The sequence below is a fragment of the Schistocerca americana genome, chromosome 2 (genome assembly GCF_021461395.2).
Source record: "Schistocerca americana isolate TAMUIC-IGC-003095 chromosome 2, iqSchAmer2.1, whole genome shotgun sequence".
Taxonomy (NCBI): domain Eukaryota; kingdom Metazoa; phylum Arthropoda; class Insecta; order Orthoptera; family Acrididae; genus Schistocerca; species Schistocerca americana.
This window is the reverse complement of record NC_060120.1, coordinates 1,005,919,227-1,005,991,315: the sequence shown is the minus strand read 5'-3', so window position 1 is coordinate 1,005,991,315 and position 72,089 is coordinate 1,005,919,227. Positions and strand designations below refer to the sequence as shown.

The following is a 72,089-nucleotide window of genomic DNA, read 5'->3' as shown; positions in this document are numbered from 1 at the left end:
GTGGAACTTCCTTCCATAGAGGTGCTGATGAAACTTCGTTACACCATAAATGATGTTCAATGCTTCATTTTCAATCTGACGATAATTTGCCTGTCTTCGTCAGGAGTTCAGAGGAAACGCTATTGGCCGATCCGCTGATCCAACGCGATGTGACAGAGCGGCGCTAAGGCCAATAGAACAAACAACAACTGCTAGTACCTCTGGTTTAGCCGGATAAAAATGTATGAGGCACATGTTACTAAGTATCTCAAGTTTCAGTTGATCAAAAGCCAAGTGAAATTTCTTAGTCCATGCAAACGAAATATCCTTACGCAGTAACTTGTGAAGCAGAGCTACAACTGCTTCCAGTTCCTTTAGATTTTCCTGAGCCGGCAAATCTTTAATGGTTCGTAAGTGAGTCTATGTGCAAAACATACCCTGCACGTTAATGACGTGTGCCAGATATTCTCTTACCCTCTGGAAAAAAATAACACTCCTCTTTGCAACACTTGAAGCCTGCCGGTAACAACACTTGAATAAGGCACTCCAGATTGGCTAGACGTTCTTCCGCAGAACGTCCAGACAGAACAATGTCATCCAGATAATTTGAGCAAGAAGGCACCTTGGCAGCTACTTGTTCTAAAAAGCGTTGAGAGATTGCCGGTGCTGAGGTACTACCGAAGGGCAGGCATTGATATTCAAATAACTCTAGATGAGTGTTAATGACCAGAAATTTCTTTGAATAGTCATCCAAACGCAACTGGAAGTAAGCATCTGCCAAATCTATCTTCGAAAAATAGCGACCCTCTCCTCTTGACGGGGCAAAGGGTACATGCCGATCACTGTCTGAGACTTACAATAAACAGTGTAAGACGTGCTGAACATTTGCGAAAGATGACTAACGCGGAAGACCACTGACTTGTACAGATATGCTTGATGATCCAACAACGTGCCAATCCCGTAAGTGTTACGCTATCCGTTCCCTAATGGCAACGAGTACTTGCCTAGTTCGACAAAACTTTGGTTGTGCAATCTCTTTTAGTGACACACGAGCTAAAATTGTTCTCACAACCGAAGCCGTCGCTAAAAAGTTCACTACATTTGTCACACAGAGCTTGAAGCTTGTCTATAGGCAAATCTGTCGAAATTTCCAACCTGACTTGTGATTTGGCAATCCGAAAATTTCAAAAGAATCTAAGCCAAACATATTCTGCCAAGGTTTGACAGAAAGCGCTATGAATACAACTGTCTTCATTACACCTTGGAAAGTAGCTGGCGTACTGAAAGTTACTAAAACTGGAATTTCCTGTGCGTTATACGTTGACAATAGTACGTAGCTGGATTCATTATAGGTGAATGAGTAAGTTTGTTCAGAGTGTAATTAAGCACCAGTGTCCAGTTGCAATTTGGCATCTTTCCTAGCTACTGACAAAGTAACAGAGCCTTGTCCCGACTACGTACAACATCTAAGAGAGAACTATCACTTTTTCCTCTTGCTGTGAGCTACTACAATGCGTGACAGGTGAAGTGGTCCACAATTTAGTACTGCACATGGGTTTGGGTCGGCGTGACTTGTTTGTCTCATCAAAACCACCTGACTAATGTTTTTAAGTTTTGTACTAGAGTTACGTTCCACATTTGCTATAGCTACCGTGACGCACTGTTCCGCGGCTGGCTGTGCCGTGACAACAGTAACGATTTGAACTGGTTAAGTGACATGTTGTTTGGCAGTTTTCTGTACACCCAGCTTTTTCATGCACGCTGAGTGAACATGACCTTTTGTGTTTCAAAAATAACAAAAAGTGTCGCGACTTGGCATTTAACACGCTTATGGCGATTAAAGCACTTTGGGCAGGACTTTGCTTTTTTTTCTGTCTACCAGCACTCCACCTACGCGGCATGACATTGTTTGTTGCTTTACATGACGTCACACGCTGTGTTACACGGTCCTTGCGGGCACGGGACTGTTTTCGTACTACAGCACTACTAACACTGTCATTATGCAAATCGTTACTATTTGACACTTGCCTCTCAGCTAAATCATAAGTGACTTGAGCCTTAACCAGCGCCCGGCCATTTTCATTTAGATTTCACGTGATTTCTCTAAAACGGTTCAGGCAAATGGCGGGATGGTTCCTTTGAAAGGGCATGGCCGATTTCCTTCCCCATCCATCCCTAACCCGAAGGGACCGCTGACCTCACTTTTTGGTCCCTTCCCGCAAAGCAACCGAACAACCAATTAACTGTAACACTATCCGAAAAAGATTCAGCTTGTTTCAAAATAACACACGAAATCTATCGTGAAAAATAAGTTGAGCTATAGCGTCACGCAGGATGACATCACAGTATGATTGTCCACGACGACACAAGAATTTGCAGTGCCTAGTTGAACCTTGAAATTCAGTGAGCCACTTTTTATGAGTTTGACCTGCTACCCGCTGAAGGCGGAAAAATTTGAACCTTCCAGCAGCCAGCAGTATTTGTTCATTAAATGAAGAGGTTAACTTTCTAACTAAAACCTCAAACTCCAACTGTTCTGATTGTTTGGCGGGAAACAATTTCACTATGAGCCTGTAAACTTTCGTGGCGACTACGAAAAGGAAAAATGCTTTGCTCTTCGTACCTTAAAATTGATGTGCCTCCATATGATACATCAGATGAGTAAGTATTCCGACCAGTCCTCATGCTGTATGCAGATTGGTGGAATACCTGATGGAGGCTGCAGGAGGGTGCTGTGCTGCTATGCTGTTGTTGTGTTAGCTGCGTCATGCCTTGCAGGAACTCCTGGATTTGCTCGCCCTGTAACTGAATAAGATGTATTAGAAAACCGTCTTGTGACGCAGAAGCCACACCTGTAAGGACTTTGGGGAGCCACTGCACACAAAATAACACACTCGGCTCTGTAGTAGTGCCAAAATCCACACAATAACGTAGTAGACATATAAAAAGAAAAAAGCAGGAAATAAATATCAAGTAACGTGGGTTGGTGGGCAGGAACAAAAATTAATCCTATAACTTGCACAGATCCTATCCTTCCCCGGCTTCGGCTGTTGCATCAAACTTTTGAAACAACCGCAAAAGGAGATAGACATATTACTCTTCGCCACCCTCAACTACTTACAGTGAATAACCTTAATATTCGGACACTAAGAGATTTTTACTTTGCTCCATCGTAACTGTATTCTGAATAAAAGAAAAATATATCCACTTATTATACGAAGGTAGATGGCTAGTAAATAACAGTATGAATGATGTTAACACAACATATACCACTTGTTAAATAACACAGCTGAAATAAAGCAATCTTCGATGGTCATGTTACTTTAATACCCGGACAGATGGCAGTGCCGCACTTGTTTTCACCGTTCACGCCGGGGGAAACACTTCGAGTCAGAAGGCAAGTGTGTGTTTAGAGGCGCGGTCGACTGTCCAGATTGTACGATGCCACGCAAAACTAATACTAGTTTTGAGATACGACAGCTTCTGATTTTTCACAGCGTGAAAGGTAAATGATATTGACAAATTGCTGCCACCTTCAAGATAAGTAAGAGTACTGTGGCAGATATCGTCAGACGATTCAGAAATCAGGACAGTATCGAATTTATACCGCAATAGGGCCAGCCACAGAAGCTGGGTGCTACACGCAGTGCACCCAGATTAGCAGGTGAGCTGCTACACGAGACTGGCAAGAAGGTACGTCCTGAAACGATTCGCAGAGCATTGAATGTAAGTGGCTACATTGGAAGAGTGGCCAGGAAGAAACCATATGTGAAAGAACAGAATCGGAAGAAGAGATTGTACTTTTCTAGGGAGTTTATTGCAAAGAATGAAATATGGTGGAACAACGTCATTTTTTCCTACGCTAGTAAATTTCACGTTTTTGGATCGGATGGACGAAGAAGCATGGTGTGGCGGAAGAAGAACGAAGAATTTACAAATATTAAACCGACTGTAAAGCATGGGCGTGGCATCGTTAATGTCTGGGGCTATATATTGGTATTTGGACCGGTCGAATTGGTGTTCATCGACAGTATTATGGACAAATATGTCTATTTGAACATATCAAAGAGCAATTCACGGAAAAATCCGGTAACCATGGGGATATCAAACGCGTTCAAGTTTTACAAGGAGAATGACCCGAAACATTATGCTCGTATTGTGCAGTAATATTTGTGGTACAACTACCCCAAAGTCTTACAGCCACCAACTCAATCACCAGATCTCAACCCCATTGAGAACGTGTGGGGAGAGCTGGAGCGACGTATTAGGACACCACCGTCCAAGGAAAGTCTGAAGCGTCGATTGAAAGAAGGACAATCTACATGCGGACTATTTAATAAAGATCATCTGCAGTATGCCGCAGCGTTTGAAAGAAGGGATGAAACAGAATGGCTACCCGACAAGATATTGAAACATTTATACTGAAACATTTAATGTTCCACAAAATCTTCTCTTGAAATAATTAGTTTTGCAAAGTGTTCGAATATTTAAGTAACGTGAATATAGGACTGAGTTGTATTTGAATAGTATTATAAAAGAACTTATGTACGTTATCTTAATATGGTTTATGCTATTATTTACGAGACACATCACGGAATATAATACTTGGTTATATGTTTTATTTGTTTTGTTACGAATAAAGTTATGATGCTACAAGGTTAACGTATTATAGAATCCGAATATTAAAGCTATTCACTGTATATGCGCGGAGGGAAACGTGGGAGGAGAACTAGGAGAACACTGAAACACAGATAATGATTAATGACAAGAACATACACATTTATTGACGAATACTCGACTTCGTACACATCAGCTCATGCAGAAGTTCTACTCCAGATGCTATTGCTGGATATTAAACAATTCTTGTCCCACTAGAATGTTCACTGAAGACGGGCTTGTGAGAACTCGCTATATGCAGACGTTGCAACGCGAAGCACTCAAGTAGAGAGCGGTCTCCTCCACAGACGAGCTGACTTGGAACTGGCCGAGCTGCTGTAGCACCAGCGCGTATCACTTCTCTAGCGGCACCACTGCTGCGATTTCTTGCTGCGGCAATCGATGGTCTATACGCCATCTCTGGAGAGGGTTGCCGACGTATCGATGCCTCAGGTGCTGTCTGGTGTGGTGTGCTAGGGTTACGACCCAAGCATGTCTCCCCTGTACGGGAATATAGGTACGTAATGGATGTACGAGTGCAGCCTGTAGACACATGGTTGATGACATGTTGAAGTTTGGGCCTGGCCGTGTGCAGTACTCGAGTAGCCAGATAGTAAGGTGACCTCTCGCGATAACCGGGAAATCTGGTTTCGAGTCCCGGTCCGGCGAAAATTTTCATTGTCTTCATTCCCGTATACAGCTGATGGTTGACATATTCGCAAGTGCGAGGACGTTTCACAACATTTTCAGGATGTTTATTGCTTGCCTGTTTCAAAGACTGTTTTCCTAATATGCTATACTTGTAATAAAACACTGCTATTTGGACCATTCTTCTAACAGAGCAAAGGAAACTTTTAAGAGACTGTTTTACAGATCATCATTAATTGTTCTTAAATCGTTTTATCTAATAGGATGGTTTTGTCTTGGTATGTCGAGGTCCTGTTGATGTAATTTGTAAAATTACTTCTCCTGAGGAATAGTGATAAAAATCTTGACATTAATGACGTTAGATCCTTATTTTGTTTTGTCTTTCCACTCCCAGACAACATCAACCAGTAGAGCGTACCATGTTCTTGTCAGTGTTTTCCCGTATGTTCCTTTCTTCACTGCTTCTACGAAGTTGCTCCACACTCCATCCCTTATCAGTCCACCTAAGATTCAACATTCTGTAGCAACACATTCGAAATGGTTAGATTCTCATCTAGTCTGATTTTCCCACAATCCAAGATTCGGTACGATCCCACATATGAGACTACTACATCCCGCAGTCCGGTAGTTCTGCGGGATATAAAAAGCAATGAATGGTCCCAACTGTATATGGTACATCTCAAGATGCTCAAGGACCTTCTTCCCCACTAATTGAGGCCGTTATCATAGAGACCGCTGGTGAGTAATTCTAGTTCAGTGTGCTTTGTTTCACTTTAGTCTCTAGCGACAAACTTTATTACATGATTTCAAAAACTAAAAAATAAGGAAATATTCCATTGAAATGAGTATTTGCTAAGAGTTTGTAAGAAATCACGTAAATGGGATTCAGTAATTAGCCTGGTGCAATCATTTCTACTTAAAATCGCTTCAGACACTTACGCTCCCGTTTTGCTACTTTCTAGGTCAAACAGCTTATCGTTTCGTCGCTCTAAATATGGTAGTTCCTGATTCGAATCTTTTTCATCGAAGAGGAATCTGATTTGGAAGCCGTGTAACCCCACCATTAACTTTCGCTTAATTGCTACGATTGAAAGGGAGCATGCCTATGTCTTGGAGGTAGGGCATCCGATTTTAGACAGACCTCTGCTCTCTTTTTCCAGTGATTGTTTGCGGCATATAAACGTGAGCTTTTCATTTACACTAACTGAAATGTTTGCACACTGAATGCTAGCCGTTGTTTTGTATTTTACTTAAATGCTCATTTGAAACTTCGAAATAGCTCCAAACAGACGCTATAGCTTTTTTCAGGCAAAGCCATGTGATAAAGCTATTTGACTCAAAATACTTAGCGATAAAAGGCTAAAGTTTCGCAAGTGCAGCGTTAACACATTTGCGAATATTGGCAAGGAGCACTGCATAGCTAATGAATGCTTCTTGTATTGAGTCCTGTCTTTTAGAGCAAGACTCGTGCAATGCAAATGTACATATTTGCCATTCGTACTATCTGAAACTGGGTATCCAACAGTATCAAGTTTTAAATCCTGAATGATTATTATGTACAAATCTGAAATGTAATGTCCACTGTTCAAAGTGCTGTCAATGCGAACAAGAGGTGACTGAGACGTGTAGCCAATGGCACCCCATACCATCACGCCGGGTGATACGCCAGTATGGCGACGACGAAAACATGCTTCGAATGTGCGTTCACCACGATGTCGCCAAACACGGATGCGACCATCATGATGCTGTAAACAGAACCTGGATTCATCCGAAAAAAGGACGTTTTGCCATTCGTGCACCCAGGTTCGTCGTTGAGTACACCATAGCAGGCTCTCCTGTCTGTGATGCAGCTTCAAGGGTAACCGCAGCCATGGTCCCCGAGCTGATTGTTCATGCTGCTGAAAACGTCGTCGAACTGTTCGTGCAGATGGTTGTTGTCTTGCAAACGTCCCCATCTGTTGACTCAGGGATCGAGACGTGGCTGCACGATCTGTTACAGCCATGCGGATAAGATGCCTGTCATCTCGACTGCTAGTGATACGAGGCCGTTGGGATCCAGCACGGAGTTCCGTATTACCCTCCTGAACCCACCGATTCCAACGCGAGCAGCAGTGTTGCGATACGATAAACCGCAATCGCGATAAGCTACAATCCGACCTTTATCAAAGTCGGAAACGTGATGGTAGGCTTTTCTCGTCCTTACACGAAGCATCACAACAACGTTTCACCAGGCAACGTCGGTCAACTGCTCTTTGTATATGAGAAATCGCTTGGAAACTTTCCTCATGTTTGCACGTTTAGGTGTCACCACCGGCACCAACCTTGTGTGAATGCTCTGAAAAGCTAATCATTTGCATATCACAACATCTCCTTCCTGTCGGTAAAATTTCGCGTCTATAGTATGTCATCTTCGTGGTGTAGCAATTTTTATGGCCAGTAGTGTACATACATACAAGACTGATAGGTGGTCGTTGCTGCCGGTGGAGAAAGGAATTCAAGGAGATATTGCAACACAGTACTTACGCTGTTGCTGAAAATATTACGTAAGACAAAAGAATAATCTTCGGAGATGTAGAGTGTGTGCATATCTTGAAGCGAAACAACCGTTAAAAAGGGAAAAGCGTCATGAAAAAAGAAGTACCTAACGTGGCTTCATGCTCAAAGAAAGGAATTTTAATATAATGAGAAGACGAATGCTGATAATTCAAGAGAAGAACTGGGTGACATTGTTGGCTGGGAAACCGCGAAGGACCGGTTCAGCCGTAAAACTGGAAGGGTTTTTCGATTCCTTGATTCCTTTGCGCACACTGACACTTCCTTCTCGAATTTTGGGTGCCTTGCATTTTAATTGTACCTGATAAACGTAGCTGGCTGTAAGGCCTGTTTCACACGTATACGGTTCCATTCGGTTCGGTTCGGTTCGATTCGTTTTCAGTTGCAACCGAAAACGAATGAAACGCTTTCATACACACACGATTCTCACACAGTTCATATTAGGTTTTGTGTTTTCTTCCTGCACAGTCTCAGTGGTGATCATGATGAGAAGCCAAGCTGTTGCCATGTTGCTCGTCTATGAAAGAATAAAGAAACGAAGGAGGAATGGTAGAATTAATTGGGAGGACCCTCTCGTTACTTTATGGCAGGAATTTGGAGCATTGTACACCATTTTCCCGAAGCTGCGAGAGCATGAAGACGAATTTTTTAATTACTTCAGGATGTCAATGAAATCAATTGATGAATTAGATGTGAAACTAAAGGACCGTCTTCAACGCCAAGATACATTTATGAGGGAATGTATTCAACCGATTCAGATGCTGGCCGTAACTTTGAGGTAAGACAGTACAATTAACACAATTTTTTGAAAGAGTCTCTTTTTTATTTAGATTTTAATATAAAACTGACATAACATATGTTTGCAAATAATACATCAGAGTAAATACAGGGAAAAGCGAAGTTAAATAATGTTTTACAAATTGTGAAACGCATATTCTGAGCTGTCATCGGAAGAAGAATTGTGACGACAGTTCAGGCCAAGGTTGTGAGAGTCCTCGTAGAACTGAACAGCGGACACTTGTGAATGAATATTGGCTTCAGGTAGGCTGACGTAATGTGCTGCGGGTTTGGCTGGCTCTGCATATACTGATTAGGGACCATCGGTGAGGTAGCAGATGAAGAGGCCATCGGTGGAGGCATATGGTGGAGGCATATGGTGTACCGGATGTACATAGTAGAGGATGCTTCCGCTGCCTGATTTTCTTTACTACTTGCAGCACCCCCACTTGAAAATTTAGGGTGTCACATTCATCGGAATCGTCAAGAGAAGGGAGTAACGCTTTAAAAAATGAAACGTGACGATTTGGTGTTTCCTTCAGGGCTGTAATCATTTATAGTTCAACAGAATCCATCTTCCTTTTTTTTTTGGTGCAGGATTTTTGAAAAAGGATTCAGGTTTTTCAGCTCCGCCAGCATAACGTGGTACGCTTGGAACTGACTGTATGGGATTCTCATAATTTTCAACAGTTACATCCGCAACGCAGCTATCATTGTCATAAAATTTTTGCGAGAGAGTGTCCTCTGTTCCCTTTCTTTAAATATTTTGTACAGGAACTGCAGGTGAGATGCATTAATGTAGGCTTTTGCTTTTGATGCCCCTGCTCCCGATTTCTCCTTTGTGTTGCTAATTGATTTTCGTTACGGGTCTCTCTCTTGCGTCCACTTCTCCAGAACGCGTTTACCTGAAAAAAATTTATTTCATTAATCACAAGACCTGTCAATCTCCCGTTCATAGTTTTATGTATCAACTTGGGTTACAATATTTTAAATAATTTTAATCTAGTGGTTTTTCTTTTCTGTTTTAGGTATTTGGTGAGTGGTTGCACTTTCTCAGATTTGCTTTACACGTATCACCTGGAGAATTTCGGCTATAACCAAGATCGTCAGTTAGGTCTGTTGTGCAATATGGACGGTATTACGATTGGAAAGCATTACTGCTCCAGATAAGAAGAAATGGGAATCAGTTGCCCAGAAATTTGAAACTATCGCTACTTTCCCGAACTGCTTGGGCGCTGTTAATGGGAAACATAAAAGGATCGCGCACCCTCTCAACTCGATGCATATCAACTATAAAGGATATTCGTCTACAGTTCTGATGGCAGTAGCTGATGCAGAATACCGATTTGTTTACGCTAATGTTGGAGCATATGGTAAGGAGTGAGACTAACATTTTTCAAAACTGTCAGATGTGGAGATCTATTATTAACGGCACCATACCTGAGGACAAGTGTCTTCCAGGCACAAATAACCCAAAAATTCCTCACTACCTCATTGGAGATGATGCTTTTGGCTTACATAAGCTCCTCAAACCGTACAGTGGAAATAGTTTGACGGTAGAGTAAAGGATCTACCACTATCGTGTGTGCAGAGTTCGCAGGTACGTGGAATGCACTTTTGGAATACTTAGCAACAAATGGAGGATCTTCCATCGCGCACTTAACTTGGATCTTGACTATGCTACGGACATAGTGAAAACTTGTGTAGTTTTTCACAATTTCGTACGAGACCGAGGTGCTTTTCAAATGGAAAACACGTTGTCCATCTCGGGTTTTGAAGATGTCCTCTCGGGTGAAATAACGAGAAATCAGGCAACTATGTTGGCAAAAAATGTGTTGAATGATCATTACCGAAGTGGGTTCAGTGAGTTGGCGATTTTCTAAAATCTGAATTACCTCGATACTTATGACAAAAATGGTGTTCTGTACTATAGTATGATATGTGTTTTAAATAAATGTCACTGATTATTTTCTTAATTTTCAAATCATTTCCTTTTAAATGTTCTCAGATTCGCCGTGAGTTTACCTACTCCCATAATGTGCTACGCGTCTTACTCAACAAAAATGAATTCGTTACTTACCCAATCCTATATTTTTAGAGACGTCAGATTCATCAAAGTCGGTAAAAATTTCAACACAAACATCTTTCTATGCTTCCTGCGTCATCAATTTATCCTTATATTTGTCACAAGTTTCGTCCCACAGCACTGGCTTAGATTGCACTGCGGAAATCATCCGATCCACATCAACATCTGGTAAATCGCTCATTTTATCAGAAAAACTGCGACAACAAATAAACAAGAGATAATGTTTGAAGACCTCCGCTCGCTATCAGGTTAAAACAGAAACTGAACCGTGCGTGTGTGAACGCCTTGATTGCTCTCTGTTTCGTGGATGCGGGTTCCAACCTCATAGAAACCTGATGAAACCTATTCGGGTGCAGGGAGTATTCGGTGCTACACTGTTCCTATTAGGTACCGAATAGGAACCAAAGCACCGTTTCACACTTGTCGGTAGCGACCTAAAAGGAACCGACAACTAAGCGAACAGAACGGAACCGCGTACGTGTGTAACAGGTCTAACGCATGTGTGTAATGTGGCGTCAACTTTGTATTTGTTGATGATGAGAGAAGGGATAGGGTGAATCCTGGTGTACTCCTCTTGAACGAAGCACCAAGAGGGCCACCGAGTTTAACGCCCCCATCTGGTGGACGTCTTGCCATTGACGGTGTCACATGTCCTCACTTAATGAGGATACCGGAGAGACTTTTGTAATTGAATCTATGACACTGGTGCAAAGATTACGCCACCACCCCTCCTGACCTTTGCCACAAAGACAGCCGCTGACGTACCCATCCAATTACTGGCCACGCTCAACGTTGCTTATCTTCGGTGATCTTACAAGCCAAGAATGTTGGCATACTTTTAGTAAATGTATTATAATATTTAAGTATTTTAATTATAGAACTTGCAGACCTATAGTTATGACTAAAACTCGCTTCAAACACTGCATAAAAACCTTTAAATCCCTAGATTTACAACAAGAGTATAAAGAAAAGAAGACCAAAACATCCAGAAGCATTCGGAGCTCATATTGTAGCAGACACTAGGATCCGGTGGGTCCCTGTTAAGAATCCAGCAAGTGCTTACGTTTTGAACAGATGATGGCTCTGAGCGCTATGGGACTTAACTTCTGAGGTCATCAGTCCCCTAGAACTTAAAACTACTTAAACCTTACTAACCTAAGGATATCACACACATCCATGCCCGAGGCACGATTCGAACCTGCGACCTTAGCGGTTGCGCGGCTCCAGACTGCTGCGCCTAGAACCGCTCGGCCACTCCGGCCGGCTTACGTTTTGAACACAAAATGATCAGTAATGCTAACCGGAGACCTCTGGTGTGAGGAATACACTATTTTTGCTAACAGCGTTGTCAGAGAGGATGGACGAGCGGATAGAGTTTCAGGAAAACATCTGGTTTTGGGTGGAATCTGTACCTGAAAGTCAAAAGCATCTGTAGTGTTCAACGTCATGAGATTATAGAGGGCAATGCAAGACACTCCATTAGAGCCACATAATGTATACCTACAGGACATGTGCGTTGTCCTGGTGACCTCTCCATTGGCAACATAATCCGGGATAGCAGCTGAAAACGGTATAAAGGCAGTAGGATTAGTTACGAATAGGAGGGAAGCGTATAGAATCTGTTAGTGTGAACGGTTCAGCAGTGTAGTTGGTCTCATCAGATGGGGTAACAAACCAACGCCAACAACAATATTTCAAGTATATATGCCGACGTCACAAGCAGAAGATACAGAAGAAGAGAAAGCACTGAGTGGAAAATTCAGTACGCGAAAAGAGAGGACTCACGGCCACATGGAACCATGAAATAGGGGAAGGGATAGAAATTTTGTGCTTGGTACCAGTAACGAGAGAGGAGATAGGCTAACTGAGTGCTTCATTACATTTCACCTGTTAACAGAAAATACACTATTGAGAAGCCGCAAATGGAGGAGGTGTTTTGGGTGAAGTTCCAGAGACACAGGAATATTCTAGGTGAATTAGGTCATGGCCAAATAGCGATTCGAAAATGAGATATGGGACCGCAAGGCGTACTGAGTAGTGGATATAGCCACAAAACATAATGTAATGGTCATGAAGCGTAGAATAAGAGAACCGTCCGATAGACTCAGTGTGAAAATAAGTGGGCTATTGAATTGCTGAGCACTGATGAAATGCGTTCGTAGTTTTTTTTTTTATACTGTGATAATGAATAACACAATAAGCAGTTCCTTTTAAAAGGAATGGACCAAGGCAAAAATGGCATTCTTCGCCAAAAGAAGTTTACTCATTCCAACATAGGCCTTAATCTGACGAAGTAATCTGCGAAAGTGAAATCTTGGAGCGCAGCATTGTATGGTAGTTAATCATGGACTGTGGGAAAACCGTAAATGAAGATCATGGAAGCGTTTAGAGTAAACCGCTGTAAGAGGATGGAGAAAATTAGGTTAACTGATAAGGAATGAGGAGGCCCCCCTCCCAATCAGTGAAGAAAGAAACGTACGGAAAACACTGAGAAGAGAACGGAACAGGATGATATAACATGTGTTAAGACGTCAGGGGATAACGTTTAGTGTAATAGGGGAGGGTAAAACCTGCAGGGGGAGGCAAGGAGTGGAATACATCCATAATAACTGACGTTAAGGTTCAAGTGCTACGCTGAATGAGAAGGTTGGTGCAAGAGAGGAATTCATAGGCAAACAAGTTACCAGACTTATAGCTAACAAAAGACGGGAATGGTCCATAGTTCTCTGATGATTACAATATGACAGATTCCCCTTTGCAACTGCTATACTAGTAATTATTTCACGTAACAGTATTTAAAATGTGATTCGAATATTTTCTTTATTGCCAATCAAAAGTAAGCTCCTAATTGCCCCTACAGTATGGTACTGAATATGTCGTGGTGTTGACATAGATCCCTTTTGTGCCCATAATTTAACACAGCGTGCAGCCATTCAAGCAATACGTTGATTACATCCAGCGATACGAAAAAACAGATCTTTCGAAAGTGACTCTGTCTTCTGTAGCCTGTGAGAACTCGCCTTATATCGCCTCAAAATCTAAGATTTCATATCCGTCAATAAGACACTTAGCTTCAAGATTAGACGTAATGATTCTAAATGGTGAAATAAATGGCGAATTCATGTAGTTCCACGCATCATTGCAAATATTTGCTTATCACAATCACATTAAGCGATCATGAGTCGTATTCAAACGTCCCAGAATTGAGCCACATTGAAAACAGCTCATTAAAATCTTAACTGAAATAACAATAACATCTGGCATTTAATAAAACATCATTTTACACTTCTTTAGCCACTTTCAAAGAGCGACGATTGGTATCTGAACTGTTGATAACATTAGCTAATGCCACTTGACGTTCTATATAAACTGGAGCACACACTTTGACGTCATCACGATGCCGGTCAGTATGCTACGAGTTACGTTAGCGCTATTAGCTCTCGCTCCGTGTGTGCTTGGTGGGTTTGTTGCAAATGTTCTTCAACTACTTTGCGTTTCCGACAGCTATAGTGGTACTTTCGTCACACTCAGACGTTTCCGTTTCCAGGGGCAACGCTATTCCCAAGTCGCAAGCTGGATGAAGATCGTTTTAGCGGCAAGGAGTTATACAGCGAGCGTATCTATGGGGGAGAGGACGCCGTCCCAGGCGAGTATCATTGGCGTCGACGACTGATGTCAGATACGACTAAACCCAACCGTATAACATGAAAATAACAGTCGATAGGGTGATATTCATTGGGATATTTCGCGGAGAATCGTACCGATTATATTTGTTTCGGAATACTTTTGTACTATATCTCTTTATCAGAAACACGGCTAAGAGAAGAGAAAGACAATTTTTGACACAAAAGCATTAGTGGTGTTGGTTTTTTTGCAGTTCTCGGTGTTGTATAAAAATAACTTTCTTCAAACTCTTCTACGAACACGTTACAAGAAGTGAACACAGGAGAGAAGGTGTTTTCTGGATGTATGATTTTTCTACGGATTTGTTTACATTAAAGTAGAAGACGCTGAAACAGTCCGACTGAAATTAACGAAATTAACGCTCTTGAAATTCACAGAATGTAGAGGAGCCCTGTAAGATACAGCATTAGCAATGACCTTCACAATAAATATAGATAAATTAAGTACCTTGGCCAATGCAATAACGTGATGGGAAAGGACGAAGTGCTGCAGATACGTAATGACTTCGCTACCGTGTGTTGCTGTGTATTGCTATGAATCGTTCTATTTTAGGCGTCGGCCCGATATGTTTCGGAGGACTGCAGTGGTGGAGATTTAGACTGACCACGAAAGTACTTGGGCTCGAACAAACAGATCTGTATGAACGTTTGGTTACAGGACCATTATGTACCTCTAACTGTGTTAGTGGGTGTCGTTTTCCTGCAAAACTCTGCAGTCATGCTCTAGATATCACTGTAGATGTAACTGTAGACGCCATACGCAATGCAGCAATCTTAACTATAAATGTAAATGCGGAATGTCAATAAAATGCTCCGAGGAATACGAATTACTGCAAAACGCACAGTGCAGAAATGCAAGTTGATCGAATGGCGTATTTGCACATTCTATAATATCAGTGTCGAACGCCACGTAAATGACACTTTTGAAGTTGTTCTCTGGTTCACCAATATCGTAGCCAGCGTTCTGCCACGCGTAACGAAGCATTAGTCTGCATACTCCCGCAGATAACTGACTGTAAACGACAGAATGCATATTCATGGTAAAAAATCTGTCGTGCAATTTCGGCTGCATATTATTACTGGAACGTAGTTTAATGAAGTCTGTTATTCTCTTGGCATATATTTTACATTGCCTGAAGAAATACACATCCAGAGGTTGTGCATATTTTGTAGTTTTAGGCGGAATGATTTTGAAATCTACATGTTTTCTGCCAGATGCTTCCAGCAGTACTCGTTCATCCTTATGTCCAGACCAGGAGTCACTAAGTACTAATGACTAACTCGACAAATGTGGATTCAAAATTGACAGAAAAAACGTCTTCAGATGTTGTTTCGTCATCTTCCCAGTCACACTTGCATCGACTACGACATTTGGATGGCACCGCGTTTCTATTTCCCATGACACGCGGGGTCCAAACTTTCCACTGGATTCTTGGAAGCAAATATAGAGTTTGTCTGCCAATCGTCCGTCCATTGATATAGTAACATCGATCGTGTAAATATGTGTTGCACAGTTAACTGATTTGCAACATCGCGATACTTTCATGGATAGTGTTCTGTCACAAGAAAGTTCATAGTTGAACTGACTCTGAGCACAGTTCCATACAGAACTAATATCGATGTTTTCTCTCGTGATATGCTCATTGACGTCAGCAACAAACGTTTGAGCTCTTTCAATCAGCACTTCTTCGTCATCCTTATCTTTTCGTGCTTGGAGCATAGTGATACGGCGTGATGTTATCCTAAACTCCTTTCTAAAATTAGTAATAAATCCTAGCGAAGCTGTAAAGTTTGTACACCCGAGATTTCTGGTTACGCCCATTGCCCTATGTTGTAAATTCCAATAATGAACGGCGGAACCGCATTCTCGCGCTTCATCGAATTTCGCCATTACACGCTCATTGATGGTCTTGAACAGCAGTGTACGATTTCCTATTAAAACTGCATTTCCTTCTCTTTTCTTTGCCACGTAATCCAGTATGTTTTTAATATTGCTTTTAGACTTCAGTTTAGGGTATCTTTTCAGAAGCTTGTCGTATGTGTCGAAACATCTTATGTAATAATCATCGTACATGTTCTCCAGTGTGTTGTCATCAAACGCCGTGATGATACTTGCAACTTTAACCTTCTTCTTGGAAGACGGTTGGTATTCACTGTCACTGCTTCCATCGCCTCTTCCCGTACTTGCCGAAGCACTACCGTTTGCAATGAGTTGTTCGTCATTATCATCCCTATCATCATCATTATGTGTTAGTGTTACAACAGTATCTGTTTCTAACTTATGCTCATTTTTCTGCACTATAATAGATACTAGAAAACATCCGAATGATTCGTCTTCTACACCGATATCATCTTCACGAAGAAGGGTTCTTCGTAACTTCATCTCAACCAATCGCAATACATTTGCAGGACTGAGTACCAATCGCCGAGCCATCTGACGCTTCAATACACAAATAATGTCACAAAACGCAACTTCAGAGGCACACTGCACCGTCCCTACTGGTCCCGACTGGCGTACCGGCAGGTCAGTGTGCAATGCGGCATGGCATAGGCAGAGGCCTCTTACGGACGACTGCAAAGTTTTGCAGATGTGGGAGTATCACTAGTGCAATACGAAACCTTTACATTATTTCTCAAACGATTTTGGTGTATTTGTGTTTGTTCGAGCACAAGTACTTTCCTGGTGAGATCTTTCCAACTTCTTTTGATGTGAAGGTCACCAGGTGGCGTGCATGTGATTTCAGTCGCGTCACGTAAATATTTGAATGAACATTTTGTAATCAGTGCAGAACTTGCAGTGTCTTGTAACGTACTGTGATATTTATGCGCGTGGCGTCACAAAGATTCAGCTCGCCCGTTTTCGTAAACTAGAAGCTAATTTTTGGGATCGAGTTTATCTGTTCAATCCATTGTCTTCTGTTTCCAATCCTACCAGCCTCTTCTGCATTATGAGTAGTTTATTGCCCTTCTCGAAAACGTGCCTATGGAACTGTAACTTTTACTAGAACTTCAAATTACGTCTACTGATAAAGTATTTGTTATCTATTTGCACAGCCTGAGTACATTATACTAACTGTATTTAGTAGTCCTGTTTATTGCTTTGATCTTCCTTATCCATTAATTTATTCTCTGATACAAGATAGCTTCACGCCGACGTGCCGCCATGTTGTCGACACCTGTTGCTAAAATCTTTGTCTCATAAATGGTAAGTCAGTTTGCGAGTATTCAGATTTTTCATTCGTACACAACTATTTCGGTTCATTAATAATAAATAATAAGTAATATACAGATACATTAACGTGAATTTATACGCTATTGCGGAATGCCGGCCAGGGTGGCCGAGAGGTCCTAGGCGCTACAGTCTGGAACCGCGCGACCGCTACGGTCGCGGGTTCGAATTCTGCCTCGGGCATGGATGTGTGTGATGTCATTAGGTTGGTTAGGTTTAAGTAGTTCTAAGTTCTAGGCGACTGATGACCTCAGAAGTTAGGTCTCATAGTGCTCAGACCCATTTGAACCACCTTCCGGTATGGAGACCCCTGTGGGAAACTAAATAGTTTGTTTCTTCGTATAGCAGTGAAGCATTTTGTAGAGTACATGGTATTAACGCGTATCCCATTTTCAATAATGTGTGCAGGACTTGCTTTCGAATTACATCATGTTCAAACTGACTTGCCGAAGTATTTCAGTGATAAACGTTTGTGAGTCAATGTTCAGTAATTACAGTCACGAGGAAACATATTCAGAGCACTACTTTTGGCTGTAAGCCGGAAGTATCCACATTATATGATCTTTGGTTAGGACTTTATCAGCGTTTGTCAAATTCGTTTACCATTGCGCACTGCGTAAGTGTATGTGTTGCTGTTACGGTTTCATTGATTTTTTGTGATCATATACCGTTTTTAATTGAATACGTGCGCACTATAATTGATATTTTAGAGCACAGCTTTATACATCAGAGCTTTATCTATCTATTGATGATTGTAGGTCAGTTTCAGACACAACTCACAAATCTGACACTTTGCAATAAGGAGCTGCAGTATTTGAACAAAAACCAATGAAATAAAATACTGTTTTTTAATAAACCACTTTCTAAGACTAGATAATTTGCTCCTGAGGTGTAATTTTTAGCAGAGTCCTACGCTCTAAGAAGTAGGTTACTAGTCATCCAGAATATAAGAGGCTGTAGAGCTATTAACAGTAAAACGTCTAATTTCCTCGAAGGAGTTACCACTGCTCAGTATACCCACCAACTGAACTGAGGCGCTTGAACCGATAGATCCACATTATATTCCTGTGTAATAGAAATATGCCTATTGTAATCGGAACCAATATGTGACACCCGTCTGAGAGCTTTCGTCAGTACGGAAACGTTAGAAGTGTCCACAGGTGAAAGAAAAAATATAAAGTAGTCGGATAGATGTCTGCACTGTATGAAGGAAGGTCAAAACACTATACAGCGGAACTGTGTCACAAAATATGATGCCTTTGTGTGTGACCATTGTCGAAGATTAGTACAACTACGCTGATTGGCGCGGGACCCCCCGTCGGAGGTTCGAGTCCTCCCTCGGTCATGGGTGTGTGTGCCGTCCTTAGTGTCAGTTAGTTTAAGTTAGATTAAATAGCGTGTAAGCTGAGGGACCGACGACTTCAGCAGTTTGGTCCCATAAGACCTTACTAAATTTTAGCGCTGATTGTAAAGCACATTTAGTTCGAAACACTTCATCACAATTTCAAGAGGTGTGCCAAATGATTGTTGTGTTTAAAATATTACAGAAGTGACGGTTCTCGACAATGGAATGCTGCACCTACTCAATAAGGTCGACAGACGGCCTTGCCGCCCTTTCTTTTCGGTACAGAAGTTTGCAAGACTTTGGCAAACTACATGCAGCAACAAGATATCATCATGAAGTCCAGTCCGTCTACAAGTCAGAGCAGAAGCCAAAATTTCGACCGCCTCTAATTCGTGTGTAATCGGAAGCTTCCGTGTTGGCCAGAATAAAACTAAATGTTGTGGATTGTCAGGAGAGCCAACCCACGAAGTTTAGAGGAAGCCGAAAGGCACGCGTTTAAGCTCACGCAGGCTGGCGTGAGGTCTGGAACACGACAAGGAAATTAGAACTTAGAAAAACGGACGCAGATGGTGGAATACTTAACTTTAATCCATAATGTTGAACGTAGCTCTTGGCTGTACATTATTTACAATATCAATAGCAACTGACAATGGCGCCTTGCTAGGTCGTAGCAAATGACATAGCTGAAGGCTATGCTAACTATCGTCTCGGCAAATGAGAGCGTATTTTGTCAGTGAACCATCGCTAGCAAAGTCGGCTGTACAACTGGGGCGAGTGCTAGGAAGTGTCTCTAGACCTGCCGTGTGGCGGCGCTCGGTCTGCAATCACTGATAGTGGCTGCACGCGAGTCCGACGTATACTACCGGACCGCGGCCGATTTAAAGGCTACCACCTAGCAAGTGTGGTGTCTGGCGGTGACACCACACTAAAAGCCCCACTTATCATCCACTGAAACGGTGATATTGTGAGCGATTTGGAAGCACTGTTTGTAGCACAGCTTAATGTTGGATGTTTCACACATTCTCGTCATTAGCATCGCACGGCATACTATAATACGCCTGCGTAAGAAACTTACTGTAAGAACTGCTGTTGACAAGTGTCCATATCGGAAAATAGAAATATTTTTAAGGTGACGTCCTTAAATTACTGTAATACCTTGCCCGAAACTACTTGCACTCTGACAGCATTACTAATAGAAATCCTTTAACCATCATTTCCAGGCCATCGTGATTTGCTTCCTATACCTAGCAACATCTCATCGAAGTTATTTAAATTATTTTTCAACAGTCGTCACATTTCAGAATAATTAGATACTCGTTAACAGCACTGACCGTCGGTTTGCAGTATTTCATTCTCGGAAAAAGAAACAATGACGCACAGAGCCCGCTGAATGTGTGATCTGTAAGTAGTTGACAGGTACCTTTCTTTCACATTGCCACTTTTGCGTATGACAGATTTGCTGGAGCATGTATCAGCAAGACGTCCTTTCTTCCGAAACTGGTATTGCTTCAATTCTTTCCCTTCGTTTAAATGCTGAGACATCATTCGCTTGCAATTTACTTATTTAATAAACGCTTCAAACTGTAACCGCTGGGATAAAATCGGGTGTTATAAATATACTGTTCCATGTTCCTAGGCTGTAAGACAAACTTTAAGAGCAGTGAATTTCGTTCCCTGGAAAAAGATGAACTATTTTCCCTATGTTCCTTTTCACACATTTCTATTTTAGACTATCCCATGTTGTCTTATTCGTGGTATTCTTCTGGTTTTATTAGGCGGTAGAGACGCGAAGAAAAATAGCAACCGCGGTCGCAGTCTGATAAATCGTCTCAGTTGTGTTACTTTTCTGCCTGTGTTTTCAATTCTTTATTGGGTAATCACCGTCAGACAAGTGAGAAATGCCCCTTAACGTCGCAAACGGGGATTGGATGACAGTTTTGGGGAGGTGGATGCTCTTCATTGCTATGCTGTTTATACGTAGTTAACGGATAACAAATACAAACGTTTTCGTCTGTTAAAGTCCGCAAGTTGTCACGATTCCCGTCACGATGAACTGTACATATTGTGCTTCTTGAATTTTTATTGTAGGTAGTATTGGCTGAGGCAACGACCTTGCCGCAGTGAATACACCGGTTCCCGTCAGATCACCGAAGTTAAGCGCTGTCGGGCGTGGCTGGCACTTGGATGGGTGACCATCCGGGCGCCAATGTGCTGCTGCCATTTTTCGGGGTGCACTCAGCCTCGTGATGCCATTTGAGGAGCTACTCGACCGATTAGTAGCGGCTTCGGTCAAGATTACCATCATAACGACCGGGAGAGCGGTGTGCTGACCACACGCCCCTCCTATCCGCATCCTCAGTGAGGATGACACGGCGGTTGGATGGTCCCGATGGGCCACTTGTGGCCTAATGACGGAGTGCTATAGTATTGACTGAGAAGTGGATTGCAAAGTATGAGTGCTATACTCCGTACATCACAAGAATAAACCTCATGTAAAGATTACTCTATTCTTCCGCGTTCGCTGAAACCTAATTCGATGTCGTTTCACGTGGAGTGGAAACCAAGCTTTCCGCGTTCGCTGAAACCTAATTCGATGTCGTTTCACGTGGAGTGGAAACCAAGCTTTCTCTAGTACAGTCAAGTACGATAATGAGGATACGTATTATGCTGTGCGTTACGCGTACATCGACTCAGTGATAACACGGGGCAACAGCCTTACCGGCGCATTAACGTGGACAGTACTGGCCAGGCAAGTTATATTGGGGTAGCTGCAGTGATGTGAATAGTTGCAGTAAAGTAAGAAGAAAAGAGACGAGGGAAGAACAATATAGCTTTGAATACCTTTTAATTTTTAAACAGAAGGAAATTATGTATGGCAAAACTCAGGAGATAAACTTCGTATGTGACCTGACGGAAAACATAACATACCCTCGACCTTAGCCAACGTAGGTTTGCAATTAAAAACAAGACTGATGAAAATTTCTGACTTTAACGAGGGTAATTTTGAGCTACGCGTGGCGTAATAACGCACTGCTGATTTCCCATGTAGTTAAATATTTAAGCCACAGAGCGTGTTACAATCAGTCGTCTGCCAATCTCCGAGCTCCACCCATGTCGGACTCCGAGGAATACATTTCAGTACTGCTATGTAGATAACGATGCCATCAACTACAGAATCCCAAGCCATCAAAGAGTCATTTCCTCCCGCTCTTTTACGACGTGATGTTCTGTATTTCGCCATCGTTCGGCAGTGACATATCACAAAGCTTCGTGCATTAGTTCCAGTACGTTTGACATCTTAAATGTCTTGTTATTTCTCGCTACAAATCCCTTAACTTCGTTCTAGTTCAGTTCTATTGGGTTCGGATAGCAGTGTTACGGTGGGTGACAACTGTAAAAATTTAGCATTTCTACAGTGTGCTCGACGCCGTGAAAATTGTTTTCCAACGTCATCATTCTGGCTCGCAAGAGGCCACATCTGTCGTAGAGAAAAATGGACATAGTCAAATAAAAAGTGTTTGATTTTTCATTTTGTCTCCAAAAAATTGTTTGTGTAACGTTTTCTTAACTTCAGCAATCTTTAACAATCTTTTATAAAATATCGATACTTAAGAATTTATATTTGCAACGAAAACCAGAGTTCTGCGAGCGATATGTAATTTAGAAGACATGAGTTTTCCTGAAAAATTATGTTTATGTATGAGTTAATTAACATATATTTGATGAATTTCATATTTAAATGGTATACGTATTCAAACCGAAAAAAATTGTGTACTTCAACAAGCTTCGAACTGCCGCCCCAAAGCATAAATGGGGAATATGCTACGACGCTAACGATTACGCCACGCATATAATTTACTCAGCAAACATTATTTAATACATAGTGTTTCTCGGAAAACGCTAGAGCTGATTTTTCCCTGAAAGGTTGTGATAAACATTAAGAACAACTTGAAGCTCGCCATTAACGGTCTTCCGCACGCATGTTTCACTACGAAGCAGCAGGCAGTGACATTCATTTTCACAATATATTTTAACAGCGATTCAATCAGAGCACTAGTAGCGTTAAGAAGACTATGACCGTACAGATTTTCAGATTTTTTAAATAAGAATTACGTAGCTCAAGCATGATTTTAAAAAAAAAACGTTGATAACTGTTAATATATCAGAATGTCCAAAGGTTTCATTTACAATGACATAGTATTAAGACATCTAATACATAGACCATGTGATCAAAAATATCCTAACATCCCCAAACACGTATGTTTTTCATAATAAGTGCATTACTGGTAGGTACTCGATATCAGCAACCTCAGGAGTCATTAGACATCGTGAGACCAGAATGGGGCGCTCCGCGGAACTCACGGACTTGGAACGTGGTCAGGTCAGTGTGTGTCACTTGTGCGATACGTCTGTACGCGAGATTTCCACACTCCTAAACATCCCTAGGTCAACTGTTTCCTACGTGATAGTGAAGTGGAAACGTGAAGGGGCACATAAAGGACAAAAGCGTACAGGCTGACCCCGTCTGTTGACTGACAGAGACCGCCGACAGTCGAAGAGGGTCGTAATGTGTAATAGGCAGACATCTATCCAGACCATCATACAAGAAATCCAGACTGCATCAGGATCCACTGCAATAACTATGACGGGAGGTCAGCAATCTTGGATATCTAGTCGAGCGGTTGCTCGTAAGTCACACATCACGCCGGTAAATGGCAAACGACGCCTCGCTTGGTGTAAGGAGGGTAAACATTGGTCGACTGAACAGAGGAGAAACGTTGTTTGAAGTGACGAATCACAGTGCTCCATGTGGAGATCCGATAGCAGAGGGTGGGTATGGCGAATGCCCGGTGATCGTCATTTGCCATCGTGTGTAGTGCCAACAGTAAAATTCGGAGGCGGTGGTGTTATGGTATGGTCGTGTTTTTCAAGAAGGGGGCCTGCACAAAGTCCTGACCTGAATCCTATAAAACACGCTTGGGATGTTTAGGAACGCAGACTTCGTGTCAGGCCTCACAGCCCGACATCGATACCTCTCCTCAGTACAGCACTCCGTGAAGAATGGTCTGCCATTCCCCAAGAAACCTTCCATCACCTGATTCAACGTATGCCTGCGAAGCGGAAGCTATCATCAAGGCTAAGAGTGCGCCAATCCCATACTGAATTCCAGCATTACCGGTGGATGGCGCCACGAATTTGTAAGTCATTTTTAGCCAGGTGTCCAGTACAGATACTTTCGATCATACAGGGTAAGTTGAACCTACTTCCAATAGCGGAACGACACCAGTATACGAGAGTTACGGATGCTGACCAATCATAGCACTTGTGTTTTTTTACATCAGGTGTATTTTTATAATGAACGAAGTATAGGGGATTTAAGCCAGGCGTCAATTAGGGGACACTGGCCAGATGTTTTCAAAGGCAGGAGAACAAGGCGTCATCTGTTGCAACAGATGGGCCTGTAAAGGAGAGCTGTGAAATGAGGATGAGTCTATTTCATGTGGAGGACTTATGAAGCTATAGTCCAAATAAAATTGATTCACGGTTAACGTTTGTCACTTGCCTCTGCAGTGTTGCCACATCGGCTGCCGACTACCGGTCGATTATAGAGGGTGAGTCACACTACAAATGATTTTAATGTTTAACGCGGAGCAATGTTGTAAGCGGTGGCCGCGGAGTGTGTTGGAAATACGAGCTCTGTTGACAGCTGCTTTTTGGTGACCAATGACTGAACTGCGGCTGATAACGCTTTTTGTAGCCCTGAATTTTAAACTCATGTCCTAACTTACCTGCAACCTCGTGATATTCAATGTACGCAAGATAACGGTGGTCAGCAATATGTGGCAGAACTAAAATCACGATCACTTTCAAGGCTGTTAAAACAAACCTTTACGAGAAAACTGAAGACAGAAAATGTTCAGTTTCAGCGCTAAAAGCAAACTGTAATTTCTCGATATCATTGTTTACCTGAAAGAATCCATATAGTGGTTTCACTTGTTGCTGGGTTACCAATGTTACCAACCAATGAGCAATCATGGTTGGCACTTGGTTGACGATTATAGGCGGCACAGTAACATTCATAGGTGACAGGAGAAAAATAAGAGCAAACAAAAAAGTAAATGATGCGGCAAAGTATTAGAAATAAAAAAACACACCTAACAAATTAATTGAATAAAAATACCCGTAATATTCAAACTATTTTCAGTTGATTCAGAATTCAAATTTTATGTACATTTGATGATATTCAGACTTATGACCTTCTACACCTCGTATTTATACGCTATACTGCACTACATCACTAAATATACATCTACATCATTAATCTAAAATTCACAATTAAATACCTGACAGAGGTTTTATCGAACCTCGCATTTATACGCCAGCCACTGCACTACACCACTAGATATACATCTACACGATTAATCTACATTTTACAATTAAGTTCCTGGCAGAGGGTTTACCGACCCATCATCAAGCTGTTTCTCTGTCGTTCTCCTCCCGGATAGCACGGGAGAAACGATCATTTAAATCTTTCTGTGTGAACTCTGATTTCTCTTTCTTATTATAGTGGTCATTTCTCATTATTTAGGTGAGCGCAAACAATTTATTTTCACTGTCGGAGAAGATTCTGCGGCAACAGAAAACATCTGTGCTTTAATGACTACCACCTCAGTTCTCGTATTATCCATGGTGCTCTCACACATATTTCGCGACAATACAAAGCGAGCTGCCCTTATTTTTCCTATGTATCCAATCAATACCGTCTGATGAGGATTCCATACCGTACAGCAGTACTCCAGAAGAGGATGGACAAGCAATTTCTGTGTGATCTTCCAATAAACTGCAGTCTTTGCTTTTCTTTACCCATAACATTATCTATGAGATCGTTCCAGTTTAAGTTATTAGTAACTGTTATGACTAAGAATTTAGTTGAATTTATGTCCTTCAGATTTGTGTGATCAATCGTGTAACCTAGACATAGCGAATTTTTCGCATTACTCATGTGTATGACTCCACACTGTTCATTTTTTATAGTGAACTGCCGCGTTTCGCACCACACAGGTATCTTGTCTGAATCATTTTGCGAGTGATTTTGATTATCTGGTGACTTCACAAGACGGCAAATGTCAGCACCATCTGCTAACATACTAAGAGTGCCGTTAACATTGTCTGGTTATGTAGATTAGGAACAGCAGAGGGCAAACCAGACATCCTAGGGGTACTTCTGTTTCACTCGATGACTTTCCGCCAACTATTACAACCTGTGATATTTCTGAAGGAAATCACGAATCCAGTCGCTCAAGTGAGTCAATAGTGCATAAGCACGCAGTCTGATTAGAATTACCTTGAGAGGAACAGTATCGAAAATCTTCTGGAAATCTAAAAACATGGAATCAGTCTAACATTCCCTGTCCATAGCATTAATTACTTCGAGAGAATAAACAGCTAGTAGTATTTCGCAGGAATGGTATTTTCTAAATCCGTGTTTCTCAATAAATCGTTTTCTTAGAGATAATTCATAATGATTATCACAATACTTGTTTCAAAATTCTACCGCAAATCGAAGTTAGTTATATGGGTCAGTAAATCAGTGGATTACTGCTATTAACATTTCTTGAGTATTGGCGTGAACTGTGGAGCCTTCCAGTCTTTAGATATGTATCTTTCGACGTGCGATGGCTGTATATGACTAAGTATGGAGCTATGGTATCAGCATAATCTGAAAGGAATCTGACTGGTACACGATTTGAACCGGAGGCCTTGCCTTTCTTAAGTGATTTAGACTTTTGCCCTACGCCTAGGAAAGCTACTGAGTTATTGATGTTTACTTAGTTTTCTTTGTTAAAGGAACTCCGGAGAACCATGTTCAGTAACTCTGTTTTGTGACGCTGTCATTAGTAACATCACTATTGTTATCGCGGACTGAAGGTATTGATTGTGTCTTACCGCTGATGCTCTTTACATACGACCAGAATCTCTCTGGGTTTTCTGTAAGATTTCGAGACAAGGTTTCCATGTGTAAACTATTAAAAGCGTCTCGAATTGAAGTTCGCGCTAATTTCGAGCTTCTGTAAAGCTTTGCCGATCTTGTGACTTTTGTGTTCCTTCAAATTTGGCACGCTTCATTTGTTGCTTCTGCAACGGTGTTCGGGACTGTGTTGTGTACCATGGGGGATCAGTACCATCTCTTGTTAATTTAGATGGTACATATCTCCAAATTGCCTTCGATACTATTCCTTTAAATTTAACGCACGGCTGGTCTACGCTTACATAGATTCGAAGGAGTGGAGAATGTTTTTAGGTGTCATGCGAATTTTTACCTGCTATTTTTAAATATAAGAATTTTATTTTAATTTTGGTGGGTCTAGATGTTAAGGTTTTCAGTCTCACTACAACAATCTCGTAGTCACTAATGCTTCCTGTTGCTTCCTATTTGCTCAGGATTATTTGTCGCTAAGAGGTCAAGTATGTTTCCGCAACCATTTACACCTCGAGTGCACTCCTGGATTAATAGCTCAAAATAAGTTTCCGAGAAAGCATTCAGTACCATTTCGGAATAAGTATTATGTCTATAATGGGCTTTGAACATGTACACTGCGTAACGCTGTAATATTTATCACTCTGGTGACCCACTCGAAACGGTGAATTGCAGTCTTCTGAAATTCGGCTTCACGCAATGTCGTGCGAATCTTTCTGATATAAGCCGATCTCTGTGATTACAATAACTGTATACGTGACGCTCACTTGTGCGGTACTGTGTCGTTAGTGCTGTGGATGAAACGCTTGCATATCATCAGCACCATAGTGTGTGTGTGTGTGTGTGTGTGTGTGTGTGTGTGTCTGTGTGTGTGCGCGCGCTTGTGTGTGTGGGGGGGGGGGAGTGTGAGGGGGGGGGGGGTGAGTGTTGTTTTTGGTGTGGTTATCATGTGCGATGAAATAAAAAATAAAAGTGCTAGCAGCAGGATTCTGGATCCAAAGACATTACAAAAGAAGGAGGGCAAGGAGAAGTGAACTGACCAATTATTATGGCAGTTTGGCAACGGCGAACGGTCACGACGTTCGCATTGAGCGCTCTGATTACAGCTGCGATGTTCCGCTTTTTCCAGGTCGACAACACATTACCAAGTAATTTATTAACTTTTACTTTTAAGGTAATTTACAGCAATAGAAATTAGTAAGAAGACTAATCGCCGTCGAAAACCTGAACCGGGAATTCGACAGTCTGCAACGCATAACTTGAGGAGTATGTCGTAAGACTCGATTTAATGCGTCGCTAGGCCGGTTCGCGCTAGAGTTAGAGAGTAGAAACATTGACATTATATCACATCACGACTAATTTTTGTACAATACACGCTGCCTGACAAAAAAATGTTAAGCACCCAGATGGGAAAGAGGAAATTACTGAAACTTTACAGGTTGAAGGGATATGTGATTTTATTTGTTATTATAAAAGCGAGTCAGATTTACAAACGATGTGGCAGTATGGACCCCCGTTTCAGAAAGATATTGCATTCCTCTGGAATGTATGCATGCACTGATTCGGTTGCGAATGGTGTCCTGTGCTGAGACAGATGGCCCCCAACTATTGTCAGTGGTCCTTGATATCGTGGATGCTGGCACTAGAAGGGACCTTATGTCCGAGCCGGTTCCACAAATGTTCTGTTGGCTACAGTTCTGGAGCTCTTGCTGATCACGAGGGTATCGCAACATATCGGACACAGTTCACAGAGACTCGTGCCATGTGCCATGTGCTCCACTTAAAAATGGCACCGCGATAATGCGGCATGAGGTGACACCTGAGGAAGCAGGATGTCGGTGACGTACCTTTGAGTCGTCAGAGTTCCCTCAATCACAACCAGACGTCTCTACACCATGTCACCTCTCTAATACAGGGTGTTTCAAAACTAATGATCTGATTTTGGATGAGAATAATTACGAAATATGTGATGTGACACCAAAATAATGGCCTAGAGCTTTAGAAAATCGCCGTTATATGTCAGTCAATGCGTCTCCTCAGTTAGCAGTCAGTTAGAAGCAAGACGGTGTCCGCTCAACCGTAGGCGTTTTGTGTACTGCAGCTTGCAAAAAGTGAGTCAGTGATTTCGGTCCAGAGTGTGTTCCGTCGGTGTTTTGCCACTGATCCGGCTGTATCCAAAAACATCCGTCGTTGGTATCACCAATATGAATAGACAGGATGCTTTCAGAAGCTAAGAGTCTAAGTCGATCTTGCACTTGTGATGACATGGTGGAAGGAATTCGGCGAAGGTTTGAGCGGAGTCCACGAAAGTCTACTCGACGTGCAAACAGCGAACTGCCAATGCCTCATATGACTTTTTGGCAAGTATTAAGGCGTCGTCTGGTTTACAAATCATAGAGACTAAAACTTTCTGTCGGCGATTAAAGGAAAGGGGTCGACTTCAGCAATACTATACTAGATGGCATGAAAGTCAACACGTTTGTATCATATTTAATTTTCAGTGATGAAGCAGCATTTCATGTTGGCCGTAAAATAAATGAACATAATGTGCACATATGGGGATTCCACAGCTCTCATGACATTATTGAGGACGAAAGAGACTCAGCTAAAGCGAACATTTTGGTGACATTTCTCGTGAAAAAGTGTATGGTCCCTTCTGTTTTGAAGAAAATGCAGTGACTGGAATGATCTGTCTTCAAAGGCTGCAGAATTGGCTTTTTCTGCAACTTCAGGAAGACTCCAATGACTTAATTTTCCGTTCTGAAGCGCCTTGTCACTGTTGGCGCGGCTGCCCCCGTCGGATGTCTGAGTCCTCCCTCGGCTGTGGGTGTGTGTGTTGTCCTTAGCGTGAGTTAGTCTAAGTTACATTAAGTAGTGAGTAAGCCTAGGGACCTATGACCTCAGCAGTTTGGTCCAATAGGAACTTACCACCAACACCAAACTTAATCGTCCAACATAATGGAGCTCCACCACACTGCCACAACGACGTACGTCAGTTTCCCAACGACATTCTACCTCAGCAGCACGGGACCCGAGACACTGCCCTGCATTCGTGGTCTACAAGATCGCCATGCAATTTTTTCGCCCGCGGATATGAGAAGGAAAGTGTATTCATCTCCCATTTACCTGTTGGCAGAGTGAAGAGAAGATTAGCTGCTGCCATAACTTTTATAAAAGTATATACCTATAGTGTGTAAAGTTTATGACAGATTTAGGTATCGTCTAGATGTTGTTCGTGCTGCTGCTGGTGGACACATAGGGCATTTGTAATAGCTTATCTATAACATTAAGAATTTGCGAGTATTTTACAATTCATTCCACGTCTGTACAACGTTTTTATCAACAAATATGTAGCTTTGAAATCGAGTCGTTGTTTTTGAACACTCTGTATATTATTAGACTGTTGCCCATCCCTAGATTCCGGCAATACTCTCCGACCGCGATTCTGTGCCCTGAAAGCAATGCTGCACCATTCACCAGCAGTCCACGCTTCCCAGCCATGGCAACACTCCATACTCAGCCGTCTGTGTTGTGATATTAACGGCAGTGTAGGTATGGGACGCTAATCCAAAGTGTGGCTGCTGACGGTCTCTGACCAATAGTTGGGGATGACACAGAATGTATAAAACATTCTCGGACTTCTCGCCGTGTCAGTTCAAGATAAAACATCGAGCTTTCGACGATTTCCACCATCGTCATCGACGGAGCAATTGACTGTCAAAATCGCTCTTGTGCTGGCCTTATATAGTCCAAAGAGAACCTGATTGGTGTGTAGTTACGTCATACTGTCACAGATGGTACCACAGACGTTGACACCATCTGCGACAGTATGACGTAACTACTGACCAATCAGAGGCCCTGTTTGCGCTATAGAGGGCCACCACAGCAGCGATTTTGACAGTTGCCTCACAAATCTGAATACTGCATAATACGACCAGGATGGAAAAAAAGGTGCAAACAGGCCATGAAGGCCCAACGGTACAGACTGGAGGCCGTGACATCCTCAGCTTGAGGTGTCACAGTATACGGATACAGAGAGGCGTGTGGTCGTTTTCAGTTTTAGTAACCAGTGCTACTACTTCTCAATCAAGTAGCTCCTCAGCTGGCATCACAAGGGCTGAGTGCACCCCCGCTTGCCAACAGCACTCGGCAGACCTGGATGGGGTCCCATCCAAGTGCTAGCCAAGCCCGACACCACTTAACTTCGGTAATCTGACAGGAAACGGTGTTACCACTGCAGTAGCACCGTTGGCTGGCAAAATGAATACACACAATGAAATCCCTTTCAGACTCTTTCAGAAACTGGCCAACACTGTTTCACACGAGTATGTGGCATCTCTATGTACTTCCCAGTGATCACCCAACGTCTGACTATACTCGTACCTCTTATATACTTTACCAGGCCTGGTAACAACATTAAGTAAAAACAACACTAATGTAATCTGGCGGCTGCTCGACTTGTCACGTAGAATTGTAGCTGTCACAATTTCCATAGCCGCCGATGGTGTGTTCGTGTACTAAGCTACACTGACAACCGACCATGTCGTCTGGGTGCTTCACTTTCTTTGTCAGGCAATGGGATACAACAGGCGCGATGATCACCGTCGGAAAAGGAGAGCTTCGTACATGTTTCCCAGTTCAGTAGTTGGCTGCCTAAAATGGTTAAAAATTAATGGCATCCCATTTCCTTATTTAAGACGGTAAAGTCATAAACACCAGCCAGTCAACACGTCCATGACGGGTACGTTCCTGCTGTAGCCTCCAAATTTGGGCAGCACCTCTAAATGACACTGTAACTACTTGCTTCTGTAAACAATGAGAATTAAAAATTCTTATAAATTTCAGGGGAGGCTCCATTCATCGTGTCGCTGCAGCTACTGCTGGGCGAACGCCTCTACCACAACTGCGGCGGCAGCATCATCACAACCACAGCCGTGCTGACGGCTGCCCACTGCACCTCCGACCTGCAGGTTGTGGTATGTCACTCATCTCTGACGTGTCACGTGATTGTCTTAAGTGTACCAGATCAAAACGCGAGACTAGCGGGACTGCTGGCCTACATATTGCAGGGGACATTTTCTTTGGATACAAAAATGAATGATCACATGAGACACAGTTGTCGATAAAGCATGTGGCAGACTTTGCTTCATTTCTTTGACGCTGGGAAAATAGAGTCTAGAAAGGAGATTCCGTATAGTAACCTCACGTAACCCATACTAAAACAGCACTCAGGTATACCAATATCTATTAATACAAACGGGAAGTAGTGAAAGAACACCGTCTGAACTCAAGTATCTGGAAGCCCCTATGTAACTTGCCACTTTACATCACAAGAGGCGGACCCACTGATGTAAGAAGAGACGGCAAATATTGTTAGCAGATTGGGTCAAGTCAGGAGACCTCAGTGACTGAACGTAGGCTAGGGATTGTGTGTCACCTGAGCCACAAATCTATTAGTAATATGCCAATCCTTCTGAAGCTGCCCAAGGTGACTGTTAGTGGTGTGATTTTGCAACGGAAATGCGAAAGTGAAGCTGTAGCTAAACGAAGATCAGGCGGTAATCGTCGTCTACTGACCGGTAGGAACCGTCGAGCATTAGAGAGGGTGCATTAGAGAGGGCTTTAAAAAATATCGCATCAAATCAGCGGAAGGGGTCATTCACTAGTTTCAAAGTCCTGCGAGCAAGTCAGCTAGCAGAAACACTGTGCGCAAGGAGAAAAGGATAGTGGGTTACAATAGTCGAGCAGTTCCATGAAAGCAACACATGTCTAGAGTCAGTGCTAAGCGACGTTTGGATTGGTCTAAATAGTCACGCCACTGGACTGTGATTGAAAATGAATAGTTTGGTGTCATTTTTCACGCTGTACTGTGTGTTAATCCGATGGAAGAGTTTTGCCGCGTAGTGTAACCGCGCGGTTTGAGGCTCCATGTCACGGTCTGCGCGGCTCCTCCCGCCGGAGGTTCGAGTCGTCCGTCGGTCATGGGTGTGTGTGTTGTCGTTAGTTTAAGTTACATTAAGTAGTATGTAAGCATAGGGACCGATGACCTCAGATGTCTGGTCCCTTAGGAATTCACACACATATGAACATTTGAAGAGTTTGGGTTTGGCGTATGTCTGACAAAAAGTTACCTGCCATTCTATGTAGTGCGAAGAGTTACATACACATCTACATCTACATGGATACTCTGCACATCGCATTTAAGTGCCTGGCAGAGGGTTCATCGAACCACTTTCACAATATCTCTCTATTATCCCAGACTCGAACAGTTCGCGGAAAGAAGGGGCACTTATATCTTTCCGTGCAAGCTCTGATCTCCGATTTTTTTATTATGATTACGTTTCTCCCTCTGTAGGTCGATGTCAGCAAAATATTTACGTATTAGGAGGAGAAAGTTGGAAATTCAAATTTCGTGAGAAGATTCCGCCGCAACGAAGAACGCCTTTCTTTTAAAGATGTCCACCCCAAATCCTGTATCATGTCAGTGATACTCTCTCCCCTATATCTCGATAATATGAAAGTGCTGCTCTTCTTTGAACTTTCTCTATGTACTGCGTTAATCCTATCTGATTATGATCCCATATAGCGCGGTAGTACTCCAAATGAGGACGGACAAGTGTAGTGCAGGCAGTCTCTTTAGCAGGTCTGTTGCCTCTTCTAAGTGCTTTGCCAATGAAATGCAGTATTTAGTTCGCCTTCCCCACAACGTTTTCTACGTGTTCCTTCCAATTCCTAGGTATTTAGTTGCTCTTACGGCTTGCACTTACAGCCGTTAGATTTAACTCATTTATCATGTAACAGAAGTTTAAAGAACACCTTTTAGCGCTCATGTGGCTGACCTCAAACTTTTAATTTTTAGGTTCAACTGTCAGTTTTCAGACCATACAGCTACAGTTTCTAAACTGTTTCGTAATTTGTTTTGAGCTTCTGATGAATTTACTAGGCGATACAAAACAGCACCATTTGCAAACAACCTAAGACGTCTCCTTGCATTGTCACCTACATCGTTTATACAGTTATGAACAACAGAGGGCCAATGTAAATAGCTTGGGGAATGCCATAAATCACCTTTAATTTACTCAACATTTCCGGTCACACAACTGAGACGATATTCCATTAGCAAGCAATTTGACTACAAGCCGCTTGTGAGATACAGTGTCAAAAGTCTTCTGAAAATCTAGAAATACGGAAACAATTTGAAATCCCTTGTCAACAGCACTAATACATGGTGCGAGTGAAGAGCTAGTTGTGTTTCACAAGAACGATGTTTTCTAAATCCGTGTTGAGTGTTTGTCAATGGACCGTTCTCTTCGTGGTAATTCTTAATGTTCGAACACAATACATGTTCCAAAATTCTGCAGCATATTGTCGTTCTTCCATGGATTAGTTACACTTTCTTAAGATTTTTTCCTATGAATCACAGTCCAGCACCTGATTTTCCTACCATTTGTTTTATGTGGTCGTTCTACTTAATGTGTCTCAAGATGGTTACTCCTTGATATCTTACGGTAGACAATGTTTTTGGTAGTATGTTATCACCGCTGTAGTTGTACAGTAGTGAATTTCTTCTACCATGTAAGCGCAACGTGTTACATATAGACGGGCGCGGTGGTCTAGCGGTTCTAGGCGCGCAGTCCGGAACCGCGCGACTGCTACGGTCGCAGGTTCGAATCCTGCCTCGGGCATGGATGTGTGTGATGTCCTTAGGTTAGTTAGGTTTAAGTAGTTCTAAGTTCTAGGGGACTGATGACCTCAGATGTTAAGTCCTATAGTGCTCAGAGCCATTTGTTACATATATTTACGTTCAGGGTCAACTGCACAATTGTCAATCGTCTGAAGGACATCACAGTGCTCTTTTGTTTCTGCCTTCTTGCAGACAACTGCCTAATCTGTGAGTACCCTTACGGACCTTCGGAATCCAACGCTAGTTTGCTGCATAATGAGCTTTGCTTTCATTAGAAAGTTTGCTTTACCACTGCAATTTTCCACTCGCCCGGATGTCATCATGCTCTCCAAATATCTAAACTGTGCAACCTGTTCACTTTCACTTTCATTCGGTTTCATTTTCATATCTTCTTTGCCACATAATCTCATCATCTTAGTTTTCTTTGTGTTTATTTTCATTCCGCACTCTTTCAGTCCTTCTTCAAGTATGGACAATATTCACTAAAGAGATTTTGCTAAGTCCAAAAGTAAGCTTGAGGACGGATTTCAGCTAAATAATGAAAGTCAATTTACAAATTTTGCAACCCCCCCCCCCCCCCCAATTCGTACCAAACCTCCAAAAAATCATTTTTTAGCCGGTGAATCCGTAGACGGTGGCATAAGTGGCGTGCAGTATAACTGCCTAAGCTTTCCCAAGCGAGTTTTGCGATTATTAAGCCAGTACGTCCTTCAACTGACTTAGGCAGCCACCGATTACGAATTTTTCCTACCTGCAATGTGGAAACGCTCTTCGAAGTTTTATGTCTCCTTGTAAAGCCGTAGCAGTGCCGTTGGATTCTGAAAGTGCGACACTACTGTCAATGTTTTACGTAATAAAGCGAGAAGAAGTTTATTTTTTGTGAAAATAGTTATAACACTTGATGACGTTCCGGCGCGTTTGTTTAACAAACACCGTAAAATGAACTTGTTCACACTGATCATAAACTAACTATTAACGGAACGAAACCATGGTCTACCGCATGAAAAGATCAAATGGCATCGTATTGACGGGTCACGACTATGGCGCCCAGTGCATAGCTTGAGCGTACAGTCTGTGTAGTTCGTATAAGATCGTACATCTTCGGTTGTGCCGAAGTTATTAGTTTCTCTATTAATATTAGCGTTTTCTGGCATTGGAAAATAACTTAAAGATAGTATTTATGGCTCGTACCCTCCTCCTAATGCCTGAGTGACGAAAGACAACTTTTGTTAGCAAACGTTTCTTAATAATCACAATCAGTGTCAGTGACGGCTCATGAGTATGCGTTCCTGGTGTTGACAAATTTTTAGATTCAGATAGATTTGAGAGCCGGCCGCGGTGGTCTAGCGGTTCTAGGCGCTCAGTCCGGAACCGCGCAACTGCTACGGTCGCAGGTTCGAATCCTGCCTCGGGCATGGATGTGTGTGATGTCCTTAGGTTAGTTAGGTTTAAGTAGTTCTAAGTTCTAGGGGACTGATGACCACAGATGTTAAGTCCCATAGTGCTCAGAGCCATTTTTTATTAGATTTGAGAGTGTGAAATTAATAGCATCTGCGTATAACAGTTATACTTATCAACAATCTTATACAATATAATTGCGTAGGCTTCCGCGGCCAGAGTCAGTCGACATAAAAGTTTTCTGGGTTTGGTACCGCGTCATAATGTAAAAACTACTGCTGCTATAGAAAAGCCAACGTTTCGGCCACGATTGCAGCGGCCTTCTTCTGGGTCTGGGTCTGCAATCGTGGCCGAAACGTTGGCTTTTCTATAGCAGCAGTAGTTTTTGCATTATGACGCCCAGAAAACTTTTATGTCGAATCTTATACAACTACAGCTACTGCGAATAATACTAACATTAATGGTGATAATAATAATAATAATAATAATAATAATAAGATGCATAACTTATCTGACAAAACAAACAATAGTTTTTACGGAATTTTGTTGGTTTGTGCATAACTAAGTACAGTTTAGGGTTGGTTGGTTGTTTTGGGGAAGGAGACCAGACAGTGAGGTCATCGGTCTCATCGGATTAGGGAAGAACTGGGAAGGAAGTCGACCGTGCCCTTTGAAAAGACCCATCCCGGCATTTGCCTGGAGCGATATAGGGAAATCACGGAAAACCTAAATCAGGATGGCCGGACGCGGGATTGAACCGTCGTCCTCCCGAATGCGAGTCCAGTGTCTAACCACTGCGCCACCTCGCTCGGTCTACAGTTTAGGGCAATAGCGAAATAATGTGTAGGCTTTCGCAACTCCCAATTTCGCATTTTTGTGTAAGTGAAAGTTTTGGTGTTTTTCCATTTTTTTCAGACGAATGCACACGATCCCTAAGAGATATTAGTCCACGAATATACTTCGGGGCTGAAAATCAAATATTCTTACGCCGCACCCACACAGCAAATTGTGCCGTCTGTAGACTTTTCTTGTAAAATGCTCGCTTGTGGTCACGCTTATTTGATTTCGTCAGTCTCTCAATCAAAGGAACGGTTTTTGCGGCTAATTTTCCCTTGTGAGCTAATTTTCTGTTCCCAGAATGAAATTGTCACTCTTCAGTGGAGTGTACGCTAATATGAAACTTCCTGGCAAATTAAAACTGTGTGCCGGACCGAGACTCGAACTCCGGACCTTTGTCGTTCGCGGGTAAGTTCTCTGGCGACTGTTTGGTACAATTTATTCCTGTTTTCATGCTTGATCAGTGTTCAGTTTTTGACGGGCACGCACGACTCGCGATCTGTCCTCAGAGGTTTACTTTCCTATTAGCATTTAAAATAGACTCAACGTAGGAATAATGAGAGGTCCAAGCTTAACAAGTGCAATATAGAGCGAATGTGAACAGCCGTGCTGTCGTGGGTAAGTGGTCACTGTGACATCAACAAATAAGCGGGTGTGAACTATGTTACAACAAAGGAATTCGAGAGTCGGAACTTCCAAAACGGAACGCAACTTCAAAAACGTTAAAAACATTTATTTTGACTGAGTACAGAGAAACTGTGTGATTGAGAAACTGTTGTGTTCATTTGTTGCAGCTTTTGTGACCAACAATTATGTTTCCATCATTCAAAAAATGGTTCAATTGGCTCTGAGCACTATGGGACTTAACATCTTAGGTCATCAGTCCCCTAGAACTACTTAAACCTAACTAACCTAAGGACATCACACAACACCCAGCCATCACGAGGCAGAGAAAATCCCTGACCCCGCCGGGAATCGAACCCGGGAACCCGGGCGTGGGAAGCGAGAACGCTACCGCAAGACCACGAGATGCGGGCTGTCTCCAGTGTTTCCTTGAGAATGATTGCATTCACATTCATACGAACACCTAAATCGGGCAAGGAGGCATGTCTCACTCACTTACCAGGTGTGACGGTAACAGATTGGTATCACAGGATAGACGTATTGTCACTAATGCCATGTATGACGCACCAGACGTGTTTCCCGATGGAGGATACGATTGACTTGTCGCCTTGTTATCAATCGTTTGCGGTTCCCATTTGAAATCCACTTAATTTCGGCTGCTAATGAAGTAGTTGTGCAGAATCAGCGGTCATTATGTATTACACCCTGCCGTTGCAGACGGACGTTACACCACCGCACAGAAACAAATTTCATTACAGTGAAAAAAAATGGGTCAATGCAGTTTCGAACTCGGCTTGCAGCCATGGAAGTTCAACGTCACAACGTCATAATCACTGAACTACGACGCTACTCGCCTGTGAGGTTGCTCTATACTGCACACGTTGTTGGACTGTTCACTGTTCCTATTATTCTTCATTTTTCATAGTTCAGTACACCTTCTTCCTATTTTCATGCTTGATTTGACCTGTGTTCCTGTGTTCAGTTTCAGGAGGGCTCTTCTCTGGGGCTATTCACTGGGTTGTTCACTAAACCCTTTTACCACTAAATCTGGAAATCTGGGTGGGGGGGGGGGGGGGGGCAGAGGTGTCATGGGAGTTCACCTTGTCAGCGCCTCAAGTGGATTACTGTATGATGAAAAGCATAACTTACTATACCATAGCTCATTCAGAAACCTACAAAATAACTTTACTATGAGTAAAACTTGAACATATACTGACGTCCTATCTAATTTAACTACTGTATATAGTGATTAAATTAGCATATCTGAGGAGTGCGCTATCATGTAGCAGTATTTACGTCTAGCGAACAGGGATGAAATTCTGACGCAGTGTGCTACCATCTGGTGTCACTGATGTAAACTTCTAGTTGAGTGTCAAGGTCTAACTGTGCACAACATGAACCGCGTACGTTGTTGATCAAATTCGTATGCATTTGGCTCATAAGGCGATTACGTCAAGCGAGTTGCGAATGCACAAAAGCTCCTTAAAACGTAAGCAACTGATGGTGTGCTCAAGTCCCTGTTGCCACGTTTCACGTAGTCTAGAGGGCAGTAGCGCGGTAGTGAGGTATCTTTCACATTGTGGCATCTATGTTACGTTTAACAGAGGTTTTCTTAAAAAAAAAAAATGTACTTTCCCTACGTATCTCTTTGCTGACGTCACGAGTGATTTTCGCTGTGGCATCTCATCCCACTGTCTCGGAAAACATCAGGTGGCCAACCACCTCTGCTAGCCAGCGTGGGAACTTGCTGCTCAATCCTTGATCCGTACATACTGCAGTGTTGATACACCCACTTCACATATTATGTGAAATAACAAAACTGGAAATAAAATGCGCTCTTACGTGCAGATAAGGGATTCCTTACAAGTTCGTAGAACCGCAACCAACCACGGATCTTAGGAATCGCAAAAACTATATCAGACTATGTACAGAGCGCATAGCGGAATGTAAGTTCTTTTGTAGCATTCGATTCGCGAATGGAGTGGGAAGAAACACTAACATGTGACACAATGAGAAATACTCTGCGTCATAGTCTTCATAATGGTTTCTAGATCAGAACAGAATAGATACATTATATATCTTACTGAAAGGGTAGTTTTAATTTTATAGGGACGCTAAGATTGGGTAGTGTACATAGGAAACCAACCCAACATCGGCATACTTCAGTGGTTTGTAGAGATAGTCTAGAGGAACAAACTGAGGATAGGAACGTCGTCCAAAGACTGAACAGAGGCCAACGCCTCCCGTTACGACTCCCTGCCGTCAGGCAACCCTTACGGCAATAAAGTTTAGTTTTGTTACGGTGACGGACCATAAGCGCAACCCCCAGCAATGGACCAGACAGTATTCTGAGCGCTGGACGGCGTCGAACGCGTCTACACCAGTCACAACAACATTTTATAGGCTGCTAAGCGCAATGGCAACAGTTTTCAACGTAATAGATGGCATTTGCTGCAGCAAGAATAGAATCTTGGCAAGGGTTTCCCTCATACCTCTCTAGGGTCGCAGGATGAAGTTTCTCAACAGGTGTAACTATGCTCAGTTTTTTCCTCGAGACGCCTTTCACAACTCCTTGACGTTCGTCGTTTACATTTTTTTATTCCCCGAGTAGTTTGAAAGCCATACAATACAATCTTCAGTATAAGTCTTGATTCATTGGTGGTTACCTTTTACTGTGACGCATCTGGAGTAAGATGACGTTCTTCCTGGCAAACAAAACGGATTCCACAAAGAGGAACCGCTCTTCACACAGCAAACGCTCTTCACACAGGAACTTCTAAGCAGCAAAGGTAGCAAAACTGAATCATTTTTCCACCCCCTTCAATCCCAAAGCCCTTAGATTCTGAACCATCCTGACGCCCAGTAAAATAAGTAATGGGATATGGTAAAACCAAGCCTATCTTGTGACACTATTCTAACCTTCTTGATCGGCGAACACAGTACATCACTGTGCATAGAGAGTCTTCCGCAGATGCAGGGATAATTTGCATTGTCTCTCGCGGAAGTATAACGTTACTCATTTATAACGTTTTGCAGGTAATGTATCAAAGTGTTGTTGTAATGTATTAAAGTGTTCTTCAATAATAACTGTGAAAATCTTAAGTCAAAATTTGAGAAAAAGAAATCAACAACAAAATGGTAACGTAGATTTATATGACGCTCTGTACTTCACAAAATGTAAAAACGTATTAGTCAGTAATTACATGATCAGAGATTCGCAATTGAATATATTATGATCCGCAAAGTAGATAGGTAGTTACTTAATTAGTTAGTTACATGTTCCATACATCATTTGAATGATTCTTTTATCCAAATGAAAGGAGTCAATTTACAGGATGTGTATTTGAGATTAGTCATAACATTGCCGAACACATTATTTTTAAAAGAATTAATCACTCTTGATCGCAAAATATTTTTTTAAATTTTTTATTTTAATGGTTATCAGTTTCAATCTCCAAGTTAATCATCAGACCTTTACATGTCTCCGTAGGCGGTGCGCTAGCAAACCAAGCGGTGCACGAATGTATATCAAGAGACTCACTCATCGAATTTCCCTCCGCTCGGCTTCTCTATATACAACCGAGGGAGACATATAATGGTCTAACGATCGTCGAGATTGAAACAGATAACCATTAAAATACAGTATTAAAAAATATTTTTTTGCGATCAAGACTGATTGTTTCTCTTGAATTTCAATACTGGTCGCTGGATTTCCAATAACGTCATTAAAAATCGTATTTTATTAGCTCAACTGTTAGACGTTTTATGTTATTGTGGAAATGATCCAAAATTTTTGTTGCTCTATACTGAACTCCTTTTTGAGCCACTGACACCTCTAATAATGGGTAATAAAGGTAACTTTCCTCTAATGTTGTAGGTAGGAACATCAATATTCATTTAAAATTGTGATGGATTACTTATTACGAATTCGTTAATGACTATAGAACAGCGTGCTGAAAATTAATGTCACCGAATGTTTTACGTGAAACCTATTAACGCTTTTTAATAAAACAAACGTTATTAACATTCTACATGCTTATTATTCCTATTTATATATTTATTTCTCAATATAGTTACCATGGCGACGAACACGAGAGACCAATTTGTTCGTACCGTCACTCCTGGATGCCTGACTTTGTTGACGAATCCACAGTATCACTTATGCTTGCATCGCATTATCAGCCTCAAATTGAAGTAGTGGAAGGTGTTCTTTAAGCTCTGGGAACAGATGAAAATTAGATGAGGGCATGTCGGAGCTGTACGGAGGGTGATCGGTGACAGTTAACCCAAAGCGTCGGATTGTTGCAGCTGTCGCAGCCTTTGTATGTGGCCTGGCGTTGTCATGTCGAAGGAGAGAGCGCTCCATATGTGGACGAACTCTTCTAATTGGAAATCTGCTTACAGCACGCTGTTTCTCACGCAACGTCATTGTAAGGTTGCACCCCAGCAAGTTACACGCTACTGTTCGAACTCCTCAAGCGGCAGCAGGCTGTAATTATGCGGAAATGAAGAATAAAGATGTAGAACGCTAGTTTATTTATAAATATCTGATGTAAATTTAGCTACCACTTCTGCTTTACTTGCTCTTGTCTTCCAAACATCTTTTACATTACGATACCAATTCTGAAGTCCCTATCTCTTCCCTATCGACTCTTGTTTCTTCTCTCACTTCATGAGACAAGTCCTCCACTCACAGAGGCCTTCAGCCTACTTTTTCCACCTATCAGCTCTCTCCTCTACATTTAACAGTGGGATTCCCACCGCAGTCTTAATGCTACCGTCCATGCTTTTAATTTCACCGGACGTTTTTTCGGCTTTTCTATATGCTGAACCAGTCCTTTCTACAATCATTTCTTTTCCGATTTCCTCAAATATTTTATGGAGCCATTTCGCCTTAGCTTCCTTGCATTTCGTATTTTTTTTTTCATTCCTAAGTGACTTGCATTTCTGAATTTTCCTGAATATTTTTGTGCTTCCTTCATTCGTCCCTCAGCTGAAGCATTTCTTTTGATACCAACGATTTCCTCACAGTTACCTGCCTAGTACCTCCGTTTTCGTTTCCAGCTTCTGTGATTGCTCTTTTCAGAGATGTCCATTCCCCTTGAACTGATCTGCCTACGGTGCTATTCATTATCGCAATACCTGCAACCTCAGAGAACTTCACAAATATTCACTCATTCCTTACTATTTCCGTATTCCACTTCTTTGTGGATTCATTATCCCTCACTAGTACTTTTTTACTTCAGTCTACTCTTCAAATTACTAAATTGTGACTTGAGTCAGCCTCTGCTCCTGGGTACGCCTTACAATCCATTATCTCATTTCAAAATCTCTGTCTGACTATGATGTAATCTAACTGAAACCTTCTGTATTTCCGGCCCTTTTGCATGTATATCTCCTCATATTGCGATTCTTGAACAGAGTATTCGCTAATATTAGCTGAAATGTTTTGAAGAATACAAATAGTCTTTCTCCTCTTCCTTTCCTACTGTAAACCCACAATCTCTTGTAGCCGTTTCCCCTGCTCCTTCCTCTACAACTGCGTTCCAGTGACCTATAACTATTAGATTTTCGTCTCAGTTTTCGTACTGTATTATCCTTTCAATATCCTCATACACTTTCTCTGTCTCTTCATCTTCAGCTTGCGACGTCGGCATGTATACCTGAACTATCGTCAGCGGTGTTGGTTTGCTGTCGATTCTGATAAGAACAAGCCTATCACTGAACTGTCCACATTAACATACTCTCTGCCCTACCTTTCACTCATAACGACTCGTACCACTATTAGATACACCATTTTCTGCTGCTGTTGATATTGCCCCATAGTCATCGGACCAGAAATCCTTTTCTTCTTTCCATTTCATTTCGCTGACCTCTGTTGTATCCAGGTTGAGCCTTACCATTTCCCTTTTCAGATTTCCTAGCTTCCCTACCACGTTCAAGCTTCTGACATTGCACGCCCCGACACGTAGAAGGTTATCCTTTCGTTGGTTGTTTCATCTTTTTCTCATGGTTCCTTCGCCTTGGCAGTCCTCTCCCGGAGATCCGAGTGAGGGACTATTTCGAAATCTGTTCCCAGTGGAGAGATCATCGTGGCACTTTTTCAATTACATGCTACATGTCATGCGTATACACATCATGTGTCTATTACGCTCTGGTGTCCATTGCCTTCTGCATCCTCATGCCGTTGACCATTGCTGAATCTTCTGCCTTTCAGGGGCAGTTCCCCGACACAAGGGTAAGACAGTGCCCTGAAACTCTGCCCGCTCCTTCATCCGAGTCCGAAGACGTTTTAATTTCTACTCAAAGACGTTATTCTTAGACCATGGTAGCTTTAGAAGCGTTGAAATGTCCCTGATGGATCTGTACTCCGATGACTTCGAATGAGTAATACACGTTAGGAGTCAATGGGCTCTGCTGACCGACCCGTTCACCTGTTACTGCTCTAGCGCAGACAGCACAATACTCTTTTTATTCATGTGGGTTGCCTCTCGTGAAGTTTAGTGTTCAGTTGTACATTACACCGGTGTGTCAGCTACTTTTGATAAGACCGCCGATGGGTCCCTGTGTCTATCCACCACCTATCGGCAACACAAAGCAGTGAGTTCCCCGGTGCCACTACTCTTTTCGGCTACTTTCTCCTACCTTTTCTGACCCTGACGGCATTCCAGTTCTCTGTCCTAATAACAAAATCTTCGACGTTGATTACTGCCTAAAGCTATCGCTAAACAACAAGTAAATGAATCTTCGTTTAAAAACTGTTTCTAGTTATTGCAAACAATATTTCCGTGCGCATCAAAATGTCGCTTCGTACATGTAATGAAAAACGAAGTCCTCCGTTATGAGTCCGCAGCTCGTGGTCGTGCGGTAGCGTTCTCGCTTCGCACACCCGGGTTCCCGTGTTCGATTCCCGGCGGGGTCAGGGATTTTCTCTGCCTCGTGATCACTGGGTGTTGTGTGATGTCCTTAGGTTAGTTAAGTTTAAGTAGTTCTAAGTTCTAGGGGACCGATGGCCATAGATGTTGAGTCCCATAGTGCTCAGAGCCATCCTCCGTTATGTGTGGAAAACTAACGTCAACGCCGCAACTGAAGAACAGAAATCGAGAGTCGTGGCAACGAGATTAAACATATATTGTGACAGCTCCAACGGCATTCGAACGCAAGCAAAGGTGACCTTTAGCAAACTATACGAGTTTCTCCAAGTTCACGAAATATTAAATACAATCAAGTCATCGACTGAATACCTTCGGCAGCAGCCTGTGGCTGAGGAAATCGGGTTGAGGGGTACACATAGCATGCGAGGTCAAGGCCCCTATAATGTCACTCCTTAAAAACAACAACTACCAAAACAAAAAATTTACAATTTATTCAAGACAACACTCATAAAACAGCTAAGAGACAATCAACACGTGGCCATATTTAAGACAATACCAAAATCACACATAGCTTGCTTCTTAAGCAAGGCGTCACATTATAATCACCAAGACTGACTTAAAGAGTTGAGCCACAAAGAGATCACAATAGCGACAAAGATCCTAGTGCACCCGGGTAATCGATAGTATCGTGCCAAGGAGCTGGTGTCCAGAAAAGGTGCACTACGGCTCACAGTCAGTTTATTGAATAAAGCACACAGTGCATAGAACAAAGCTCAGTTTACATAATGTGTGTCGACAACAAGTGTAATTTATGTTTGTTGGAAAACCAAATGAAGAACATGAAACACAAATGGATAACTTTGATACTGAACCTGTTAACTGATTGCGGCCAGAGTATGTAATTATAAGATGAAGGAGAACTTAGCCAAAAGCTTACGGGTGTTTAACAGGGCTACACGGTCACCTAGTTACCACATACAGCCTGCTGATCTACAATGTATTCTAAATAAAATAACTTATCTGCCCCGCCTTCGCTCTCCCTCCGTCTGTTGCGTCTCGAGAAAGCACTATCGCTTACCTAAAGTCTCTTTACGTGACAAGACATCTACTATGGAAAACCTCTCCCGTTACATAACAGAATAATTACTTGGAGGAGAAAGTTGCTGCTTCCTTTATATATAAAATTTCATAAAATCACGGTGCCTTAATCCCTACTCAGTCTCCATATGTACGCCTCTAACTACCGTCGTAATATATTACTTTACTTCAAGACAAATTTTCCGATACTTTCCTGTCTTAATTTCACTTTTCGCAGGATTATATACTTTAATGTAATATTTTTAAAGTACACTTTTTTCGTTAGACAATGACAATTATTAAAATAGCTTATAGTTCCGTCCACAATCGCATTCTGCGTTTGTTTTTAGGATTAGTGGTTTGGACCATATCAGTCATCTTCAGGGCAAAGTATGGTCTTCTACTCTAAAATTTTGATCTGAAGAGGATAAGAACTGTAAATTTATGAACTTTAATGTAACAGTGTTTGGAAGTACAAATTATTATTCTTTTCACCTTACAACTATTTTATAAACTCCTATTCTGTTTTGGATGCAAAGTACATGTTGATCCTACAAAGCTGTGTACAAATTACCCTTAAAATTCTTATGTGGGAACCATAAATTCTCCACTCTCACTGAATATTTATTTACAATTTTGACGTTACTATTTTCACTGTTGACTTTCAACTTTTCTACATATTGAACAGCAATGTCTAAAAAGCAAAACCATTGTCCTGCAGTTTTGTCATTATTTAACTATTCCAAATTTTTGAATATTTATTATGAAGAGATATTTCGAAAATAAGACAGGTTTGTCAGACTGTGAAAGCAGTTCATACGTCTGAAACACTTCCGTACAAATTCTTCACAAATGAGATGACAGTGTCATGATATCCTTTAAGAAATATTTTCTAACCATGTCTGTGAATACTCTACTATATTTTTGTAGGTTGCTGTAAGATTCGCAATACTAATCTCATGTACCTGTTGTGTTGACAGGCAGTGGCTGGAGCATACAACATCAGCGGTAATTCAAGCACAGAGCAATACGTTCCGGTAATAGAACAGATCCCATACCCTGAGTACAATGAGTAAGTATATTCCACTGCAAGTCTCTGCGTTAGAAGTATATGTCATCATTCCACAAAATAATTTAGCTGAACTACGACTTCACCATTGCAACACGTCCTTGCTGACTAAGGTCTTTCCTTTTATTTTATTTAAAAAAGAAAACACTAAATCAGGATCCCTCAACGCAAACTACGGCTATCTTGAAGTACAAACTGCACATGGTTCCAGGTAAGGTAATCTCATGAAGAAACGATGGTGACGTGCTGAAAAACTATACTTTGTCTTAATGGAAAATGTTTTAACGTCATCATACTGGAATACTTGTAGTGCGTACTTGTGCGTGTGTGTGTGTGTGTGTGTGTGTGTGTGTGTGTGTGTGTGTGTACATGGATATCTCATACTACGTCTTTTCAAACGTATATACAGCTCTGTTCGTCCTCTGTACCTCCTTGGTAATAATCTACTGACACTGTTCCAATGTACTCTTTACTTCCCATTTGAACATTCATAAAGCTTTTCTCGTGTCTATTTATTCGATATACTGCTATCTTAAAACCTCTGTTACTTCTCTTTCTCTCCCTTTACGCATTGACAGTGCCAGTATGAACATACACAATCATAAATTCATGCCATACAACAAAACATAAATATATAATAATTGCAAGTTGTCGTAATTTGCCAGCTTCTGTTCTCTCTTACTCTCGAGCAACATACGCTTTGAACAAAACATTTTGCACGTCGTCAACATTTATCCATCGTGACATTCTTTTCTCTGCAGTGTTCAGTCCATGTTACAGCTCGCTGTGAAAACATAAACTTTCCAGGTGTACAGAGCAAGGAGACTTTAGGACGATGCGTCTTGTTTTGCTTATCATTCTGGTACGGACAGTTTCTTTAGTTTCTAAGTCAGTCCAAATTTCTTGAAGTAGTTGATAATGTCATCCCATGTGAGCTGAGTTGGTGATACTTTGCTGTCAGCTCCTGGCTTTGTTGTCTTCGGTTACACAACTTGAGGCCGCAGTGAATGGGCCGACCTTAGGGATCCAACGGATGTCCAGCACGACCCAGCAAGTACGCTGACCAGTCTAGCTATCGCTCGCATTGAGGTTGACCCATCACTCGTGGTGGCGTGGAAGGTCACCTCGGTGCGTGACAGGGTGCGAAAGAATTGCCTCGGCGGGGGAAGGGGGGGGGCGGGGGTGGCGAACGTAAGGCCTCCCTAGTTAGTCTGACAAACAGATTCCAGGTGTTACCTGTGGCTGACAATGTTCCGCAGTTAGATGCAGTCACTTGTCCTGTTTGCAGATGAGAGATCCAATGTTAGGCCCATTATGGATGCTGTTGGGGCTATGTCTGCCAAAGAGGTGAAGAAACCAGTGTGCATTGCGTATGCATACTGGCTGGAGTCATTCCAGATTAGAACGATTCGTACCGGATGAACAGCACTTCGTGCAGCATACTGCGGGTGGTGACTTACGTCGGTAGCAGTGATATATATTGCTTTGGATCAGAAGAGCTTCTCTCTAGTTTCGAGTGGTTATCTGAAGCGTTAAAAAGTGTCATTTTCGATTGCAACATAAAAGCAGAGCTTACCATTTGCAGCATATCGACAGGACCGATTGCGAACCTGTGGTACAGAGGCGACTGGAGGGTCTGAATAAGAAGGTCAGATTGTTTTACGACCGTGAAACTGTAGCTTCGTCGACTTGCGCCATATGGTGGTGGGACTAAATAGATCAGACCATTACACGCAGTAGTCCGCTTCACAGGCAGCGGGGACGATGTGGCGTGGACTGTGCGGTTCTTTAGGTTAGAAGGTTTCAGAGAAACACAAAGAGGGCATCAGTCACAAAGCGTGCAATTCAAACACAGGAACAACATAGATCTAGAAACAGTCACTATAGCACCTGTAGATTGTCGTAATTGTGTCAGAAAAATACCAGAGCTCCAAGTAGTAATGGAAAGCACTGAGGCCCAAATCGTTTTAGACACCGAAAGTTGGCTGAAGCTGGATATAAACTCAGGTGAAATATTTTCGGAGGACTTAACGGTGTTGGGAAAAGAAAGGGTAAATACAGTTGGAAGTGGCGTATTTGTGCCTGTTACAATTAGTTTATCATGTGGGGTAATTTAAGTAGATAGATCCTGTCAGTCAGTATGGTTAGAGATCATTCTTGGCAACCAGCATAAAATAATAACTGGATCCTTTTACCGACACCGACACCACCTCCCCCCCCCCTACCCCCCACCCCCCCCCCCCCCCCACCGCACATTCACCCAACTCAGGTGATACTATAGCCGATAGGTCTAAAGAAAACTTGAGTCTAATTTCAAACACGCTTCATACCGACACAATTATAATTGGTGGTGTCTTCAATTTACCCTCGATATGTTGGCGAAAATACACGTTTAAATCCGGAGGTACGCATAAAACATCATACTAAATGCCGGCACTACACTTTTCCGTCCTCTTGTGGAGTACTGCAGCGCGGTGTAGGATCCTTACCAGACAGGATTAGAGGAGTATATTAAAAAAGTTCAAACAAGGGAAGCGCGTTTTGTATTATCGAGTAACAGGGGAGACAGTGTCACGGACGTGTTACAGGATTTGGGGTGAACATCACTGAAACAAAGGCGTTTCTCGTTGCGGTGGAATCTTATCGCGAAAATTCAGTCACAAACTTTCTCCTCCGAATGTGCAAATATTTCGTTGACGCCGACCTATATATGAATAAACGATTACCATAATAAAATAAGGCAAATCAGAGCTCACTCTGAAAGATATAGGTGTTCATTTTTCCGCTCGCTGTTCGAGATTGGAATAATAGAGAAACAGTGTGAAGATGGTGCGATGAACCCTCTGCCAAGCGCTTAAGCATGATTTATAGAACAGTCATTTAGATGTAGATGTTCATTTAAACAATTCAGATGTTGATGTAACGTAATGCCGTCATCTCAGAACATGTTTTCACTCACCTAACTTCCGTCATTTACTGAACATAAATAATTATGAAGATCTAACAGATACATTAATCGATTACGGAAACAACAAGAATTCAACTTGATCCATTCATTATGCTACCTCATAAATAAGCGGAATTCATTAAATAAATGAAATTTGCTACACTTTCTTTACATTGATGCTTATCATTTGCATTAATGAAAAATCGTTAATAAAATATGAAATAACTTTGAGAACAATACAGAGCGACAAAGCAGATAACACTGTCGATTAAACGCATAACAATTACATAGGGTATCCAGATAAAATTATGGTAGTAATATATTGCAGAGAGACTTATTAATGGTTTTTTCCTTGGATAAGTGTATGGGGTACGAACCCAAACACTTAATACAATAAAAGTTGCTTCGTACCTTAGTGGAATCATCGCAGAGAAAATTTAGGTATCGATCGCTGTCTCGCAGTTAACGCCGTTACTTCGGGTAATTAGTTTCGAAAATATGTTACTTCACATATTACTGTTCTAATAGTGGACAGTAAGAAGTATGGAGGTTTTTGTTGGTCCCGTGCTCGTGCGAGGCTAGCCAAAGGATGAAGGCAACCAACCGCTTGACATAAACGGGAAATTCTGCTGCAGGTCTAGGTCCGGCACAAGTTTTAATATGTTAGTGATAGGTGAAAAGGTACAGTACATCACGAGTTTCTTTTCGTGGTGAAGTTATATAATTGTGTCCAGAGTCACAGTTTATTTTATTTGCGGAGCGGCTACCGGTTTCGGTCCACTCTACCATCCTCAGGCCATTGGCATACATGCTCGGGAAACTAGCGTGACGACTGCGTACCAGATGATGCTCCGAGGATAGTAATGTGTACCGAAACAGGTAGCCAGGTGGAAAAATAAATAAACTGCGACTCTAGACACCGACATACACTTTTTCAGTTCCGTATCCTTGGATAACAGAAGTGATATTGAACTGAATTGATGAAAGGCGAAAATATGAAAACTCCGTAAATGAAGAAGGCGAAAAGGAGTACAAATGTCTGAAAACGAGATCGACAGGAAGTGCAAAGTGGCTAATCAGGGATGGCTAGAGGACAAATGGAAGGATGTAGAAGTATATATCACTACAGGAAACAGAGATGCCGTCTACAGGAAAATTAAAGAGGCTTTAGGAGAAAAGAAAACCACCTGGATGAATATCAAGAGCTCAGATGGAAAACCAGTCCTAAGCTAAGGAAGAAGGCAGAAAGGTGGAAGGGATATATAGAGGGTCTATTTAAGGGAGTTAGGGCGATATTATGGAAATGGAAGACGACGTAGACGAGGGTAAAATGGGAGATATGATACTGCGTGAAGAATCTGACAGAGCTCTGAGAGACCTAAGCCGATACAAGGCCCCGGGTGTAGACAACATTCCATTAGAACTACTGATAGCCTTGAGAGAGCCAGCCATGAGAGAACTCTACCTTCTGGTGAGGAAGATATATCAGACAGGCGAAATACCCTCAGACTTCAAGAAGAATAAAATAATTCATACTTTAATATGAAAATTACCGAACTATCAGTTTAATAAGTCACGGCTGCAGAATATTAACACGAATTCTTCATAGACGAATGGAAAAACTGATATAAGCCGACCTCGGGGAAGATCAGTTTGGATTCCGTAAAAATGATGGAACGCGCGAAGCAATACTGACCCTACGACGTGTCTTAGAAGTTAGATTAAGTAAAGGCAAACCTACATTTCTACCATGCGTAGACTTAGAGAAGGCTTTTGACGATGTTGACTGGAATACTCTCTTGAAAATTCTGAAGGTGGCAGGGATAAAATACAGGGAGCGAAAGGTTATTTACGATTTTTACAGAAACCAGAGGGCAGTAATAAGAGTCAAGGTGCATGAAAGGGATGCAGTGGTCTAGAAAGAAGTGAGACAGGGGTACAGCCTGTCCCCATTGTTACTGATGCTGTACACTGAGAAAACAGTAAAGGAAAGAAAAGAAAAAAATTTGAAGTAGGAATTAAAATCCATGGAGAAGTAATTAAAAAAAGACTTAAGTTTGCGGACGACATTGTAATTCTATCAGAGACAGCAAAGGACCTGGTGAACGGAATGGACGGTGTCTTGAAAAGAGGGTATAAGATGAATACCAATAAAAGCAAAACGAGGATAATGGAATGTAGTCTAAGTACACCACGTGATGCTGAGAGATTTAGATGAAGAAGTGAGACACTTAAAAGTAGTACATGAGTCTTGCTGTTTGGGGAGCAAAATAACTGATGATGATCGAATTAGAGAGGATATAAAATGCAGACTGGCGATGGCAAGGAGAGCGTTTATGAAGAAGAGAAATTTGTTAACATCGAGTATAGATTTAAGCGTCACGAAGTTTTCTTCTAAAAGTATTTGTATGGAGCGTAGCCACGTATCGAAGTGAAACATGGACGATAAATAGTTTAAACAAGAAGAGAGAAGAAGCTTTCGAAATGTTGTGCTACAGAAGAATGCAGAAGATTAGGTGGATGGATCATATAACTAATGAGGAGGTACTGAATGGAATAATTGTGGAGAAGAGGAATTTGGGGCACAATTTGACTAGAAGACGGGATCGTTTGGTAGGACACATTCTGAGGCATCAAGGGATCACCGATTTAGTACTGGAGTGAAGCCTGGAGTGTAAAAATTGTGGAGAGAGACCGAGAGATGAATGGAATAAGTCTCAGGATAGATAGCAAGGAGATCTGCGTCAAAGCAGTCTCTGGACTGAAGACCGCAACTGCAACAACAAAGGTAACACATCCATACCTAATACAGCTGACGTCACTGAATTCTCAACCAGCGAATAATACACATACGTCCAATATCTTCCCATCTGAACTTAAATAACACGCTTAACGAGTTCTTTAACAACGATAACGACTTCATTATTTGTCAATGATTTTTCTTCTCAATATTTCCAAACAACCGCTTTGTTTCTCACTGTTAGTGCTTACACTTATTGCAGGCATGTAGTTTGCTTTCCTTCTGTCCATCAGCACTAGTAGCCTCGTCGGGCCTTACGATATCGCCGTCTTCAGGCTGCAGTACGCCCTGACGCTGGACTCTTACGTGCAGGTTATTGGCTTACCCAGCGCTGAATCCATCCCTGAAGGTATGTGATCGACTACAATTTCATATATATTTACGCCATAACATGTAAAGCTAAGAAGGGACCATCAGACCTGTTAAACGCGGATTTCGGTGAGTCCTAAATATGTTGTAGAATGACCTTTCTTGAATACCTGGCTTGCGGATTTTCATGCTACGACTCCTATTTTCTGAGAAGATCGATGCTGAAATTTTTTGTGTGCCGCCTATACCTGTAACTTTGGTCCTGCTGCGACGTAGTGAGCGTAGCGCAGCGGCTAAGGTTCACGGCTACAGTGCTGGTAGGATGGGTTCAAATCCTGCCCGTGCATTTTTCCATACATTCTTGATTCGTAGGAAAGACAGACTAATTAGAGTCCTTACGTCCACATCTTTGTATATGAAAGAGAAACATGCAGTAACACTGTAAAAATTATCTCACCCAAATCTAGTCCACCTGATTTTCACAGGTGAACTGTCTGCGCTAGCAGAATAGAAATATAGAAAACAAGTCCAAATACATTTTATTGAACTCACCAAAACGAAATAATAATGCAATCTCCAAAAAGAATAACAGATTCGATCACAACTGCGGATCGTCACCAATATACAATAACAAATAACAACAGAAAGACCCAACTCGTCACGGGAAGAGATCACAATCCAACAATATTACAATTTCAAATGTATGTCGACCATACCACGTCCACCTTCAAGATATGGGCCAGCTAGAAGAGGCGTTTGGCTGTGAGTGCCGGGGTGGCAGTTCTGTATGCTTACAAGCAGTACATCGAACTGCACGTTTTCGCCAGTGCGCCGCCCTATAAAACCGGTTTGGCGGATGTAGCTGCTGGAACTATTTACGATCACGTGTCTGGGGTAGCAAAGTAGTTCCTGCAACCTCTGGTGAGGCTGTTCTGCAGATTCTGCGAACGGGTAGTGGTCTCTGGCGGCTATTGGCGGAGACCTCATGTTGTGTTGGGCCGCCGGTAAATATTTGTGTTGACAACAAAGACGACTTAGGTTTTCCTGGTGAATATATGCCCTGTGGTGCAGGCATCCCGTGTTGGTTGGACGTGAAGTGGGATGCTGATGGAGTAGGCGCTACGATGTCTGAATGGGCGGCCACAGCAACAGGCAAGCTAAAATTATCACGAAAGATTTGAAAATGCTCTCGACTTGATAAAGAGTAATAGAGAAATCGCTTCAGGGGTTGGTTGCACAAAAATACATTATTTAATTCGACATCAGTGTGGTGCACCTCCTTTCACAGGACTGATCAGATACGCATGGTTCACATCGAAGTTGATCGAAGTGAGAGAACAATTTTTTTGAGTATAAATTAAATTGGTTTTCGGTATCGCTGTTGAAAAGTCTGTGTTTCTCCAAAGCAGTAGATTTCGTAAAATGTGCATGGTGCTCAACAAATTTGCGTTTCAGCTGCTTCTGCAACAAGTATCATCCGGAATTCCGTTTTACGACAGAAAGTGATGGCGAGGAAGACGATTCTGTAATCCATTACGTAACAAACGGAATACACATTTGAAGAAAGATGACTGTAATGATCGATATATTAATGTAATTGATAGGACAAAAATGACATTTTAAAATAATTTTGCATGGCATATACTACTTAGTGATATTCTGTACAATGAAACTGAAAAAAAAATAAACATACCGACAGAATTCTCACCCGTAACACCAGAGCTGAAGGCGTGAACATTGGCCGCTGCGCTACGCTCGTTTGGTCGAAACATGAGTTGCGTTAAATTTATGGTTGGTACCATAAAACTAGTTTCTCCGAAACTAGAGGTTGTCATATGAAAAGCCGTATTCAGGACAATTTCCTCTGTAACATACTGAACAGTCATCAAAATCCGTGTGTAACAGGTCTAATTGTCCCCTTGTAAATTGATAGTTACAAGTCATTAAAACCTTCCTGGTACAAGATGGCGTGGCCACATCGTCAGCTTATTCTCTGCCGGACTAAGTTTCGTAATGGGCAGTAATGTTATATTAAACAGAAAGAATTCTAACAAAACCCTTAAATTGTCTAGAAAAATAGAGTTGAATAGAGGTAATTATTATAGTTAATACACAGCAATTTCTTGTCGTTGTCACCTCATAAACAATACTGAAACTGAAAACACTATGTCTTCAACTTTTTCTTTTGCCTTGTGCAGGGTCGGTATGGCTACGAACGGACTTGGCATAGCTGATTTAAGGGGTGGACAGATGCCATTCCTACGCTCCCCTCCCCCACCCCCACTACCCTTTACCGCTAGGGACATAACGTGTGAACCCCAACTGTCTGTGTGTAGTATTATTCATGTGGAAACTTGTGAGAGTTCCCTAAATGTTTGCAAATAGTGTACGTGATGTGGGACTGGGATACCAGTCAAATATTCACCCAGTCGGATGGGGAAAACCGCTTAAAAATCACATTATGGCTGGTCAGGGCACCATCTTCATCATTAAACCGCCGGACGGATTTGATGCGATGTCGGCTCCTCTCCCCGTCCCGGAAGTAACGCTTTAACAAGCCCTGTTATCCAGGACTGTTGTAACCATAAACGGATACAAAATCGGAATAATGAAAATTAAAGTAATGTATCAGATAGTTACGACAGGAATTGTGGCAACAAGTACCAAGATCGAATGTGAGCATAAGATCTTTGACACGGCTCCAGTAACAAAACTGGATGGTAAACATTAGACGAGTGTTGCTTGTTGGCTGTAGAGCCTGCAGGCAGTTGAGATGTGCCGTTGGTAGTCAACACTAATACACATTGCATTAAAGCTTCTAACAAAACAAAAAAGTGACGGTAGTGTGAACTCAACATCCCGAAATCTGCACGAATTAATTAAACGTGGAGGATATGTAAAACAGCGCACGAGCAGTAACTGTCGAAGGTAGCACAGTGACAGAGATGGCTATTACCACAGTCTCTTCCGCCCCGGTAGCTGAGTGGTCAGCGTGACAGTCAATCCTAAGGGCCCGGGTTCGATTCCCGGCTGGGTCGGAAATTTTCTCCGCTCAGGGACTGGGTGTTGTGTTGTCCTAATCATCATCATTTCATCCCCATCGACGCGCAGGTCGCCGTAGTGGCGTCAAATCGAAAGACCTGCACCAGGCGAACGGTCTACCCGACGGGAGGCCCTAGCCACACGACATTTCCATTTACCACAGTCTCGTTCAGTGAAGTGCCGGCTTTCGCTTGGAAAGCTGGCGTGACGACTGGCATGACAGGGTATGGCCTGAGGATGGTACTGTGTGCCGAAAATGGTAGCCAACATGCAAAATAAATAAATTGCGACTGCGAACTAAAACATACACTTCGTATCTCCATAATTGAAATGGACGATTTGGGACGTCAGCTAGTATCATTTGTTAAAAAATGACGAAATTCCTCCAGCTGTATTAAGGTGTTGGTTTTATTGGCGACTAGTTTCGATGTTGTTACAACATCATCTTCGGATCCATACTTGTTGACAGCAACTGTACGTGTCTAACACTAGTAGTCAGTGGTGAGAAAGGCGTGTTCCATGCGGAAAGCGACTACCTGCCTACCGCATGGAACAGGCCTATCTCACCACTGACTACTAGTGTTAGACACGTACAGTTGCTGTCAACAAGTATGGATCCGAAGATGATGTTGTAACAACATCGAAACTAGTCGCCAAGAAAACCAACACCTTAATACAGCTGGAGGAATTTCGTCATTTTTTAACATATATCTAAAACATAAAGTTTTTCAGAATTTCAGATCAAGTGTCAGTATTTCGGGCCTCTGTATCACGTTGGGGAATCAAAGCATACTCAGTTCTCAGAGTTAGATACTGTTTATAGTTTAACAACTTTAGTCATTTGTATATTGTTGTTTATGTAGTTCACGATATAAAGTTAATTACATCAATCAGGAATTCCTGTTACGTGTTAGTATTGTTATTTTCACAAACAACTAAAACTATGACTGCTTGTGTTGTTAGTATCACTGTTCCCCAATAAGTACCTAGGTAGTAATGATTTTTTCTAGTACTTAACTACAAACATTTTAATTTTCAGTAATAAAACATTTGTTAATTTAAGAATTAACTAAACTGTTTCCCATAACCCCTCGGCTCGGGGCAGAATCTGTCAGTTCCTCATTGTTATTCCCAAATGATATTTCCACTGTAATTTCATAACGGCATAAAGTTGCCACGCGCATACATGGCTCGATGTACGTGTAATTAATAAATATTAATTAACTCTTATAATTTTATAAAATATTTATGGTTTTCCCTCTTATGCTTGCCTTTACGTTAATGTATCCATGTACTGTTGCCACACACTTATTGTTTCGTGCCCTGTACATGGTAACATATCGTAAATTTAGATTGCCTTTTCTGTATTCTCTTGTCCACATTTCAGGCGGGTCCGACGCAACCCTCTGGGGTTGGGGATACACGGAGACTGGTCGACCCACTGAGATATTACAGACTGTCACCGTCACTATCTATGACTATGGAACTTGCCTGGAATACCTTCAATACATGAATGTGACATCGTTTGTGCTCACAGAAGCCATTTTGTGTACAGGACCTTTCGATGAAGGCATTTCCATGTGTGCGGTGAGTATATAGACCGAACAGCCTCCTTCCGCTTTGCTTAGGTCTAAGTGCTGCTGAGGCTCAATTTCCAGAGTAAATATATCGCTCTGCTGCAGATTGTGCGTTTTTTTTTTTAAATTTGTGATCCCTTTTTGAGCCGATCACTTCTCCTGTGAAATTGCAGGTATTATGCCCTGAAATTTACCTCCAAAAAGTTAATTCGATACATGGAAGATTTGACCCTTTTACCAGCGATAGGTGGAAGTGAACGTTGATGACGTGCATGAAATTATTTATCACTTACGACAGAACTTACAAGTGTGGGAGTGGCAACACAAAGGTCCAACTCGTGCATGATCAAATGTCTTTGCCAAACTGTTACCTACTATGGCTAAAGACCTGTAACATATAACGTGTCGGTGAATGCAATGATCCACAATCAGTAATATCAGCACTCGAAGATATGGCTCTGAGCACTATGGGACTTAACTTCTGAGGCCAACAGTCGCCTAGAACTTATAACTACTTAAACCTAACTAACCTATCACACACATCCATGCCCGAGGCACGATTCGAACCTGCGGCCGTAGCGGTCGCGCGGTTCCAGAGTGTAGTGCCTAGAACCACTCGGCCACCTCGGCCGGCGAAGATATCTGAGCAGCAACATCAGCTACTTATTTACCTTGATTGCTGAAACTTGTTAATCACATATAAGTTAAACAGAGAACGTACGTGAAACATAGCCCTGTATACAAGCGCAAGCAAGAAGCTCATCACACCATGAAAATACATGAAATTTTCAACATGCTTTCAAATACATATGGTTGAAACTGGTAAAACCTGGGAAAGGTAGAAGTTAATGAATACACAAGATTTAATGTAATAGAATAATCATGCAGTTCCCTAGCAGGCCAACTATATAGTTTTTTTCCAGAGTGATTTTGGATAAACATCGAATAAGACCACTTTTCTTTCGAAACAATATCAAAGGTTAACAAAAGATGCCCAAACCTAATACAAAAGTGATGTATGTATGTTTCGCATCTCCTCCTAAACACTGGACCGATTTCAGACAAATTTGGTACACGAATCCCGTACTGTCGAGCAACAATTGCCGAGGGTCAAGAACCACCTAACTACCAAAGTTAGGAGATGTAACGTCCTAAACAATGAGATGCGTGTAAAACTGCTGCATCATGCATGACGCTTAAATTAATACTTCGATGCTGCTAACTCTATTCGCAATAAATTTCGCCGACACTACCCATATACACTGCTAAATGCACCTACAAACTGGTATCATGGTACCGCAGATAGTTCAGCGGATATGATGTCATAAACAGCTGTGTGACTAACTGCAGCCTTATGCATGACGTTTAAATTTATTACTTCTTACATAGTAACTCTACTCGCAATATATTTCGCATACACTGTTCCCATATGCCGCTGAATGTACCTACAAAGCTACATCATTTTATGACCCAAATATCAGGAAATATGTTGTCATAAGTATAGAAATGGGTGAACAACTGTTGCATCACGCATGAAGTTTAAATAGTTTTTTTTTTTTTTTTACTAGTAAGACACACTATAGTCAAATCAGAGAAATTCCTGTCACCTAGCGGCGCTTTTGACAGATTTCAGGTACGAAGCGCAAACGGCTTTGGGCGAAAACAGTAGACGTCTATTGAGCTATGAAGACCCGTTGCCATAGAGACGTTCACAAAATTGAGTTGTAGTTAGGCGAAGGAGTTGCGACCTGTCTACACAGAAACTGTCCGGGATCATCTCACACTGAGCGTACTGCAGGAGTATATACAGTGATGAGCCACAGAAACTGGTATAGGCATGCGTATTCAAATACAGATATGTAAACAGGCATAATATGGCTCCGCAACGCCTATAAAAAACAACAAGGGTCTGGCGCTGTTGTTAGATCGGTTACTGCTGATACAATGGCAGGTTGTGAAGAGTTAAGTGAGTTTGAAAGAGGTGTTATATGGCTCAAATGGCTCTGAGCACTATGGGAGTTAACTGCTGTGGTCATTAGTCCCCTAGAACTTAGAACAACTTAAACCTAACTAACCTAAGGACATCACACACATCGATGCCCGAGGCAGGATTCGAGCCTGCGAACGTAGCGGTCGCGCGTTTCCAGACTGTAGCGCCTAGAACCGCTCGGCCACGCGGCAGGCGAGATGTTATAGTCGGCGCACGAACGATGGGACACAGCATCTCCGAGGTAGCGATGAAGTGGGGATTTTCCCGTACGATCATTTCACGAGTGTACCGTGAATAGCAGGTATCCGGTAAAACACCGAAACACCGACATCGCTGCGGCCAGAAAAAGATCCTGCGAACACGGGACCAACGACAACTGAAGAGAATCGTTCAACGTGACAGAAGTGCAAAATTCCGCGAACTGCGGCAGATTTCAATGCTGGGCCATCAAAAAGTTTCAGCGTTCGAACCTTTCAACGAAACATCATCGATATGAGCTTAATGACTGCACAGCACAAAGCTTTACGCCTCGCCTGTGCCCGTCAACACCGACATTGGATTGTTGATGACTGAAAACATGTTGCCTGGTCGGACGAGTCTCGTTTCAAATTGTATCGATCGAATGGACGCATATGGGTATGGAAACAACCTCATAAATCCATGGATCCTGCATGTCAGTAAGGAACTGTTCAAGCTTGTGGAGGCTTTGTAATGGTGTGGGAGGCGTGCAGTTGAGGTGATATGGGACGCGTGATACGTGTAGATACGTCTCTGACAGGTGACACGTACGTAAGCATCCTCTCTGCGACCCTGCATTGATTCATGTCCATTGTGCATTCCGACTGACTTGGGCAGTTCCAGCAGGACAATGCTACAGAGTGGCTCCAGGAACACTCTTCTGTGTTCAAACACTTTAGCCGGCCATCAGACTTCCCAGACATGAACATTACTGAACATATCTGGGATGCCTTGCAACGTGCTGTTCAGAAGAGATCTCCACTCCTCATACTCTTACGGTTTTATAGACAGACCTGCAGGATTCATGGTGTCAATTACCTGCACCACTATTTCAGACATTGGTCGAGTCCATGTGGCACGTCTGCGTGCACACGTGGGCCCTATACGATATTAGGCAGATGGCCCGGTTTCTTTTGCTTTTCAGAGTATAATGCTACTCGTAGGTTACTTAAGGTTACGGATGCGTCTTCCGGAGATGTATTAAGACCAACACTTGTTCCGAACCACAATCTGAATAAAGACACGAGCCTACATCTGCTTTTTGTCCTTAAAAACTCACGAAAACGGAACAACAGAGCTCCCGATTACGTGAGGCGAGTGCAAGGTTTGCTGCAAACTGCGATCTTACCAAAGTTGCAATCCTTGGTGGTCAGATGCCCTCGTATTCACTCTAGATAAAATGTATGCAAGAGTGTTGGCTGTATCATGCTGCTCCGGGTGACGACGAGGAGGAAGAATCTCTGCCTCAGGTGACGAAGCACGCTCCGTCTCGCGAAACGTGGCGGATACAGAACGTTCAAGTTTCCGTTTGGCAAAGCCAGCCAATGTCCGTTAGTTCGTGCTAACAGACTCTTTTACTTACTTGCTTTTGGCATCAGTACCTCCGCGTCTCTGTAAGAAAATCGCTGACAGTTGTTGTGAGCTGGGCACAGAAGCATCGCGGGGCTGCTGCAACCATTCACGTTACGCGAGTTTGTAAACTTTTCCGTAGCATGAACTCAGTCTTACTCGAGTGCTGTTAACTTCTGTTGTTTCCACCTGCAGCCGTTGACACTTCGTAGTAGAAATCTGGCGAGAGCGTTGCCGTCTGTCAGGGATACACTTACGCCGACTCGACTATAGCAGAAAGAAGCGACAGGCGACTTAATGTCTGATCACAACAAGTGAAATGCGTCAAACGTTGCGGAATCTTTTGATGTATGAAAGGCGTACGTTCGAAACGGCCGACTTTCTAATTCTTGGTAGATTAATGCGTGTATCGGACTAGGTCTCCATTTCGAAACCTCGTCTAGGAATGGATCCCGGAGCATGTCACGGTCCAGCAATTATTTTCAGTTTTTCAATTATTTTCATGGGTCCATCTACTTACATAGCGTACCGATTCATAATTGTTATGAAGCGGCTAGTATTGATAACATAGCAAACTTGATGGGTAGAAAATGGTTCAAATGGCTCTGAGCACTATGGAACTTAACATCTTAGGTCATCAGTCCCCAAGAACTTAGAGCTACTTAAACCTAACTAACCTAAGGCCATCACACACATCCATGCCCGAGGCAGGATTCGAATCTGCGATCGTAGCCGTCCCACGGTTCCGGACTGAAGCGCCTAGAACCGCACGGCCACTGCGGCCGGAGCTTGATGGGCAGCTTTATGGAGAACAAATATCGATGGGCTGCACACCAATCTGAATGCAGACAACGTAATGATCAGAAGTCTGCTACCCCGTCAATCACATAGATTAAAGATTATATTTTTGGAAAATAATCCCACCTAGATACGTTAAGGCATTTCGTTTTGTTTAGTGAATTTCCTCACACTCATAATCATCGCAAGCTCACTCAATTAATTTATTTTCTTTAGTAATGAAAGCCGCGCGGCGTAGCTACGCGGTCTAAACGTCTTGCCAAGGTTCGCGCGGCTCACCCCCTCGCGGTTTCCAGTCCTCCCTCGGGCATGAGTGTGTGTGTGTTTTTTTTTTTTTTTTTTTTTTTGTCCTTAGCGTAAGTTAGTTTAAGTTAGATTAAGTAGTGTGTAAGCCTAAGGCCTGATGATGGTTCAAATGGTTCTAAGCACTATGGGACTTAACATCTGCGGTCATCAGTCCCCTAGACTTATAAGTACTTAAACCTAACTAACCTAAGGACATCACACACATCCAAGCCAGAGGCAGGAATCGAACCTGCAACCGTAGCAGCCGCGTGGTTCCGGATTGAAGCGCCTAGAAACGCTCGACTACAGCGACCGGCGGGATCGATGACCTCAGCAGTTTGCTCCAATAGGAACTTACCACAAATTTCCTAATTTAGTAATGAGAGATCGGATTAAAGTCAGACAAGTACGTTGCCATCGAGCAAAGTGATTTCCTGGATCACACATTGACATTTAGAAGCATTTTTGCCAGCTCTGCGACCGCAGTGCGTATTTGTCGAGGTTTGGAACTATTCACGTGTGTCGCCTAAAAATTGTACGCTGACAGGTAGTGATTTATATGACTATTTGTCGGAGGCATTACTGTCAAGTGCGGGAGGGATCCTGGCGCATCATTCGGTGCCCCAGGTGCACGAGTATCGGGAAGAGGCGGGCTGGGGCCGGTAGGAGAACATCTCCAGGCCACGAGGAAGGCCCACAAATTCGTGCTTCCGTACCTTCCTACGTGAGCGTGTCTCAGTAGACTACGGTACGGACCTCACCAACCCAATTTGTTCTGTTACTATTTGCTAAAGAGCTATAAATTACGGAACGTTAGGATTCAAAAACTTGTTCGTAGAGTTTGAAGAGCGATTAAATAACACCTGATGAATGTGGCAGAATAAGAGCCAAAACACAAACTTATCATGACTGGACTCCACACACTTTGTCATTTTCTACTACATCTACATCTATACTCCGCGAGCCACCTTACGGTGTGTGGTGGAGGGTACGTATTGTACCACTATCTGATCCCCCCTTCCCTGTTCCATTCACGAATTGTGCGTGGGAAGAACGACTGCTTGTAAGTCTCCGTATTTGCTCTAATTTCTCGGATCTTTTCGTTGTGATCATTACGCGAGATATATGTGGGCGGTAGTAATATGTTGCCCATCTCTTCCCGGAATGTGCTCTCTCGTAATTTCGATAATAAACCTCTCCGTATTGCGTAACGCCTTTCTTGAAGTGTCCGCCACTGGAGCTTGTTCAGCATCTCCGTAACGCTCTCGCGCTGACTAAATGTCCCCATGACGAATCGCGCTGCTTTTCGCTGGATCATGTCTATCTCTTCTATTAATCCAACCTGGTAAGGGTCCCATACTGATGAGCAATACTCAAGAATCGGACGAACAAGCGTTTTGTAAGCTACTTCTTTCGTCGATGAGTCACATTTTCTTAGAATTCTTTCTATGAATCTCAACCTGGCGCCTGCTTTTCCCACTATTTGTTTTATGTGATCATTCCACTTCAGATCGCTCCGGATAGTAACTCCTAAGTATTTTACGGTCGTTACCGCTTCCAATGATTTACCACCTATGGAATAATCGTACTGGAATGGATTTCTGCCCCTATGTATGCGCATTATATTACATTTATCTACGTTTAGGGAAAGCTGCCAGCTGTCGCACCATGCATTAATCCTCTGCAGGTCCTCCTGGAGTACGTACGAGTCTTCTGATGTTGCTACTTTCTTGTAGACAACCGTGTCATCTGCAAATGGCCTCACGGAGCTACCGATGTTGTCAACTAAGTCATTTATGTATATTGTAAACAATAAAGGTCCTATCACGCTTCCCTGCGGTACTCCCGAAATTACCTCTACACCTGCAGATTTTGAACCGTTAAGAATGACATGTTGTGTTCTTTCTTCTAGGAAATCCTGAATCCAATCACAAACCTGGTCCGATATTCCGTAAGCTCGTATTTTTTTCACTAAACGTAAGTGCGGAACCGTATCAAATGCCTTCCTGAAGTCCAGGAATACGGCATCAATCTGCTCGCCAGTGTCTACGGCACTGTGAATTTCTTGGGCAAATAGGGCGAGCTGAGTTTCACATGATCTCTGTTTGCGGAATCCATGTTGGTTATGATGAAGGAGATTTGTATTATCTAAGAACGTCATAATACGAGAACACAAAACATGTTCCATTATTCTACAACAGATTGACGTAAGCGAAATAGGCCTATAATTATTCGCATCTGATTTATGACCCTTCTTGAAAATGGGAACGACCTGCGCTTTCTTCCAGTCGCTAGGTACTTTACGTTCTTCCAGCGATCTACGATAAATTGCTGATAGAAAGGGGGCAAGTTCTTTAGCATAATCACTGTAGAATCTTAAGGGTATCTCGTCTGGTCCGGATGCTTTTCCGCTACTAAGTGATAGCAGTTGTTTTTCAATTCCGATATCGTTTATTTCAATATTTTCCATTTTGGCGTCCGTGCGACGGCTGAAGTCAGGGACCGTGTTACGATTTTCCGCAGTGAAACAGTTTCGGAACACTGAATTCAGTATTTCTGCCTTTCTTCGGTCGTCCTCTGTTTCGGTGCCATCGTGGTCAACGAGTGACTGAATAGGGGATTTAGATCCGCTTACCGATTTTACATATGACCAAAACTTTTTCGGGTTCTTGTTTAGATTGTTTGCCAATGTTTAATCGACATATGGAGAAGTAGAGGACAAACTGTACAAGTATGCAAAGATTTCTTCAAATAAATGTAAAGTTAAGAGATAAATCAAATATATAGATAGCAAATTTCGAAAATGTTGTTTCAAAACTAGCGCCAGATGAGGTTTTTAATGAAGGTTGAGGTAAAAAAGTTCCAAATGTTTCTTTGCAACCGATTAAAACAAAAATAAACTGCAAATTTTTCTACATAATGTTAAGGGAGGAAGACAGCTCTCCAAAACGGCAATTTTTGTACCTTACAAAGATTGAGAACAGACGTAAAAAGCTACACCAATCTGTCTCCTGAGAAGGAGTAAAAATACTAATGTCATTTATTGCCAACGTAGAAAAGAATTACATTTTAGTCGAGAAAAGGAAGAAGAACTCAAGAAGAAAGCGCGGTTTGGCAACAAAAATTAGAATCTTAGAATTCAGTGTTTAGCTGTTGCCGACCACCATGCAATACTGTCAGGAGACATAGCAGTGGCAATAAAATAAAAAGCAACACTTTGAAAATAATTGTAGAAAAAAGAGATCTTAAAATATAGTCTACTAAAACAGAGTATAAATAACGGGTATGTATAAAAAGTGCCACGATTTCCTCGTGGAGCTAGTATTTACCGAAAAAAGAAGACAGGTAATAAACATCACGTTTTGCAGTAATTTCCATCTGTTTGTTACAAGTGGACACTATAACCAGTATCGGTGCTGCTGGTGGCTACCACGCATCCTGACACATTTTTCAGCTATTGCTCGTAGTACATCACGCACTCTTTCTAATACACCTAGCTCCATTCGCATGAGATCACATGCTAATCTTTTTGACCCTGCGAGTATGCCACCGACAGTTCCAGCCCATACAATGTCAGTGAAGTGATACAGCTATGTCCGTGATTGCTAGAGGATTTGCAACGCCTCACTCGAGGGCGTTGTGGTAATTTACTATGGCATCTACTATGAATTATCTATCAATAATTGTTTGAAAGAAATTTCCACCATTTGTTACTTGTTCGTTTATTAACAGTCAAATGGCTGAAATTACTTTCAAAAATTCTATGTGCCTGTTGTCCCCCAAGAAGGAAAGATCATTATCTACCAATAAAATGCAGGCTATGAACTGAGATCTTTAACGACTCATACCTAAACAATTATTTGTTTTCAATCGTATCATTATACTAACTTTTCTTCTAGTTTTCACTAATACTACAGCCTGTAGGAATATGAGACTCTTCTTTTTTTCTTTTAAATACCATGTATAAATGTGGATCAGACTTCATAGACATATCTAAAGAAGGATGAAAATAGCCTTTAATTTGATAAAAGATGTGTACAAAAACAGATATATCCCCACTCAAGCAGAGTTTCAGTATGCTACAGTAATAAAACCAGAATGATTATATGCAACTGCAAGTCTGAAACTGACCGAGAGCGAAAATAGGAAACGTGCAGGAGAAGTAGTGGAAAATTCTAAGAAAATATTGGTGTCAAAAAATAATCGTAAATACATGAAAATGAGTAATGAAGATCTGTTCGAGAACACTGAGAAACGAAAAATAACGAGAAGGAAACTTAGAACGAGAATTTATGGTCATCTGATTCGGATGAATCGAAACAGAATATGCAAGAGAATTCAACCGGGAAAAGTCGCTCTCCTGCAAGATGCCCCAAGATCTGAAAGAGATCGAGATTGAAGAACATGAAATTGTGACAAGAGGTATTTTCCAAAACAAGGTTTTACATTCCCTTCTCCAGGGAAAACAAGAAAAAGGAAATTGAAGAAAGTATCCAGAAATTCGGAAACAACAGCACTCTAATCGAACGGAAACTTATTGGAAGAACCTGGAGAATAAGATGTAGATATTTACAGGTTCCGCAGGAGAATCAAATCAATATTTTTAAGTTTTTCTTGTTAACGCACGTTTCCCTTTGGAGATCTAATAGTACGAACATTTACGTTCGGTAAATTTTCATTCGTGTGGGAAATTTCTCACAAAATGCGGAAAAATTAACAAAGAGCGACTGCAAGAGGATGCAGAAGACAATGGAAACCACAGCATTAAAGATAATGTTCTCTCCATTGGCTAAGTATTTAAGATTAGTCTCTCATTAGAATCTCCGTTACTGCAAAGGGGGAGGGAACCATGAAAAAATGATTGAATGACCAACGAGTGGGTAACATTATAGGTGTTGGAATGTGGAATGTCAGGAACGCGAACGTGGTAGAACATCTCAAAAGGAAAATGCAAATGTTTTATCTAGATACTGTTGGGATCAGTGAAGTGAAAATGAAAGAAAATATCAGGTGGGAAGCATAGAGAGTTGCATCAACAGCAGCAGAAAATGGTATAACGGAAGTGGGATTCGTTATTAATGGGAAGTTGCATTAGAGAGTGAGTAAGTTTGAACAAATTAGTGTTAGGATTATTCTCATCGAATCGATAGTAAACTAGCACCAACAACCATGTTTCAGGTATACATGTCAAAGAAACAAGGACCAGATTATAACTTAGAGAAAGGATATGGCGGCAGACAGCAGTGAACAGGTAACTCAGTATGGAAAGGAAGGTAATAATGGCATGGGTATGAAGGACTTGAACGTGCGGCCTGTGGAAGAGATATACTAGGATAGAGTAGGGTGGAATATCTCCATCAAGTAACTGAGGTCGTTGGGTGGAAGTGGTTCTCTGGGGCGAGGAAGTCGTGGCGGTCCGCATCAAAACTGTCAGAAGACTGCTGACCTGAAAAAAAAAAAAAGTTCTATATTGTGAGGGATCGAGAGGCAGGCATTAACATTGCAATCGTACATAATTTGTGTTTTGATAAGAATAAAAGTAAAAGCTGCTGCTATCCCTCAGTTGAAACTGAAAGAAGACAAAGATTTCTGATCGGACGAGTAAATTGATTATTAATTACGTAACAAATGCAGAACGTGAAACAACAGCTGAATTGCGCAAAGTTATAGTATTCTCTGTCAAATTCATTCTGTTTTCGATAAGATGAGCCTTTTCTTCAAGGAAAGTGAAGCCAAAACAGACTTAACCCTAATCCTGTGAACCATCCTTCACATTAACGTTCCAACCAAGACATCTAGTAACTTCTGAGTGAAATGTTTCAAGGTTATGCCTGAGGCTGGTCATTTACTGATAGCTTTTAGTAAGTATCTAAAAGAGATAACTACCAAAACGTATAAGACTTACCGTCATTTAATCTTTGCATTATTGTGTCTTCAAAATTATTATGGTTAATTAGTTCCGTAGAGTTCCCCATAACTGAATCAGGGGACGTAGGCAGATAGGTTTTATTTTGTGGTGTCAGAGTGATAAATCTGTCACAAATCCGGAGAGCTTTACTAGGCTGTTGGAGGTGGTATGCTGTTGCCTTACTCCAATCTTTTAACTGACTTATCCAGCCAATTACAGGTGGATCTACAGATTAAGGAGGATTTCGAACCACGACCCAGCTCACCATTTTCACGTTATCAAACATTTTTCAAGGTGAAAGATACAATAAGTAACAGACAGAAATGCGGAGACTGATCGTGAATCGGACGCAGGACTTCTGGATCCGTAGTCGAGTACTTTACAATTTTTTTAACAGACACTGTATTTTCATTTCATTTGTTTAGAAATACTTTTCATGAAACAGTATTAATTCCATCTAAGAAACTTTTTGCAATACACCGAATGGAAAAGAAATTTCACTGTCATACATCTAGGAGCAGCAGATTCCATATCTTATCTTCCTCTTCTGGCATCTTTTGTATAAAACATTCTTCTGTCTTATAAGTGGATAATCATACATTTAAAAAATATTGTTCTCACATTCTTCAGTCTCTTCTAAAGCAATGTTCACAGATAGGCACTCACAGATGATATGTGTCGAATAGAGTACAAATGAAGTCATTCAGCGCATGGTGTTCATCAGTGTTCAATAGTTTAGTGTCAGATTGTTGTTCCATGTAAGATACATTAATTTTACGCTATAACTTGCTTATGAAATACTATTTTCTACTTCTTGCCAAATTTTCTGTTGCGTTCTCACCTAGTGTATTCGTTACAGAATCCAATTTCGATGTAGGGTTTGTAATTCTCCGTTGAGCACAATTCTGTTTCACACATCACATAGAGCCACCGAGCCACACATCAGTTTTACATTAACAAGAGAGGATGCAGAATTGTTTGGAAACATTTGTACGCGCCATGGTGCGTGCTACATGCATCCATCACTCTTATTTGGTACGCCAATACGAGAAGACTGTCACTTCCTTAATTTACATTGAAACTGGCTATTTCTGTCATTATTTTCTATATATAAGACTAAAGAAAGTGCTTATTCCAACCACCAAAATAATAAGTCAATAACTAATGTGAAACTAAATAAAAATAAACGCATAGCTACAAGTCCTTGTAAATTACAAAAGGTGTGAAGAAGAGACAGTAAAGTGGAATTCTATACTTACCTTTTACTAGTGGCAGACTGCTATCCCCAGAAGAGAAATGAGATATATAGGGCAGTGATGATGTCTTAATGAGCAGACAGTACCTAAGGCATTGCTATAAACATTGCTGCGTGTATTCTACGGTTTTTGTCTCTTCTACAATTAACACTCACAGTACCAGAGGGATAGGGTGCAGAGCCTATTATGCCCACATTTTGAAAATGTTGCAGTCTAATCAATAACTTTACTTTTCAAAATTTAGGAAAAATATTCATTGTTTTTAAGGAATTCTTCTACCGAATACCACATATGTTTTAAAATATTCAGTTAAGCTTAACCTAAAACTATAAATCTCGGTAGTAGATGTCATTTTCCACAGCGAATGTCGTATTCAGTATTTTCAGATTCGGAGCAATTATTACACATCAGTATCTCTTTGGAGAGTACAATGAGAGTAAAAGTCTACGAAAATGAACCAAATTTGAATTTTCAAAATTTTTTGTGTTGGTCATAAGGTCCATAGGAGACGTCACTGAAAGTGCGTTGATTTTGCTAAAACGTATTTTCAGCTTCTGGACACTGCTTACACACCAGTATCTCTTTAAAAATTATGTTGCTAATAGAATTAAACCACAATTACAAATTTTGTTTCTTTTTTCAATTTTTGAAGGGTGGGCATAAAGTACCACCACCCTCCCATGCTAATGCACATTATGGAAAATGCCTTGGTATTGCTAGGGTTAATAACTTGCATAGCAAGTGGCAGTGGTGACTACTACTATGCATTTCTTCTGTGTACCAACGCGGTGGTCTCACAAGACTCTGTGTGTGCTGCGTACAGGGCGACGATGGAGGCCCGCTGGAGCAGAACGGAGTGCTGGTCGGAATCGTGTCGTTCTCACCGACGTCGTGCTCCACTCAAGGGGGAGCCGCAGTCTACACGAGGGTCTCCGCATACATGGACTTCATCACCGAAAACATTTAAGTGATCACTACTCCTGTCAACACGACGCTACTCTTGACGATGTCTGAGGTTTTCAGCTTTCTCCCATACTACGAATTTTTACCAAGTACAGAATCATATATGGAGCATAGAATTGTAAGACTTATCATTTTTATTGGGAAAGATGACACTCCACACCTTGAAATCAACATATTGAGATGTACTATACAAAGAGAAACTTGTGTTTTAGATCTATACAATAAAAATAATAATTTCTGTAAGTAACTGTCTAATGCATAGACCATTACACCTTACCGCCGTCATTGGAGCAGACTAACTATCCAACATTCAGTTGAGATAATTACAGTTTTGTAAATGGTGAGTGTGAGAAGACACCCTGTGAAATATTACTAAATGCCTTCTTTGAAAAATTCCTAGAACACATAGTTGGGGACCCCACTCATGATGATAATGTACTGAATGCAATAGCAACTAACAGACTAGTCGATTTAGGGCAAGTACACATAGATACTGGTATCAGTATTTGTGAGACAGATTTAACAACAATGGTTACCGAAGTATAAAGAACCAGTAAAACAAGTCGAACGATTTATATCTTTAGAAAATTAGATAACGAGACAGTAGTTGGGTTTCTCAATGAGGAACTCGTAACATTTAGTTGTGGAGAGAAGCTTCTAGAAGATCTGGTGCTTAGGTGTGTAACAGCAGGTGACCGCCCACTTCGTGGATATGTATCTAGTAAAAAAAATCGTTTCGAGATACAACCTCCGCGTTATACAGTCTCTTTAAGTAAACTTCTAAAAGGAACACTGGCTGTGAAACGCCCTGACAAGATCCGCAGGACAGAACAGGTAGTTGGAATTGTGGAAAGGGGCCAAAATGAGCGGCTGTCACTTACACTCGAAACATGTAATTTTATTTAGTTGCCCAAACATTACAGCGCAAATTCCGAGCTTGTCTATCGACTGAATATGTCACAAAATCTTATGGCTTAAGGGCACAACCTCTTTTACTTTTAAAACGGCTGAAGGTCCATGATTTAAAACACAACTGCAATAAATTTTCAAAAGGCGGTAAACGTAAGGCTTTATCCTTAAATAATATTTTAAATGAGGCTGAAGGCCCAAACAATCTAAGACTTAACAAGTAAGGAATTTTAATTCTAAGACGGCTGAAGGCCCGTGATTGAAAAACACAAGTACAATAAATTTTCAAAGGCAGAAGGCTCAAAATTTTATCCAAAAATATTTTAAATGGGGCTGAAGGCGCAAACAATGCAAGACTTGACAAGTAGGAAGCCTTCAATCTTAAAAAGGCTGAAGGCCCATTATTTAAAACCTAACTAAAAGCATACAATCATCGGCTATAAGCCATTAAAATACACAATCAACCACCAATAACGAAAGACAGTACAGCCAGCGGCGCTCAGAAGTTTCCGGGGGTCGGTCTGCACTTGAAATATTAACGTTCGCTTAGGGGAGACAGGTAGTCGGCCCAACTATATCCGATCCGCCTGCAACCCAACCAAGAGACAGTCAACGGACTCACCGACAAGACGACTTGCTTCCCACCCGACCAGTACCAAGGAACTCCAATGCCAAAACGTAAAGTACGTAGCCGCCCGCAACCAAGTATGCATAAGCTGTCAAAAGTACACACACGTGTTGCACAGTGACAACACGGTGAGAAAAGGACATTGCCTGAATTTTACATCGGCGGCTAGGTCAGGTAACCGGAACGCTAACGGCCACAAAGTAGAAAATTCCGCTGGTGCAATTGGACTTCAAATAACCAAAATACAGTTAACTTCACCGGATGGTGGCCAAACTTTCGCCAACTCGAACACTCGCTGTTGCTCACGGGAATATCCCCAACAGCCAACCATAAAAACCTATCGCAGAATGTGAACAGACTGGCTTCGGCATTTAAATCACCACTCAACTTTGATGTCCTGGGTCGGTGAGCCATGAAGCTCATAGCAATCTGAACAGCTCCCACACACTCCGACACTGCGTAGAGATCGCCAGCTGGCCCGGCCCACTGTGCCACGCGGAGATATCCTGGCTGATCCACACCAACCGACCGACTGCCGCACACCGACTAGCCGGAAACTGTAAGCACCAGACCTAAGATAGCACAAGGTGCG

The 72,089-nt window shown here is 41.9% G+C and overlaps 1 protein-coding gene and 1 pseudogene across 1 annotated transcript; both read left to right on the top strand.

The window, feature by feature from the left end:
- The first annotated feature begins 21,058 nt into the window (after positions 1–21,058).
- LOC124597466 lies at positions 21,059–21,176 on the top strand (annotated as a pseudogene).
- A 10,492-nt stretch (positions 21,177–31,668) lies between these two features.
- On the top strand, positions 31,669–69,964 carry LOC124594610 (chymotrypsin-like elastase family member 1). Its single transcript, XM_047132983.1, has 6 exons — positions 31,669–31,675; positions 31,780–31,910; positions 46,410–46,501; positions 52,479–52,594; positions 56,984–57,183; positions 69,821–69,964. The coding sequence occupies exons 1-6, from the start codon at positions 31,669–31,671 to the stop codon at positions 69,962–69,964; spliced, it is 690 nt and encodes a 229-aa protein (XP_046988939.1).
- Positions 69,965–72,089: the final 2,125 nt, after the last annotated feature.

What these genes read in the sequence shown, in the direction of transcription:
- LOC124594610 (XM_047132983.1), top strand. An exon ending in CGCTGAATCCATCCCTGAAG is followed by an intron (nt 52,595 to 56,983) that starts GTATGTGATCGA and finishes TCCACATTTCAG; the next exon opens with GCGGGTCCGACGCAACCCTC. An exon ending in AAGGCATTTCCATGTGTGCG is followed by an intron (nt 57,184 to 69,820) that starts GTGAGTATATAG and finishes TGCTGCGTACAG; the next exon opens with GGCGACGATGGAGGCCCGCT.